General features: G+C 61.9%; 3 protein-coding genes and 1 long non-coding RNA gene across 6 annotated transcripts; 2 read left to right on the forward strand and 2 right to left on the reverse strand.

Moving 5' to 3' along the window:
• Nucleotides 1–12,625: 12,625 nt before the first annotated feature.
• On the forward strand, nt 12,626–24,216 carry TTYH1 (tweety family member 1). Of its 3 annotated transcripts, XM_004596939.2 has the most exons (14): nt 12,626–12,846; nt 14,886–15,064; nt 16,565–16,676; nt 17,440–17,660; nt 19,287–19,382; nt 19,838–19,910; nt 20,387–20,462; nt 20,588–20,643; nt 20,745–20,837; nt 20,940–21,032; nt 22,577–22,719; nt 22,856–22,901; nt 23,737–23,826; nt 23,949–24,216. In XM_004596939.2, exons 1-13 carry the CDS (start codon nt 12,721–12,723, stop codon nt 23,773–23,775), a joined length of 1,353 nt encoding a protein of 450 aa, XP_004596996.2. In that variant the 5' UTR covers nt 12,626–12,720; the 3' UTR covers nt 23,776–23,826; nt 23,949–24,216. The 3 variants fall into 3 exon arrangements, with proteins under 3 accessions (XP_004596996.2, XP_058530711.1, XP_058530709.1); XM_058674728.1 differs by lacking the exon at nt 23,737–23,826; XM_058674726.1 differs by lacking the exon at nt 23,737–23,826 and having other exon boundaries at nt 22,856–22,900; nt 23,945–24,216.
• Nucleotides 24,217–26,646: 2,430 nt separating this feature from the next.
• Nucleotides 26,647–27,425, reverse strand: LOC131482230 (uncharacterized). Its single transcript, XR_009246821.1, has 2 exons — nt 27,194–27,425; nt 26,647–26,703 (listed from the first exon to the last, which is right to left on the reverse strand). It is a non-coding gene; the product is annotated as an uncharacterized LOC131482230 (long non-coding RNA).
• A 219-nt stretch (nt 27,426–27,644) lies between these two features.
• On the forward strand, nt 27,645–35,999 carry LENG8 (leukocyte receptor cluster member 8). Its single transcript, XM_058674722.1, has 16 exons — nt 27,645–27,744; nt 28,631–28,723; nt 29,188–29,341; nt 29,810–29,911; nt 30,191–30,301; nt 30,820–31,069; nt 31,216–31,357; nt 31,484–31,687; nt 31,871–32,149; nt 32,261–32,401; nt 32,498–32,783; nt 33,135–33,236; nt 33,325–33,393; nt 33,477–33,606; nt 33,690–33,897; nt 35,271–35,999. The coding sequence occupies exons 1-16, from the start codon at nt 27,656–27,658 to the stop codon at nt 35,431–35,433; spliced, it is 2,523 nt and encodes an 840-aa protein (XP_058530705.1). The 5' UTR covers nt 27,645–27,655; the 3' UTR covers nt 35,434–35,999.
• Nucleotides 36,000–36,277: 278 nt separating this feature from the next.
• Nucleotides 36,278–38,241, reverse strand: LENG9 (leukocyte receptor cluster member 9). Its single transcript, XM_058673961.1, has 2 exons — nt 37,601–38,241; nt 36,278–37,357 (listed from the first exon to the last, which is right to left on the reverse strand). Exons 1-2 carry the CDS (start codon nt 38,239–38,241, stop codon nt 36,478–36,480), a joined length of 1,521 nt encoding a protein of 506 aa, XP_058529944.1. The 3' UTR covers nt 36,278–36,477.
• Between the last annotated feature and the right edge of the window lie 20,475 nt (nt 38,242–58,716).

Raw genomic sequence — 58,716 nt, forward strand, 5'->3', positions numbered from 1 at the left:
GTACCCGGTACAGCCAGCAGGTGGGCAGCATGCTGGACCCAGTGCTATTACCTGGTGCTAGTAGCCGGTGCAGCCAGCAGGCAGCACACTGGACCCAGTGCTAGTACCCAGTGCTAGTACCCGGTGCAGCCAGCAGGCGGGCAGCATGCTGGACCCAGTGCTAGTACCTGGTGCTAGTACCCAGTACAGCCAGCAGGCGGGCAGCACGCTGGACCCAGTGCTAGTAACCGGTATAGTCAGCAGGCGGGCAGCACGCTGGACCCAGTGCTAGTACCCGCTATAGTCAGCAGGCGGGCAGCACGCTGGACCCAGTGCTAGTACCCAGTGCTAGTACCCGGTGCGGCCAGCAGGCAGGCAGCACACTGGACCCAGTACTAGTACCCAGTGCTAGTACCTGAAGCAGCCAGTAGGCAGCACACTGGACCCAGTGCTAGTACCCAGTGCTAGTACCCAGTGCTAGTACCCAGTGCAGCCAGCAGGCAGGCAGCACACTGGACCCAGTGCTAGTACCCAGTGCTAGTACCCAGTGCTAGTACCCGGTACAGCCAGCAGGCAGCACACTGGACCCAGTGCTAGTACCCGGGCAGCAGACTCCTCCCCAGGGTGGGCTGAGGGCCCTTCTCAGGTGCCCCACGGGCAGCTCCGGGAAGAAGGGTGTGGCCAGAGGGGCTGCCGTTCACTTGGGCAGGACGTTGGAGGACTCAGACACCAGCTTCCCGTCACAGATCTCAATCCTTTCTTCACCACCATGGCCTTGCAGGTGATGGAGCTGTAGTCCCCGCCAGGGCCAAAGCCGGACTAGAAGCTGAGGCCGTAGATGGGGCCAGGGCTTGTGAGGCTAGGCAGAGCTCAGCCCACCTGCGCAGCCAGTGGTGGTCTTGGTGTGGCTTCCCAGATTCCAGCTTGCTCTCCTCGCCCTCCAGCAGTTGACGGCAGGTGGTGATCTCGATGTCCAGGGCCAACTTCACGTTCGTGACTTCCTGGAGTCCCACAGCTGCTACACCGTTTCCTGCTTGGCCCGCTGCAGGACGGCCTCCAGCTCGGCCAGCTTGCCGTTGGCGCCCTTGAGGGCCATCTCCCCACACTGCTGCATGTCCGCTATGGCGGCCTCCAGGCTCACCCTCTGGCCTTGGAGACCCTCGGTGAATGAGGCTGTTCCCGTTCATCTTGGAGACGTCCGTCTTCATGCAATGCAAGTCGTCGCTGTGCATGCCAGGCTGCCTGTGCAGCTCCTCATACTGGACCTGTACATGCCCTCGGCGCAGCTGCGGTTGGCCATCTCCTTGTACTGGGCACGGACCTTGTGCACGATGCTGCCCATGTCCAGGCTGCGACTGTTGCCCAAGGAGAGGACCACGGACGTGTCGGAGACCTGGTACGGCTGCCTGAGGAAGTGGATCCTGTCAGTCCCTCCAGGCAAGACTCCAGCTTGGCCTTGTTCATATAAGCTTCACGCATATCCTTCTTTTTTTAAAAAAAAAAAAAGATTTATTTTATTTTTATTAGAAAGTGAGATATATAGAGAGGTGGAGAGACAGAGAAGAAGTTCTTCCATCCAATGGTTCACTCCCCAAGTGACCACAATGGCCGGAGCTGTGCCAATCTGAAGTCAAGTGCCAGGAGTCTGCTGCCTCGCTAGGACTGCCTGTTCCACCTCAGACCCCAGTCTCTGGGCGTCCCCACACTCTGAGTGAAGGAGCTGAGTGCATCAGAGGATAGGGCAACTCTTCACAAGCCAGGAACACCTGGAGTCGTGAGTGACCTTGGAACACCATCTCTCCTGCCTGCCTCCCAGAAGGTGTCCCCAGCGCTAGCCTTCCTCCAGCTGTAAACAGCGGATCAAAGCATACCAAGTTTCTATGTCAATCTCTTCTTTCTGGCTTTCTATAGTTTCAATTAACCTGAGAAAAAACAATTCCAGAACCTGCTAGCTTCACCCAAGATGATGAACAAAAGCTTGGTAGGACAGCTTGGCTTTGAGTTTATAAAAGGCTGTATATTCCTAAGCAAAGTACATCAACCTGCAAGTGTGGAGGACGGCTGCAGTAGAGAGCGATAAAATCATTTCTCTGTAAACCATCTCCTCCTGCTCGGTTCAATCAGTTGTGACACTGATCACCCCAGTATCTGATCACCCCAGTCTCTAAGCTTCCCAATCCCTGGTCACCTCCAAGCTCTTAGCGTCCCCAGTCTCTGGGCGCCTCCTGAAGAGCTAAAGGGCCTTCTTCCAAATGTGTTTCCTGAAAGCCCGAATCTCGCCTGCTGTTTCTAGAATGCTCCAAGACACACCCTTCCCTGGTTACCCCCTCCTGCCCACACCCCTGCACCCACTTCCTGTTGACATCAGCGCACTTTGTGCTGGGCCACACGAACAGTTGGGCTTGGGCAGCCAGGGCTCTGCCTTTTGTGTTCTCCAGCCCTGCGGCACAAGAGCTGGTCTCCGGGACGCCCACCCTAGCCCCGTGCTGCTTCCCTTCAGGGATGTGCCGAGAATATCGGGGACACTAAGACATCCTGGGGCAAGGGGGTACGGGGAGAGCAGGAGGCAGGCAGCCCTAAGAGACGTGGCGGCCTGGGTGTAACTTCTCTTATCTCCCCTCTTCCCCCCGAATGCAGGAAGGAGAAAAGGGAGTGTGAAATGATGGTCTCACCCACCTTCCTGTATTCCTTGACCTTTTGCACCCTAATTAACTATCATTAAAATAAAAAATCATTAAAAATAAAAATAATTATCTTTAAAAAAAAAGAGACATGGAGGTTTCAGTGGCTGATGATGGTGAATCTGGACGCCCAGACATTCCCAGGGAACAGAGCGGGCGGGAGCCCTGAGAGGCATGGCGGCTGCGATGTGGGGACCCTAGTCCTGCAGCAGGAGGACACACCTGGCCTGGGCCCCTCAGGTGTGGGGACCATCACAGCTGCCGTTTGTGTGTGAGAGCCCAGGAGTTACAAGATGTCCCTCTCCCCAGGGGTCCCCAACCACAGCTGTCCAGCCCAGTCCAAGTGTAAGTCCACTGAAGCCACGATGCCCACGCTATTGGCAACACCAGCGGTCTGGCATCCCTGGCCCTGGACCAGCACAACACAGGCCCACTTGGGGAGTCAACCAGAAGACAGAAGATCTCTAACTTTGCCTTTCAAATAAAATACTAGTTGGTCATCTTTGGCTGCTTTCCCTGGTGCATGAGGGGGAAGCTGGACTGGAAGCGGAGCCGCCAGGCTTGGAGCTGGCGCTCGTTTGTACATGCTTACAAAGCAGGCTGTGTCTCAACCTGCAGCTCCACACGGCAGCCCCGGCGACTGTCACGGCGACAGGTGGTGGGCCGAGCGGATGCTGGGGGTGTCCACACTGTGGCCGGACAGCAGGCCCCGGAGCAGCCTCAGCCCTGGGCGGGCGGACATGGGCGTATCCCCCATCCACTGCTAGTACTGGGGCTCTGTGTGCGGCAAACACAAGGACCCGGAGAGCCCTGCAGCAGACAGGCACAGGGCACGAAGCCAGCACTGGTGGCTGCAGACTCTGGCAGGTCCCAGCACCGAGGCAGCTCTGGGTTCTACCCATGATGGCCACTGGGTCCAGGAAGCAGCCCTGGGACGGCCCTCAGCAGAGGTGTGCTCCGATGACCAGCGGCCCGGCCCATTCTCCCTCAGCTCCCTCTGAACTGGCAGGGCCTGGGGCCTCCATCCTAGCCTGCATTTGGGAAGGACCTGGGCTGTGCCTCACAAGCCTCACAGGGGCTCCAAGCAGGGTCCCCCACACGACCCCGACCCCAACAGGTGGGCAATATCCCTTTCTGAGACCAGGTTACTCCCGGATCCCCTCCTCGCCTCTCTGGGGGCACGCACTGGCCCCACCGCTTCACGCAGCGAGCAGCCGGAAGCCGCGGTTCATGGTGCACCGAGGTGGCGATCAGGACACAGTGGGACCATGATGTAAGGACTCTGTGAGGCTGTGGGGAGGCTTTGATAATGTACCGCCCAGAGACGTGACGCCTGAGGCCACGCCATCCTAACCCATGATGCCCTGAGCACCGATGCCTTGACGCCCTGACGCCTTGACGTCCTGGCGCCACGCCCCGAGGACTGGTGCGCTCCTGCAGCCTCAGAGACAAGCTTGCTACTGTGGGCGGTGCTCCTTACAGTCCCGAGTGCTTCGGACACCGCGGCCCCTCAGGTCCAGGCCTTCCACGGCCCCCAGACCCACGTCTTCCACTCCCGAGTGGGGATTCCGGCCCTCAGACCAGCATCTTCCACTCCCAAATGGGCACGGGCGGCCCCTCACACCCGGGTCTTCCATAGCCCCCATACGCACGTCTTCCACTCCCGAGTGGGCATGTCAGCCCCCAGACCCGGGTCTTCCACTCCTGAGGGGCACGGCGGCTCAGTCTCCCAGGATCTGAGCAGGAATCTAGCCCTGTGTGTACCCTGTCTTGGGAAGGACCCCAGCTAGGGGACCTGCTCGCCCCTAAGGGGAGCTGGTGGATCTGCTTGCCCCTCGAAGACAGAGCCCTGGGATGTGAGCGAAGGTGCCATGGCCACCGGTGTCAGGAACCCCTCTGTCAGGCGGGAGATGCCGGTGGCCCTGGGATGTGAGTGCAAGCCCTGAGAGCCCTGGGGAGCCCTGGGGAGCCCTGGGGAGCAGGCTGGATGGGGTGCTCAGTGTGGATCCCCAAGGGGCTGGGGCCGGGAGTCTGACCCCCACCTGCCCTCCCTCCCACCTTCCCACCTTCCCACGGCTGCCACCCCACCACCTGCAGCCCCTGGACCAGCGGAGTCCAATCCACGGAGTCCCACTGTGCCCTGCCTGACCCAGGGCCACACAGGTCTCAATCTGCCATGGGGACTTCGGGGCAGAATCCGATGACCCAGGAACACAACCTGTGTGGCGGCCGCCATGCACACTCAGGGCAGGGACGAGGGCACAGCAGAGGGAGAGACAGCCAAGCTCGGTGTCCAGTCCCCAGCCACTGTCACCAACCGCAAAAAGATCAACTGTGTCTTTCCTTCCTTCCTTCTTTTTTTTTTTTTTTTTTTTTTGTATTCTGACAACTCAGCCTGTGAGTCTGGTAAAATTCCGGCAGATTCTGGTAAATTCAGTGTCTGGTGAATTCCAGAAAGCGGCCTTGGGTAAGCTGCTTGGGCCACAGATTTGACTATGTGATGACGGAGTGGAGACGGAGTTGGGGAGCCAGGGGGCCACGAGCATGGCCCATTCAGCTTGGCGGCTGCTCAGCACCACACTGCGTCCTTCAAGTGCCCGCCACGCACCGCTCTGTTGCCTTCAGAGTGTCCAGGCCGTGGGACCCTGTGAGATCCCAGTTGGAAATCCCTGGTCATCCTTGAGACCACAGCCTAACACCTGCTCACCTGCCAGCAGGTGGAACTTGCTCTTCCCTCACACCTAGTCCGTGTGCTCAGCTCCTGCTGGGGGACCAAGCTTTCAGCATCAGAAAACTCTAGAACAGATGAGCACAGCCAAGATAGGTGCCTGTCCCCTCCCGACGCCCTCAGCTTTGACCTTTGTCCCACCCAGTCGCCGGTTCGGGCTGCCCCGAGTGCCGCCCTGGATGTGTGCTGGTCAGCTTGGACGCTTTCCTGGACTCGGTAAATGTAGCGACTGTCAGGTTACCCTCCCCAGCCTAGCCTGGCGGAATCTGGTATCTGTTGGTTTTCCATCTCCCCAGGGGCCACAGCCACCAGGGCCGGGCCGGTTCCGCAGCACTTCTGACATTGCTGCTGCCCTCCGGGCTTGCAGCTGAGACCGGCTCCCTCCCGTCCAGTGCCTGTCGTGGTGGTCACTGCTCTGCTGTCCCACCAGCTGTTCCGCCTTTCCTAGCGTTCTGTTGAAATCCTCCCACCGGCTTCCACTCAGCTCCGCGTCCTTCCGCATTCACTTTCACAATCAGTAAACTTGTGGTTCCAGACTCCCCATCCGGGTTTCCTTCCATTTCTGCTTTTTGGAAACTCAAACCACTTCTGTTCTGGAGACACCCCAAGACCTCTACACAGATGTCCTTTATTGGGGGGTCTTTTTCTAGTGGTTGCAGTTGGGCGTTGGGCAGGCATTCTGAAAGTCAGACTTGCTCCAGTATTCCCGCCAGCATTCCCAGCATTCCAGGCCAGCATTCCCGTCACGCCCTGTCGCCTGTCAATCCTGGCCTCCTTGGCACTCAGTCCAAGAGTCTGTCTCTGGCCCAGAGTCAACAACTTCCTGCCTGGTCCATCTGCACCTCTTCGGTTAAAATGTCTTTCCTAAATGTAAGGACACAGTATCAGTCCCAGTGGAAATCCAGCCCTCATGGGATCGGCAGTCCAAGTGCTGGCTGCTCCACTTTCCATCCAGCTCCCTGCTTGTGGCCTGGGAAAGCAGTTGAGGACGGCCCAAAGCCTTGGGGCCCTGCATCCGTGTGGGAGATTAAAAAAAAAAAAAAAAAGCTCCTGGCTCTGGACCAGCTCAGCTCCGGCTGCTGTGGCCACTGGGGGAGTGAAGCGGTGGACAGCAGATCTCCCTCTCTGTGTCTTGATCCAACTTGGCTTTGTTTCTTTCATGTGTGTCTCAGCCTTCTCTCCTATGAACCAGGTCTAACACAGCACACCCACATAGGGGACCCAGTTCCAGGCCTGCCTGTGACTGCTGGCAACAGGGAGCTACTGTCCTCCCTGCCCGTGGTGACTCCATGACATGTCCGCGGGATCAGGCCAGACCCAGCATGGGATTGTCCCTGCTCTCTTAGCAATAGCTCCACCATCTTTCCTTGGTGTCCCTCGGGTCCCGCTCAATATCCAGGCTCTGCTTCTGTCTCCCACGTGGAGCTCCAGCTTCCCAGAACAGGTGGAATTGTTCCCCCGACACTGTGTCACCCACAGCCAGCTCCCCGGTCCTCATCCCACTCTCCCCGCTGACTCCTGCTCCCTCGGCGGCTTAGGCAGGCGGCGCCCACAGCGGCCCTGTGCTCCTGACCCGTCTCACATCAGCCAGCCGTGCACTTGGGCTGGGCTCTCACTGGCTGGAGTGAGACTTCAGAATCACAGTGAAGACGCGGGTGTGCAGTCTCTGCTCTCTTGTTCCCTCAATGGCAGCGGAGCACGCCGTGCTCCCACGGGACGCTGCGAGCCGAGGCTGAAGCACTTGGGGTGACTAAGTCACACAGGGGGTGTCACTGAGTCATTCTGGAGTGGCAGGCATGCCTTCTAGAGGCAGATTGTTGTGAACGCCACTGGTCCTATCTATTACAATTTTTTTAAAATGTGTTTGCTTTTATTCAATAGGCAAGTTTACAGAGAGAAAGAGAAACAGATCTGCTGCCCGCTGGTTCACTCCCCAAGTGGCTGCCAACCGCCGGAGCCAAGCTGATCCAAAGCCAAGGGCTTCTTCCAGGTCTCCCACGCAGGTGCAGGGTCCCAAGGCTTTGTTCTCCCACAACGTGCTGCTGTTTGCCGCGGGATTCAGCGCCTTCCCTGTGGTGCAGCCAGCCCCGCTGTCCACCTCCAAGGCATGGTCCTCCCTCCAGGGAGACCCCACAGGCAGCAGCAGCCACTCCGCCTTTCCGGACCCCCAGCCCCAGGAGGCCACTGTGGACTTGCCCAATCTGATCTGGAAACTGTGAGAGGAACCCCTGGCTGTGTGGGCTTCTGTGTCTGGGTGGCTTATGCAATGGGAAACTCAACCCTCAGGGACAGCTGTTGATGGCCCTAAGGTCATCAGGGCTGGACGGTGGGGGCAGGGTCTGCTGGTGACCGGACAAGGGGCGGAGTCCCCCGCTGATACACCTGCCAGGTCTGGCTGGGGACACTCTGCTGTGGTCAGCACAGCAGTGAGACTCTTGTCTGCCGCCAGCGCCGTGCTCCTGGGCCGTCCCAGGCCCTAAAACCGTAGGCCACAACGTGTGAGTTAAGAACCACCCAGTGACCCAGCGAGTGGATGGGACAGGCAGGGAAGAGCGTGAAGCCAGAGAGAGAAACTGCTCTCAGCTCGCCCCGCTGCAATCTGAAGGTCCTTCTTGAAGCTCTCCCACTGGAGTGTATGGGACAGCGAGGTTTCCGTGTCCCCTATGTGGAGGGCTTGTTGGGGCCCTGCTCACAGGTAGGGAAGCTGCCCACACAGCAGAGCCCTCTTGAGTCCTGGCTGTGGCCACGCGTGTCCTGTTCTAACCCCCTCGCCACATTTGGCAGTGCGAGTGACCTCCGTGGGGTGGGCTGTGCCCCTGTGAGGTCAGCCCCCACATTATTGTTGTTTGTTTTTTTTGAAGGAGGGAGAGACAAAGATCTTCCACCCACTGGGTCACTCTCCAAATGACCAAAATGGCCAGAGCCCAGCCAGTCTGAAGCCAGGAGCCAGGAACTTCCTCTGGGTCTCCCAGTGAGTGCAGGGTCCCAAGGCCTTGGGCCATCCTGGTCTGCTTTCCCAGGCCACAAGCAGGGAGCTGAATGGGAAGTGGAGCTGCCGGGATTAGAACCGGCGCCCATATGGGATCCCCAGCCTGAACATTTTAAAAATCCATATTTTATTTGTAAGTTTTTTCTCTCATAATAAAATGTTAGAACCAAGACTATCATTTGAGCAACAATGACAAAAAGTAAAGTAGGGTTGCACTATAACCCACATACAAAAAACACACATTTATGATTCAGTAATAATTGAACAGGCTGCCAACATCGCAACACAGCTGGTAAAGCCGCTGTCTGTAGTGTCAGCATCCCCTGTGGGAGCTGGTTCATGTCCCAGATGCTCCACTTCCCATCCAGCTCCCTGCTTGTGGCCTGGGAAAGCAGTTGAGGACAGCCCAATGCATTGAGACACTGCACCCGCGTGGGAGACCTGGAGGAGGTTCCAGGTTCCTGGCATCGGATTGGCGCGCACCGGCCCGTTGCGGCTCACTTGGGGAGTGAATCATCGGACGGAAGATCTTCCTCTGTCTCTCCTCCTCTCTGTATATCTGACTTTGTAATAAAAATAAATCTTAAAAAAAAAATGTTCAGGCTGTCACGGTGAATACCTAGAGCCCTCCCACTTGGGTTTGTCGTTAATATTTATCTTTGCTCAGAGGCCAGCGTCGTGACACAATGGGTTACGCTGCTGCCTGCAATGCTGACAGCCCTGTGGGCACCTGTTCCAGTCCTGGCTGCTCCACTTCCTGTCTGGCTCCCGGTTAATACACCCGGGGAAGCAGAAGATGACCCAAGTGCTTGGCCCCTGCACCCATGTGGGATCCTGGCTTTGACGTGGCCCAGCCCCAGTCATTGCAGCCACTTGGGGAGTGAGCCCGTGGACGGAGGATTCTGGTTCTCTTTGGGTCACTCGGTGTTTCAAATAAATGCACATGACTTTAAAACATGTTTTCCTTTGTCAGCTATACTTCTGTGCTGCCATCCGCGTCCACTTCTCTTTATTCACTTCACGGACCCGGCAGACACCACCGCATTCTTGCCAGTGCTCAAGGCTGCACATCGTCAGCCTTTCAGTGAAATGTGCTCACAGTGGAACGCAGGGGAACAGGCAGGCCACGGGTGCAGCCTGCGACACAGCCTGGCCATCTTCAGGGCACAAAGCAATGCCCACCTTCCAGAAACTTCCTGCAGCCCACCCGCTGCTGGGGGAAGCTGGCGTTCCTGCCACCGGCTCTGGGGCTGCCTGCCGGGAACAGCAGCTACATGGCAGCCAGTGCCCAGCACCCGCTCCTGAGGCTGGCTGCCTTGGCATTGCCACAGCCGTTCTGTGACCCGGGCGCGTGGCATCGCTGACTTCTGAGTGCTGCTGGCCTGCGTGGATGCACCTGGTTTCTGATTCCTTCCCTGAAGGGCAACAAGCAAGTTGCTTCCCGCCTGAGGCTGCAGGACTAAAGATGCCGCAAACCGTCTCAACAGGAGCTGCTGCTTCTCCAAGAAGCACGGTGGGGAGGCCCGTGGGTCACTGTCGGAGAGGGTGTAGGTTTACGCTCACAAGCGGGTGTAGGTTACACCCGCTCCATCTTCGTAGGCTGGACAAGCTAACAGCGGTGCTAGCAGGTCACTGCGCATGCCTGACCCAGGCCTTGTTCAACAGACTCAGAAGCGACAAGAGAGAGGCACAAGGCTGAAGGCATGGCAGAGGAGCAGCACGGGTGTGAGTGTCGTCATCTGTAGACGTAGATGATCCGCAGGCATGGATGCGGACAACAGTGTACACGGTGATGCCGACGCAGACACTGACTTGGACTTCTCAGATGGAATCTTACGCCAATTGGCCCGCAGAGTCACAGACGTGGAGAAGGCCCATGACACACCTGGTGCCGGTGAAGGACCCTGAACGCAGGGCCAGGCCTTGCAGGTCCGGGGGCCTCGGCCCAGGAGCAGGCAGGGACAGGTCCCTCCTTTGCCCTCTGCTGTCCAGGCCCTTGGCGGGCGGGTGCTGCCCCACCCCAGAGCCCAGCTCACTGTACCCAGCTCTTCCAGACAGCCCTCACACAGACACACCTGACACGGTGCTTCTGTGTGGATGCTGCTGGTCCTGCCAGTGACGCAGGAATCAGAGCCCCCTCGCTGGCTGCTCCTGGGTGTGTATTCTCTCGTTTGTGCGAGGGCTGTGCCTTCCTGCCTGCCACATGAGCCCATCGCCTCATGTCCCGGCATGTAGGGGTGTCCCATGCAGGCCCACAGGAGTGTCCTTTTTGTATTCACAGATGCCTGGGACCGGTCACCACAGGGCCTGACACCTGGAAGGCACTCCAGCGGGTGAACAGATGGAGTGGAGCTGATGGACAGGTAGACACATGTGGGGAGAGACTAGGCTGGCCAGAGCGCTTCCTGTGTATCCGAGAGTTCATTCAACTACCTTCTTCTCCCCCTAGGAGGGAGAGGGGCCATGAGGAAAAAAGTCTCTGTCAAGAGCAGTGAACTGAATTGGTGCTCTGGCTGGAACGCGCTCCACGGGCACGCTCTCGGCCTCACAGGGATCCGTGGAAGCCCTGAGGTCGCTGTAGGGATGGGGACATGGCAGTGGGCCGGCAGGCAGAGAGGGGCTCCAGGGCTGGCAGTGTGGCCACAGGGACCAACACCTGCTGGAGCACCACCATGCTCGCCGCCTGCTGCTCCAGGGGTCATGGCCTCGCCCCCTGGGCAGACCATCCTCACCTCCACATGCCATGGCCGCACACCGCCCCGCGGGCAGACCAGCCTCACCTCCTCATGGCCATGGCCTCACCCCTGCGGGGAGACCGGCCTCACCTCCTCGTGGCTTAGTTTCTGCTTTGCCCATGGCAGGGATGTGACAGGCAGCCATCAGAGACTTGTCCCCATTCCCCAGAGAGTAAGGTAGGACCTGGGGCAGGGTAGACAATCAATCCACATGTGTGACACAGGCAGGCCAGCAAGTCACGACCGGCCACATGGCACGGTTATTGACTGCTATCAAAGACGAGGCTTAGAGCTCGGTGGGCTGACCTGGGCCCCTGGTCACCATCCAGTCAACACCCCCAGGCCTGCCGCTGGTCACACCCACCCAGCCATCCCCTCGGCCTGCCCTGGCCCCCTGACGGGAGGGCTTCCCACAGGAGGTGTCCTGGCCCCAGTCTCCTCCAGCTGCTCCTCCTCGTGCTCCTTCCCCTAGAGAGAGCAGAGCTTGGGAGCCAGCCAGCACCTGCCCACGGGAAGGGGCTTTCGTTGCCCCACACACAGTGCCTTTTTTTTTTTCTGTATTTGAATTAGGTTTTAACATTTAAGAGCTGAGGGATTTTGCTTTTAAAAATACCCAGATTTCCTGCCTACTCTTGGAAACGTGGAACAGCTGGTATTGCTGGGCGCCCCTTCCCAAACGTCAACCATTGCCCCACAGCAGGCAGCAACAGCCACCTGTACAAAGCCAACCTCCGCAGGCGGCCCTGGAAGACACCAGTGAGGCGGTCCTGGGGTCAGCACACCAGAGGCACAGTCCTGGGGGCGGGGCACAACCCTGGGGGGCACAGACACTGCTCTGGGGGGGCGGGGCACAACCCTGGGGGTGAAGCACCTACAGCATTCAGGGTTTGGCACAGCCCTGGGGGCAAGGGTAGAAGAGGACTCAACTGACCAGGCAGCTGCATCCACCAGTATGTGTGTTGGCTGGTGCTGGGGCCCAAGGACTTGGGCCGTTGTCTAAGCCAGGAGCTGGAGGGGACGCTGATGCAGTACTGTCAGCATGGCCGAACCCCAGGCATCTGGGCTCTGGGCTGAGTGGGTGTGGGCTAGCACAGTTCTCTAAAGGGGCTTGGCGCCCGGAACCCATGCCGCCTGAGAGTGAGCGCACGTGAGAGCCAGGGACCGTGGGACCAGAGGCTCCAGTTGGCACCAGAGTGAGTGGCCGATGGCTGGTGCGGGGCAGGGGCGGAGCGCGCAGTGCCCGTCGCCGCCGCCAGGGGCAGCAGCGTCCAGCGCCTCCAGGCCCCGCCCCGCGTTCGGGCTCCGCCCCTCGCCCAGGCTCCGCCCCGCGCCGCCTGGACCCGCCCTGCGCTCAGGCTCCGCCCCGGTCCTGGCTCCAGCCTTGTACCGTGCGCCCAGGCCCCGCCCTTTTCCGCCCCGCCCCAGCCCAGGTCCCGCCTTCTCTCCGCCCCTTGGCCCCGCCCCGCCCCTAGGCCCCGCCCCTCCCCTCCCCCTGCGCCCGCTCCCCCAGCCCCGCCAGACCCCGCGCCGCCCGCGCCCCGCTCGGCTCCCGAGGCTCCCGAGGCTCCGCGGCCCGGCGTCCGCCCCGCTGCCCCCTCCCCGGGGGCCATGGGGGCGCCCCCGGGCTACCGGCCCTCGGCCTGGGTGCATCTCCTGCACCAGCTGCCCCGCACCGACTTCCAGCTCCGCCCGGTGCCCAGCGGCTTCGCGCCCCAGGAGCAGGGGTACCAGCAGGTGCGAGGGGATCTGGGGCCGGGCCGGGGAGGAGAGGCGCGGGTCTCAGACCCAGGGTTGACCCAGGCGGCGGCCCAGCCTGGACTTTGGGGTCTCCGAGGGGGAAGGAGTGTAGGGCACCCACACCTGAGGGGTTACCTCTGGGGCGGGCGCAGGGAGACTAGGCCCTTGGACCTTTAAATGGGGGGCTTGCTGGACCCCCGACTCCCTAAGTAAAGGGCTGTCCGAGGACTGGCTGGGAAGGCAGCCTGAGGGCAGGTCTTCTGGGTGTCACAGGAGAGGACCCCGCCCCGTGGGATGGGAGCAGGTGGACCTGCCCCAGTTAGGGTGGGACCCGGGTCGGGGCTCAGAGAAGGGCGGGGGGCGGCCGGGTTCAGGGAAGGGGGGAGGGGGATTAGGATCAGGCGGGCAGGCGGGCAGGGCGCTGGCAGCCTGTCCCGGGAAGGAGGGGCTGCCAGGGGGCTGCGGGAGGGAGGGCAGGGGGAGAAGTTGGGCAAGGAAAGGCTCTGGGAGCCGGGGGCTCGGTCCTGAGGGTGGGGCTGCAGTGAGAGCCCCGCGGCCCCCAGGGGAAGGGGACCCAGCCTGGGGCAGCCGCCCCGACCCAGTTTAATTCAAATCCTTGACTTTGACGTTAATGAGGAGAAACGCTTGGCCAGAGCAGGGGTGTGTGTGTGTGTGTGTGTGTGTGTTGGGGGGCAGGCCCTCTGGCCCCTCCCCTGTGTCCTGTGTTGTCCCGGAAAAGGGGGCTGGGGCTTGGAAGAGCTGGGAGGGATTGGGGGTCCCCGGCGGGGGCGGGGGCTGGGCGCGCGCTGCATCCAGAGCTATTTGGGTCACGGCTATAGCCCAGCCCTGAGCTCTCCCGCATCCTCCATCCACCCCTTCTCCCCGCCGCGCGGGCATGGCCATCCCCTCGCCCACAGCCTCGGTTACACAACCGCAGCCTCCAAGGCCACCTCCCCGCCAGCTCCAGGCCGCCCAGGGGTCCTGCGGTTCCCCACGGCCGCAGTCAGGGTCAGTGCAGGGGACATGCACGGCCACACAGTCGCGAGCCCCTAGCACATTCCTGCTACCTGGGGCACAGGTGTGCAGTTACACACACAGCACACATGAATACCCACACACACGCCACCAGACTGGTGGTCAGGTGCTCAGGGCACATGAGGGGCCTAAGGTGCCCTCATACAGGTGTGCCCACGACACGGCGTCTCCACTCAGGGCACACAGATTGGGTCTCATGCCAGAAACACAGACAGTGTGCACACGTGTCTCACACACAGGTGTGAGGACAGAGGGGAGCTTCCAAGCCAGGCATTGCCCTGTACGCTGTGTGGCTCAGGGGAAACCCTGGCCCCCCTTGGGGCCCTCGGGGTGTTGGGGGGTTGCGCAGGATGGTCCCAAGGTCCCGCAAGGCAGAGGGCCCCATATGCTCCCCGCCAGCCTCCCGAGCTCACCCCAGCACCATGTACCTTTGCCATGCCCTCACTGACCCCTGGGATCTCTGTACACTGCCATTTCTAGTCATCGCCCCTCTCTGCGGCTATGCCTCACTGCCTGTGTCCGTCTCTCTCTGTGCCCCATCTTCACGGCCCCCACACAGCCACAGGCCTGGGTGAAAGGCTCACGCAGCGAGGAGGAGGGATGGGGAGGTTCCTCCCCCACTTTGCACACAGCATCAGGAGTAGTTCCCCAATCCGGGGTCCCACAGAGCCCTGGGCTTGGGGGGCGGTAGGTCTTGGGGACACGCTCCTACCTGAGGGAGGAGGCAAGCCAGGCCCAGCAGTAGGAGGCCCTGCTGAAGGTCACGCAGCCTGTGGAGGGCAGAGTAAGGCTGAGCACCCCCAAACAGGGGCTCCCCTCAATCCCTCGGCACTAAATCCGGCACCCCAGCTGCCAGCTTGCAGGAGGCTTGCGCCCCCCTTCTGGCTAGCAATGCCTCCACTGTGCCGTCCTGACCCAGCCCCCCAGGCCCTGCAGCGAGGGGGAGCCCCAAGTCCAGGACATGCCTGATGTGGCCCCCGGCCCACCCCGCCCCTCCCTAGGCCCTGTTGCTGGTGGCAGCCTTAGCAGGTCTGGGCCTGGGCCTAAGCCTCATCTTCATCGCTGTCTACCTCATCCGCTTCTGCTGCTGCCGACCCCCCGAGCCCCCGGGGACCAAGAGCCCCCAATCTGGGGGAGGCTGCGTGATCTGGAGCTGCATTGCTGCCCTTCTCGTCGGCTGGTAATGGGGCCCCGGGGTGGGTGGGGAGCGGAGGCAGCACCCCCAACCCCTGAGCATCCAGGGGCAGGGTGGTGAGCAGGCCAGCAGACAGCAACTGGGTCCCATCGCAGCCTCTTAGCAGGAAAAACTGTCCCCATTGGGCGGATGGGTAAACTGAGGTTCCAGGGGCAGGCGTGGCTCTGTGAGGCCTCAGGGGGAGACAGATAGCTAATGGGCCTTCCCGTGCCCCCGTCTCCAATCAGCAAGGGCAGTGCATGGCTGCCACCTGTCCTCTTCCTGTGGCCTCCTCAGGTGCCCTTGCCTCACTTCCCACGCGTTCAGCCAGCAGCAGGTGACCACCTACCCCTGGTCAGGGCACAGGCCGGCTGCCCAGGCCGAGCTGAACAGGTTCCACTTCCTTCTGGCATCAGGGGTCCTGCCCAGTTCTGACAGGGAGAGAGAGGAGAGGAGGTAGAGTGGAGGTCCGGGCCCCTCAGGGAGTGGGGGGCTGCTTCTGGGCCCCCCACCCCAGGCCCCTGACTGGCAACAGCACCCTTGGGGTCTTGGGCAGCTGCCCCACCTGGCATTGCTGGATCCCGCAGCTAGCTAGCTGGGAGTTGCCAGCAGCACTCCCTGCGGCCCCCAACTTGTTTGGGGGTGGCTGGGGGCTGGGCTCCCTGCATCCAAGCCAACGAAAGCTGTGGTGGACGGGGCCGGAGGTGGGGGCGGAGGCAGACAAAGGACCCAGTCCCCAGAGCCCTGGGACAAGGGGAGCTTTGTGGGACTCTGGACAATGGGGTGGGGGCACCGGGCGCCCGACCCAAGGGCTGGGCTGGGGCCCGCGAGGCCGGAGGCTGGGAACCGTGTCCAGCTCTCGCCCCTCCACTGTGGGGGCACAGACGGGGTGTGGGGGGAGCTTGGGCCCTACAATGGAGCTCTGTGTGTTGGCTGGGCGCCCCCTCCACCCCCAGCCTGTGGGCCACCCTCCCTCCCACATTCCCTGCCGGCTGGCTGAGACCAGGCTGGGAGCTCCATGCATGGTTTGCCCTGGAGACAAGGCGGCTGCACTCCGAGGAACCCTAGGGAGGTGGGGCGGGGAGCACCTGACCCCAGGGCTCCAGAGCAGAGGACACTGGGCACTGGAGGATCAGCCAATGGTGGGGGTTGTGGGGGCAGAGAGCGGCTGCGGGAGGGCAGGGCCTTCCCTCCCAGGGCTGGGCAGGACAGGGCTGCCCCCACTCCAGGGAGGTGCGAGTTAAATCGGGGGCTCTCTCCCCCCCACCCCGCCTACCATTAGCATCACAATGACGTCCCCGCAGCCGGGGGAGTGAGGCCTTCCCTGTTGCCTTGGTGACGGGTGGGGGGCCAGGCTGCAGCTGAGGTTTTCCCATGACAGACTAGACCGATGGGGGGGTGGGCTGGAGCCTGGTCTAGGAGGGGAAGAGAGGAGGTGGAGGGGAGGAGTGGGGACCCCAGGGTCCCGGGACCTGCTGATTTCCCCCTCCCTCCTGCTCCTCTCAGCATCGGGATTGGCATCGGTTTCTATGGCAACAGTGAAACCAGCGATGGGGTGTCCCAACTCAGCTCTGCACTGCTGCATGCCAACCACACACTCAGCGCCATCGACCACCTGGTGAGGGAACCCGGGCCTATGCAAAGCTGAGGGGAGCTCTGCCCAGGGACCAAGGGGTGCAACTCAGAGCCAGGCGACCCCCACCCAGTGAGACTGCGGGTCTGGACTGCACTGAATGCAAATGGAGGGCCTCCCCTGGCACTGCAGGTCCAGCAGAGACCACACGAGGACCCATCTCTGCCCTGGGGGTCAGCTCAGGGCCTGTTGCTTGCTCCCCTACCCGCCCCTCCCAAGCAAGCTCAGACTCCAGCCCCAGGGCCCAGGATCCAGCCCCAGGCCCAGGCTCCAGCCCCAAGACCCAGGCTCCAGCCCCAGGCCCAGGATCGAGCCCCAGGTCCAGGATCCAGCCCTAAGACCCAGGCTCCAGCCCCAAGACCCAGGCTCCAGCCCCAAGACCCAGGGCCCAGGCTCCAGCCCCAAGACCCAGGCTGCAGCCCCAAGACCCAGGCTGCAGCCCCAGGACTCAGTCTCCAGCCCCAAGACCCAGGCTCCAGCCCCAGGACCCAGTCTCCAGCCCCAGGCCCAGGCTCCAGCCCCAAGACCCTGGCTCCAGCCCCAGGGCCCAGGCTCCAGCCCCAAGGCCCAGGCTGCAGCCCCAGGGCCCAGGCTCCAGCCCCAGGGCCCAGGCTCCAGCCCCAAGACCCAGGATCCAGCCCTAGGCCCAGGCTCTAGCCTCAAAACTCAGACCCCAGCGCCCCCTCCCTCCACCTGGGGCTCCTTCAAGGATGCACCCACACAGCTAAGACCCTGCACTCCCCACCAGGCATCAGAGACGGTGGAGAGGCTAGACCAGGCGGTGAGGACAGAGCTGACCACGCTGGAGGAGGTGCTTGCCCAGCGCACGGAGCTGGTGGCCGCTGCCCGGGGCGCCCGGCGGCAGGCCGAGGCGGTGGCCCTGCAGCTGCAGGGGCTGGCCTTCTGGCAGGGCGTGCCCCTGAGCCCCCTGCAGGTGGCTGAGGAGGTGGCCTTCGTGGAGGAGTACAGGTGAGGGCCTCCTTGCACTGGGCACCTTGGTTGTCAGCCAGGGGCTGGGCTGACACTCAGCTCTCCCAGAGTGTGGGAGACCCAGTCCCGCGTGGCAGCTGTGATGGGGGGCACAGGGTAGACCGTATTCCCACATAGCTCCCTCGGCCCTCACTCTGCCACTCCACCCCCTCACTCACTCACTCACTCACGCCTGCCTTCATCCTGCCAACATTTGCTTGGCACCTGCTGGCATGTGTGTGCTCACCCTCTGCTGTGGCCCCTCCCATCCCTGTGAAATGGGAATCACACTAGGCAGTGGCGAGTGCCACGGGTGGGGACACAGCCACCAGCAAGAGCCCACGGGGACTTGTCCCGCAGTGAGTGTGGGACCAGGAGGGAAACAGGCCAACCGGGAAAGGTGAGCATGGCTTCAGGGAAGGCCGACCAGGACAGCCCGGTCCTGGCAGGGACACGCCGAGCGAGTGGCCACCCGGGGAAGCCACCTTGCCCAGCAGCCAGCAAGCGGGGCGGTGTTCTCATGGCAGGCTAGCTTTTGCTCTCACAGCCCCCTGGGGACCCTGCCCATGGCACGCTGAGGCCTGGATTCTGTGCTCCTGGGGGCCAACAGGTGGAGCTGGAAGAGGTTGACACACTGTGTATGTGTGTTGGTGAGGGACAGACAAGAGAGGGGGAGGCAGGGCCAGGCTGGGCCATGGGCTGTGCTAGAGCTGTGCCCAGGGCTGCACGACTCCCGCCTACACTGTGCCTACTCTCAGGGTCAGCAGGGGCAGCTGAGGAGGGAGTCAGGGTGGGACAGATGCCCAGAAGTGACTTTGAGAAGCAAGCAGGTGCCATGGTTCCAGGAGGTGCTGAACGTGGTCAGTCACGTGTGGGCCATGTGGGGACCTCATGGACATTGTCTTCCTTGATCACGGGAAGTTTGCAGTCATACTGGTTCTCTTTTTAAAAGAGATTTTGCAGTTTTAATTTATTTGAAAGTGAGATAGACGATCTTCCATCTGCTTCGCAAAGGACCACAATGGCTGGAGCTGAGCCCATCTGAAGCCAGGAGTCAGGAGCTTCTTCTGGGTCTCCCACACAGATGCAGGATTCCAAGGCTTTGGGCCATCCTCCACTGCTTTCCCAGGCCACAGTCAGGGAGCTGGATGGGAAGTGGAGCAGCTGGGACACGAAGCAGTGCCCACAGGGGATCCTGGCACTTGCGGGTGGAGGATTACTGTGGCCCCTCATTCCTGTTTCCAACTCACACTGGAAACCAGAGTGAAGCTACTGCTGAAGTGCACCATGGGCTGTCAGTTCCCTAAGCACCTCCCAGGGGTCACTCCATTGCCTGGCGAGGAGTGCTTGGGACGATTCACGGCTGGTGGCTGGAGGGGCAGACAGGGGCTGCCTCTGCCTCCTGACACCCCAGATGTGCGGGGAGGTCCTAGCTGGTGCCACCTGGCAGGATGGGATTGGGGAGGCCTGGCTCCGAGAGCCCAGGCGCCATCCCTGCTCAGCGCTTGGGTACAGTCCAACACACTCAGCCACAGCTCAGCGTGGCACGGCTGGCGTCCTGGGAGCCACACCCCTGCCCCAGGCTGCCGTGGCCGCTGCTTCAGGGATGCCCTGTGACCCCTGCAGGTGGCTGGCCTACGTCCTCCTGCTGCTGCTGGAGCTCCTGGTTTGCCTCTTCACGCTGCTGGGCCTGGCAAAGCAGAGCAAGTGGCTGGTGGTCGTGTGAGTGGGCAACCAAGGGCACGGGTGGGATGGTGCCTTCCAGGCCATGCCCAGCTCCTCCCTGCCACGGGGTCTCACCATGGACCCTCCCAGCCTGTCTTAGATCACCTCTGAGCAGTGTGAGGCTCCTGGGGCTCCGTGCCTGCCATGGCTTCTCCTGACACTGTCAGTCTGTGGTCAGACCGGACCACCTGCCGCTGAGAGAGGCCTGCCCATCTTACAGCCCGGGAGATGGAGCCTGCAGTCCCCAGCCAGCCTTCCAAGGAAGGCAGCTGCAGGTTCACGGCCCGCCACCCCCTACCCCGTGGGCCAGATGTTTTCTGACGTCAGCAGCCACCAGCCTGTCCTCTCCCCCCTGTTTCTGGCCCCTAATTCTGATCCTGGGCTTCAGGGGTTGCTGGCCTGGGGTTGGGGTGAGGGGAGATTAAGGTTCCTGGGCCTTTTCTGCTCCCCAGGATGACGGTGATGAGTTTCCTGGTTCTGGTGCTGAGCTGGGCCTCCATGGGCCTGGAGGCGGCCACAGCTGTGGTGAGTGCAAAGTGGTCCTTGGGGTTTGAGAGGAAGTCTGTAGGGCTGGGGGCTGGACCCCTGGGTGTGAGGCAGGAGGGTCTGGGCTGGACCCCTGGGTGTGAGGGAGGAGGGGCTGGACCCCTGGGTGTGAGGCAGGAGGGTCTGGGCTGGACCCCTGGGTGTGAGGCAGGAGGGTCTGGGCTGGACCCCTGGGTGTGAGGGAGGAGGGGCTGGGCTGGACCCCTGGTCTGAGGGAGGAGGGCTGGACCCCTGGATGTGAGGGAGGAGGGGCTGGGCTGGACCCCTGGTCTGAGGGAGGAGGGCTGGACCCCTGGATGTGAGGGAGGAGGGTCTGGGCTGGACCCCTGGGTGTGAGGGAGGAGGGCTGGGCTGGACCCCTGGTCTGAGGGAGGAGGGCTGGACCCCTGGTCTGAGGGAGGAGGGCTGGACGCTAGCTGGCATGGCATCTGAGCCCCCACCCTGCCCTTGCTCAGGGCCTCAGTGACTTCTGCTCCAATCCTGATACCTATGTTCTGAACCTGACCCAGGAGGAGACTGGGCTGAGCTCAGGTGCCTGGACCTGTGTTGGGGTGGGGGAGGTGAGAGGGTTAGGGTTAGGGTGGTGGAGTGGGTGGGCCTGGGGGGGACTGAGAACAGCCCTACTTACTGCCTTCCCTGCTCTTCCCCCACTTCAGACATCCTGAATTACTATTTTCTGTGCAACCAGGCGGTCTCCAACCCCTTCCAGCAGGTCCGGGCTGGGCCGGGGGGGAAGTGGGTGGGGGTGGGCCCGGTGAGGGGCCGGCTGCCGACCAGCGACCACCGGGTTGTCCCTGTCCTGTCTTTCCATAGAGGCTGACTCTGTCCCAGCGAGCTCTGGCCAACATCCACTCGCAGCTACAGGGCCTGGAGCGTGAAGCCGTGCCTCAGTTTCCCTCCGCACAGGTCTGTGTGGGGGCTGGGATAGGGCGGAGCCTGGGACGGGGTGCGCCCAGGGCTGTGGGCGGGCACTGCCATAAGGAACAGCCCCCTGTCCTCCCACTGCAGAAGCCTCTGTTGTCTCTGGAGGAGACACTGAATGTGACAGAAGGAGACTTCCACCAGCTGGTGGCGCTGCTGCACTGCCGCGGGCTGCACAAGGTGACCCCTGCCTGTCCCCTTCCCTGGGGACCCTGTGCATCCACAGAACCCCATTTCTTGGCCTTCCCCCGCCCCTGAGAATACCCATCCATCCCTGTTTATCACTTTGTGCCCGCCTGCGAGACACCTGTTACACCTACAGTCCTTCTGTCCCTCGCAGGGCAGGTGGGCTGCTCAGTCGCAGGCAGGGAGCGTGTCAGACTCCTGGCTTCCTTGCTGTTGGGCACTGGGAGAACAACTTCTTAGTGGTGGTTGTGTGGGCTGGAAAGCTCAGTGCTAGGGCAGGTCTGCACCCATAGCCCCTCCTACCCACCCCACCCCTGCCCTGAGGGTGCCGCTGTCCCACCCTGGAGAGCTAACAGAAGGCGCTGAGCAGGTCCAGGGAATGGGACCCCTGGGGGCGGGGGCCACTCTCTCCGCCGCCCCCTTCTGCTTCAGGAACGTTCCCACCCACCCTCCTGGGCCCTTGTTGCAGGACAGACTGGCCTGACCCCCTGCCCCCCACGGGCACCCTTACCTCCCTCTCTGCCCTCTCCATATTCGGTGTGCCCTGGAGTAGGGGTGCCAGGTCCAGCTGGCAGCTCTGCCCCCTGGGCCCCCACCTGGACTACAGCGCCCCCTAGCGGGCCATGGGGCCTGGGCGGTGTTCGGACCGGCCAGTGTCAGAGCCACAGATGGCTGCAGGCACGCCCTGAAGGGAAGGGCTCACAGGGGCCGGGCACCTCTCCTGGTCCCAGCAGAACCTTGACCCAAGTACAGGTCCCAGGACTCCCTGTGTGAGCTGGGGCAAATGGATCAGAATCTCTCCTGCACCCAGCTGGGCCCCAGGGCCAAGGACCTGGGCTGGAGGCGGGACTGACTGTGGGGTCTGGCTGTTTTCCACCCCCCTGTGGAGGGCAGGAACATTGGGGAATTTGGCCTTGCAAGCTGCTTGCCCAGAGCCTCAGCTGCATCTGCCAGTCCTGTCCTGACCGGGTGTGCAAATCAGCTCCTCCCCTCCTGGGCCTCCCTGTTCCCCGAAGTGGCCCTTACCGGGAAGCCCGGCTGGACTCTGGCCCTGCTGCCTGCCCGGGCCTCTCCTCCCTGCCACACTCACAGCTCCATGCTGCTTTTGGAGCTCAACTCCCTTGGCTTTGAACCCTGCCGAGATTCCCTTTGTCCCGACCCACAAGGGCCTCCCCAGGGGCACCTCCACCACCCTGGGGCCTGGTTCCCTCCACAGGGCACATCTCTGCCCACCTTGCTGATCTGCCTGGTCACCAGAGCTGCCCTGTGGGGCCAGCTGAACCGCTGCGGTGCTGGGGGAGGAGGCTGGTGGGCTGCACCCATGAGCAGGGCCCGTTGGGTGATGGCCACAGCAGCCAGTGTTGGGGGACAGGGGTGCCCCATGTGAGCATGACGCAGGAAGGCACTGCCCTGCTCAAGCCTGCCTGTGCTCGGCTGGGTCGGACTGTCCTGCTGTGGTTCTGGCGGGACTGAGGGGGTGCAGTGAAAGGGGGGTGGCCTGCAGCCCTACTGTGGACTGATGCCCTGACCTGCCCCAGGACTATGGCGCCGCCCTGCGGGGCCTGTGTGAGGATGCCCTGGAGGGCCTGCTCTTCCTGCTGCTCTGCTCCCTCCTGTCCGCCGGGGCCCTGGCCACCGCCCTGTGCAGCCTGCCCCGCGCCTGGGCCCTCTTCCCGCCCAGGTCAGGAGGGGAGAGAGGGCAGAGTTCTGGGGGAGGGGACAGACGGGCAGCACCAGGGCACCACTGCTGGGGGGGAGGAAGCCTCCTGATGGGTGCCCCATCCTGCTTCTCTGCCACTCCCCGCATCGCACCCCAGTGACGGCTACGATGACATGGACGGCGATGACCCCTTCAACCCTCAGGTACAAGGCCTGGGTCTCAGGAGGGGCTGGACCCCTGGGTGGGAGGGCGGAGGGCTGGCCCCAGGTGTGAGGGTGGAGGGGCTGGGCTGGACCCCTGGGTGTGAGGGAGGAGGGGCCGGGCTGGACCCCTGGGTGTGAGGGAGGAGGGGCTGGACCCCTGGGTGTGAGGGAGGAGGGTCTGGGCTGGACCCCTGGGTGTGAGGGAGGAGGGTCTGGGCTGGACCCCTGGGTGTGAGGGAGGAGGGTCTGGACCCCTGGGTGTGAGGGAGGAGGGTCTGGGCTGGACCCCTGGGTGGGAGGGCGGAGGGGCTGGAGCCCTGGGTGTGAGGGAGGAGGGGCTGGACCCCTGGGTGGGAGGGCGGAGGGGCTGGAGCCCTGGGTGTGAGGGAGGAGGGTCTGGGCTGGCCCCCTGGTGTGAGGGAGGAGGGTCTGGGCTGGACCCCTGGGTGTGAGGGCGGAGGGGCTGGGCTGGACCCCTGGGTGTGAGGGAGGAGGGGCTGGGCTGGACCCCTGGGTGGGAGGCAGGAGGGTCTGAGCTGGACCCCTGGGTGGGAGGGCGGAGGGGCTGGAGCCCTGGGTGTGAGGGAGGAGGGGCTGGGCTGGAGCCCTGGGTGTGAGAGAGGAGGGCTAGGCTGGACCCCTGGGTGTGAGGGAGGAGGGTCTGGGCTGGACCCCTGGGTGTGGGGGGGGGCTGGGCTAGACCCCTGGGTGTGAGGGAGGAGGGGCTGGGCTGGCCCCTGGTCTGAGGGCGGAGGGCTGGCCCCTGGTCTGAGTGGGGAGGGCTGGCCCCGGGTGTGGTGAGCAGGGCAGCCACTTAGGCCCTGTCTCCGGGCAGGAGTCCAAGCGCTTTGTGCAGTGGCAGTCGTCTATCTGAGCCCCTCCCCCGCCTGCCTGGAGCCCGCCTCCCTCTCCGGTGAGCTCGCAGGTGACAGCCCTGGGCCCACAGTGCCCTGGGCCCACAGTGCCCCGTCCCCCAGTCTGGGTGGATGTGCTGACTGATGAGTGACCTGCGGCCAGCGTCACGCCCGCCTCTGCCTCTCTCTGCAGCTCCCTCCCTGGCTGCCGGAGGAGACCCCACTAACCTGACGCTCCTGGCAACAGACACCCTGAGCCGGGCTGCCTCCCACCTGGTCCTGCGCCTCCCACATCCGTCCTTAGCCTGGAGGTCACCCATGGGCCAAGCCAGGGACCAAGGCTAGGGGATAGGAATCCCCCTGGCCCTGCCATGTCCCATTGAGCCTGAGACCCCAGATTGGAACTTGTGGCACTAACTTGCAAGGGTTCAGTTGAAATAAACGGGAAAACTTCTATTTTACCAGCAGTGAGTCCTTCCTGACACCGCCGGCTGTCCAGGCCAGGTGCTGTGTTCCCCAGCATGTTTAAAAATACCTTTCTCTGCCGTTTCTACCAGTGACAGGCATGTCCTGGCACAGCAGGCAGGCACCCCCGCAGCAAGAGAGGGTCCAGAAATAGACTCGGGGAGCACAGGCGGCAACACGGCCAGGCAGGGAAGGGCCAGGCAGGAAGCGGCGCTCCTGGCGGCCACAGGATCCTAAACACAAGATGAGTGGGAAATCTGTCCCGAGTCGGGGTAATTCGTGGTGCCAGTTTATTTGGTAGCAAAGTGGAGATCCACACTCAGCAGCTGTCAGAGCAGCATGCTGCTGGAGCCGGGAGGGCCACCCTGCTGCACAGCCTGCCCCATGTGGCCAGGAACAAGCCAGCCCCCCGCCCCCTGCCACAGGCCCTCCACGGTGCTCCAGCACACACACACAACCCCCTAGACGTCCACGCCGCTGCAGGATTCACACACACACACACAATCCTCCATGGCACCGCAGGCCTCTTGGGAGAGGCTGGGGTTGCCGGTGGAGACCTGGACAGCAGAGGGTACCAGGGCGGGAGGTGGGCGAGAGGGCAGCTTGGCCCAGCTCTTTAGGAGCCTCAGGGTCCAGTCCTGGCCCTGAAGGAAGTGGGCAGGACCTCGGTTGCCATAGCTGTCACATGTGGGTCACGAGTGCTCGACGCCGGCCTGCAGGAGGCGCTGAGGATGCTAGCGCCCCCAGACTCCATGAGCAATCTCTCTGAGCCTTTGTGGCCACTGGGCACCCTGTGTGCTGTCCACATCCTGTCCATCTCCCCACAGACATGCCCAGGGATGCGTGGGTGTCAGGGAGACACCTCAGGCCCAAAACACACTGGTCCCCAGAGGCTCTGGAAGCAGGCATACCCAGCTGCCCAGCGTCTTGCGGGCACAGATCAGATGCATTTGTCACGGGGTTGCGGGCTGCCCTCCCTGCTGGAAGCCCCTGGAGTTACTGCGTGTCCCTGCCGTCCTCAGCCTGGAGGCTTCACATCCAGGATGGGCCACACCGCTGGGCGCCCTGGACCTGGGTTTTACTGTGACTTCCACTTTCCATTAAGATGGAGTTTGAGGGCTGGGCTGGCTCTCGGTTACCCAGGCAGCTGGGAAGTGAGCCCAACTTGGTGGACCCTGAACTTGGCTCCGCCCCCAATCCTGGGAGCTGCTGGCCATGGGCAGGGCCAGGAGGATGGGGGGCCCTGGGAGCTCAGCAGGGGTGGGCACAGGGTGAGGAAAGAGGCCAAGGCCAGGCGCCCAGGGCAACACCTCCCCAACACTGCTGCCTGAGCCCTTTCTAGCTCCTTCACCACCTGGGAGGGAGGTGCAGGGAGAAGGCGCCACAGGAAGTGGCTCCCCATGGGCAGGGCACCATCCTCTTGGCCTTGGAGGCCCCAGAAGAGCCTGCTGGAGGGACTGAGGGCTCAGCAGCAAGCCTGGGCCCCTGCGCAGCGCTCGGGAGAGTCTGATAGGAGGAGACCTGAATCTGGCCATGCCCGAGGCTGCCCATCCACCCCTTTGTTAGGAGCCAGCACCTAACCAGGTGGGCACATGGCCAGGCACCATGTGAGGACCCAGGGGTGTCAGCTGGGGTGCCCACCCTTCTGTAGGAAGTCACTCTGGAACCTTAGCCAGTCCCAGGTGGCAAGAAGCCAGGGTCCAGGACATCTTAGCCTCCAGCCAGCGCCCCTGCGTGGGGAGACTGCACACCCCGGCCTTCCACACATCTGGTGTCTGCCGCAAGTCCACCTGCTGGTCCTCCAGGACGAAGGGAGATGTGAGCTTTCTGGGGACCCCACAGGCTAGGACTCTGCCCCTGTGACCCCCGCAAAGGGATCCACCTCCTGATGCCTTGACCCCACAGGCAGGAGACACAGACACAGGGAGAGGGCTGGGGTCTGCCCTGATGGGACAACAATGCCTTCACCCCATTTACCACCCCAGGGGGTGTCAGCCAGGCCTTGCACAGCGTGAACCTTGAATCCAACACTACTCAGGGAAACAAAAAGCCTGTTTTAGGTAAAAAAAAAAAAAAAAAAAAAAAAAAAAAAAAAAGCCAGTGCAGAAAAACAGAAAGGGAAAAGAAGCAAAAGAAGAAAGATGGGAGTTAGAATAGAAACCAAACAGCGAAAGGACAGGTTTGTAACCACAGGCACAGCCCAACAGAAGCAGGGTTACACCACCCGGTTAACCTGCAAGGGATCTGGGCAGGGACCAGAGGAGTAAGGCAGAAGGAGAGAGGAAGCGAGGAAGAGGAGGAGGGAGAGGCAGGCGCCTGCACAGCACGGCCTCCCCAGTCACAGGGCTGGTCTAGTCTTCCTAAGGGATCCGGCAAGTTTCCACTGACATCTTAAAAACAAAAAGCGTGAACTCACACAATACTCCAGGTGAGTTCATACACTTGCTTCATCTTTGTTTTACCCTGCTAGAATACACAGAATGCTGCCGGGTGAGGGGAAAGAAACAAAACAACCCAACAACATAAAAATACCGTCATAAACAGCGGCTTCCAAGGACACAGACGGCTGAGCTAGTGAAAAACAAATAAATACATGCACACCGGATCCAACCGGATGCCGCAGGACGCTCACCCCCTGGACGGGCCTGAGGTGGGTTCCGGGCTCAGCGAGGACACCCCGCCGCCCCCGAGCTGCGGCCGGCCGTCTCCATCGCCCGCCCGTCCACCCGCGTCCACCCGCGTCCACCCGCGTCCACCCGCGTCCACCCCCGTCCACCCCCGTCCACCCCCGTCCCCAGCTCGGCTTCCGTCACCCGCCCGTCCATCCCCGCCCCCAGCTCGGCCTTCTTCCCCTGCCCGTCCATCCCTGTCCACCCCGTCCCCAGCTCGACCTCCGTCGCCCGTCCACCCCGTCCCTAGCTAGGCCGCCATCACGGCCTCCGCGCTTGTCCCCGCGGGGCCACCGTCGCCGACCTGTCTTCCGGCTTGCCTGCAAGCGCCCCTCCCGTCACCGCGTGGGCGGGCCCAAGCCCGTCTGGCGGCTCCCATTGGCCGTACGCGGGGGCGGGGACAGGCCTCCGTGTGACGTCAGGACGCGGCGGTCAAAGCCCGAGGAAGCCCGGAGCGAGCCGGAGCCGAACAGGGTGGCGGCCGTGGCGGTTCCGTCTTGGGCGGTTCCGACGAGTCCCGGGAGTGAAGGGTTGTGGTGGGTACGGGACGCGGTGGGCGGGCGGGAGGGCGAGGAACGTTTATCCGTTCGGGGCGACGCGCCGAGGTCTTCGTCCGTCGCAGCAACGGACGCCGAGTGCGAGCGTCGCCAGGGTGTGGCGGGCCGGCGCAGCCAGTGCGCCTGCGCGGCGGGGGCTCGGGCACGCGCGCTCCCAGTGCGCCTGCGCGGCTGGGGCGCGCGCTCGCGGCCTGTTCTCCGAGCCTGGAATGGTGCGGGCGCTCATTGAGCTCGCGGTTCTAGGGTGGGGACCTGTTGTCCCGGGCGACGGGCGGCCCGAGTGCGCAGGGACGGCCAGGTGAGCCTCGGGCGGCCGGCCCTGCCCAGCGCCCCTCCGCCCGCGTCCCCGTAGGGTCTCCTTCCCCGGCCCGACTGCCCTTTGAACCCACCCCCATGGGAGCACAGGCACTCGGCGGTGCCTCCGGAACACCCTTCCCTGTTCTGCACCCCACTCCCTATTTGTTTGTTAAACACTTATTTCTCTTCTGAGAGGAGGAGTTACAAATAGATCCCCAAGGGGCCGCAGCCGGGAGCTCCCCCCGGGGTCTCCCACGCGGGTACAGGGTCCCAAGGCTTTGGGCCGTCCTTGTCTGCTTTCCCAGGCCACAAACGGGGCTGGATGGGAAGTGGGGGCAGTCAGGGACACGAACCGGCTCCCACTTGGGATCCCGGCGCCTGCAAGAGCAGGATTAACCAGTTGAGCCATTACAGCCTCTCTCTCGGCCTCACTCTTAATGAATCCCCAAAGCTGTTTCTCCCGGGCCTTGCCAGGCAACCCCAGAACCTTGTCTCGTTACCCCCAACTTCCCAGGCCTGCCTTGCTCCCTTAGGGGACTCCGGGGGTCAGCCTCCATGGGCTCCCTTGGGGTGCCTTCATCTACCCCCTGCCTCTGGGAGTGGGGTGACGTGTGAAGATGTCCCCTCTCTGGGATCAGCCCTGCGCCCCCAGAGAGATGCCCTCTGCCGTCCCTTCTGTGCTCCCTGGCCCCTGCCCCCTTCCTCCACCCTCCCTGGGGTCCCCCTCGCCCTCCCATCCCTTCCTGTCCGGCAGTGGAAGTCCTCCCGGCCAGGCCCTGGTGGCTGGCAGCCTCCCCATGTCCTAAGTCTTTGGTTCTGTGCCTGGGTTCTCCTGCAACGTAGACCTCTGATTGCTGGGGTCTCCCTGACTCCCTGTTTTCTCGCAGACAGGAAGAAAGCAGTCTGGCTCCCGAGACCCACCCCTCCTGCCCCAAGGTGCAGATGGCGGCCAACGTGGGTGACCAGCGGAGCACAGATTGGTTAGTGGGGCCAGTGGGCAGAGCTCAGTGCTGTCCCCTGGGGTCCTCCGCAGGCTGTGTGTGGAGACGGATTGCCTTGAGGGTGCGCTGGCGCTTGCCACTCCACGGGAGTGGGCTTGCCTTGCAGGCTGGGGCCGCCCAGGCCTCGTGCCCTGCTGCGAGGCCTTGCATTTTCCCGGAGTGGGAGCTGCTGCTGGGGAGTCGGGAGCCCCTAAGGGTGGGATGTGAGGCCGCTCGCCGCTGGCCATGAAGTTCTGGGCCCTGAGTGTCCTTGGGTCATGTGGCGCTAAGCTCTGCAATGTGTTGGGCCTGGGTGGCACCCTCTGTGGGTCACCTCTGTCCCTCACAGGCCCCAGGGGTGCATGGCCTGGTGGCAGGCCTGAAGGATCTGCCTTTTGCTGCTGGCTATCTTGTGCTCCCGGGTGCTGCTGGGAGAGGGCAGGCTGACTCCACGTCCCTTGCAGGTCCTCTCAGTACAGCATGGTGTCTGGGGCAGAGACACCCACGCACGAGAACCCCGAGTGGGAGAAGGCACGCCAGGCCCTGGCCAGCATCAGCAAGGCAGGAGCCGGCGGCAGCTCCAAAGCCAGCAGCACTGGGCCCGTGAGCGGCGCACAGGTGAGGGGCCGCAGGGGCGCAGGGGCCTGTGGAGGGTGCTGTGGGAGAGGCAGGGGTGTGAGGAGCCGCAGGGGCCTGCGGGGGGTGCTGTGGGAGAGGCAGGGGTGTGAGGGGTGCAGGGGCCTGCGGGGGGTGCTGTGGGAGAGGCAGAGGTGTGAGGGGCCACGGGCGCAGAGACCCTGCAGGGGGTGGGGTGCTGGGAGAGGTAGGGATATGAGGGGCCATGGGCACAGGAGCCCTGCGGGGGGGTGCTGTGGGAGAGGCAGGGGTGTGGAACCCGGCCTGCCAGAGGAGGAAGGATCTGGCTCCCTAAGAAAGGCAGGCTATGTGCACACCAGTCAAGTCAGGAGTAGGGCCTCTGCTTCCTGTGGCACACGCTCGGTCTGGCTCGGCTGTGAGCCTGTTGCGCGGAATGGCCGTGGCGTGTGTGGGCTGCTCCCGCGTGCTGACGCCACGGCCACTCCGCAGTACGTGTCCCAGGCAGAGGCGTCGGCGCTGCAGCAGCAGCAGTACTACCAGTGGTACCAGCAGTACAGCTACGCCTACCCCTACAGCTACTACTACCCCATGGTGAGTGCTGCGCCACCGTGCCCTCACCCTCCTAGAGGCCCACCCTGCCTGTCCCCGACCCCTTCTCAGCCGTGCTGCGCAAGTGCACGCAGCCCTCACTAGAGCCTGGGAGGGCCACCCTCATGTGGCTGTCACGGCGGCCTTAGGGGGACTGCTGGAGGCTTGTCTTCGTTGTTTTTAAACAATGTCCGCCCGAAATTGCTGCATCTGTGCAGTGGAGAGCCTGGGGGTAGTGCCCAGGCGGCCCCTGAGCCCTGCCTTCCTCTGTGCCTTTGGCAGAACGTGTACCAGAGCTATGGCTCCCCCTCGCAGTACGGGATGGGCGGCTCCTATGGCTCAGCCACACCCCAGCAGCCGTCAGCCCCCCAGCACCAAGGGACAATGAACCAGGTAACCCAGCACCGCCGCTCAGGGGAGTCGGCTGCCAGGCAGCTCCTGGTCCACAAGTGAGGACAGTGTAGAGTTCGGGACTGGGTAGTGTCCGGCTCAGGCCAGGCCAGGGCTGAGATGGGGCGCTGGCCTCCTGTTCACAGTCTCGTGTAGCCTGCCCTCCCTGGTGCTTTGTGTGTGCGCACACCCCCTGCCTGTGCATGCCTCTGCAACTGGTGTGTACCCTGGGGCGCCGAGCTGGCACCCGGGCTGAGAGAGCTGTAGGGCTGAGCGCTCTGCTGCCTGGCCAGTCCTGGCCGAGGTCTGTTGCGTGGTTTCTGCCTCCACAAAGGACGGTACCTGCGTCGTGGCTGCGGTGTGTGGTTGTGGGCACTTGTGTTGAGGTGCCTGTGCCAGGAGTAGCTGTCATGGTGGTGTCACTCCGTTGCTGGCAGCTGGGCAGAGCTGGGGCTGAGGAATGTGGTGAGGGCCGTGCCAGCGCAGATCCTCCCACGCTCAGTGCCTGCTTCCTCCCGCAGCCCCCGGTCCCTGGCCTGGACGAGAGCCTGGGCTACCAGGCGCCCCCGCAGCAGCTGCCTGCTGCCCAGCCCCCTCAGCCCTCGAACCCCTCCCACGGGGCTCAGGCCTTGAGCAGTGGTCCTCAGCCTGGGACAGCACCCGCCACACAGCACAGCCAGGCAGGCCCTGCCGTGGGCCAGGCCTATGGGCCACACTACACAGAGCCGGCCAAGCCCAAGAAGGGCCAACAGCTGTGGAACCGCATGAAACGTGAGCTGGGGACACACAGGACACAGGGTGCTGGTGGGGCCTGGGATCTGGGCGTGGGCTGCTCTGAAGCCATGCTTGTGTGGGAGGCTCCCCCTGCCCTGCTCTGCGCCTGGGAGGGGCCTCACCTGCTTGTGTTGGTCTTACAGCAGCCCCTGGGACCGGAGGGCTCAAGTTCAACATTCAGAAGAGGCCATTTGCTGTGACCAACCAGAACTTCGGCTCCAGTGCGGAAGCCCAGCATAGTGGCTTTGGCCCTCAGCCCAACCCGGAGAAAGCCCAGAACCACAGGTGCCTTGTGCCCCGCCCTGCTCCTCCTGGAGCCTCCAGGTCCTGAGTACCAGGCGGGCACAGACCCACCCACGTGTGGGTGTGCAAGGCCACTCGGGGTGCTGAGTCCTGTTGGCTCTCCCACAGCGGGCCTGCGCCCCGGGGCGGGCTCTCCGGGAAGCCTGACGACTGGCCCCAGGACATGAAGGAATACGTGGAGCGCTGCTTCACGGCCTGCGAGTCCGAGGAGGACAAGGACCGCACCGAGAAGCTGCTCAAGGAGGTGCTGCAGGCCCGGCTGCAGGACGGCTCGGCCTACACCATCGACTGGAGTCGGGAACCACTGCCGGGGTGCGCTCCTGCCAAAGGGAGGGGCCGGGGTGCTTGGGGCTGCGGGCACCCTCTGCCCATTCTGTACCACACCAGCCGAGTCACCTGGTGAACGCTGCCCTGCGGGGTGTTGGGGAGCTGGCCCTGGCTGGTCTCTTGCGGTCTGCGGCAGAAGAGGTAACGCCTGCCCCGCTGTGTCTTCAGGTTGACCCGGGAGCCTGTGGCCGAGAGCCCCAAGAAGAAGCGGTGGGAGGCTCCGAGTAGCCTGCACCCTCCCAGGGGCGCTGGCTCTGCTGCGAGGGGCGGGAGCACCCAGGCCCAGCGGGGGACTCCGGGCGCCGGGGGTGCCGGCCGCGCCCGGGGCAGCAGCTTCGCCAAGTTCGGCAACCGTAACGTCTTCATGAAGGACAACAGCTCTTCCTCTAGCACGGACTCCCGCTCCCGCTCCTCCTCCAGGTCCCCGACCCGTCACTTCCGCAGAAGGTGTGAGGGCTGGGGTGGGGAGGCTGCCGGTGGTGGGCACACCCGCCTGATCTTGGCCCAGGGGCTGCAGGTGGGGGCCACTCCTGCCTTATATCCGGCTTCTTCTCACAGTGACTCCCACTCAGACACCGACAGTTCCTACTCGGGGAATGAGTGTCACCCTGTGGGCCGCAGGAACCCACCCCCCAAAGGCCGTGGTGGGCGAGGCGCCCACATGGACCGGGGCCGTGGCAGGGCACAGCGTGGGAAGAGGTAAGACTCGGGCTCAGGGTAGCTGGGAGCCAGAGCCGGAGGTGGCCAGCCGGAGGTGGCCAGCGTTCATGTCTGCCTTCCCACCTGGTCTCCCAGGCACGACCTGGCACCCACCAAGCGCAGCCGCAAGAAGATGGCGGCACTGGAGTGCGAGGACCCAGAGCGCGAGCTGAAGAGGCAGAAGCGCGCGGCCCGCTTCCAGCATGGGCACTCGCGCCGCCTGCGCCTGGAGCCCCTGGTGCTGCAGATGGGCAGCCTGGAGGCCAGTGGGGCTGACCCCGACTGGCAGGAGCTGCAGATCGTAGGCACCTGCCCCGACATCACCAAGCACTACCTGCGGCTCACCTGTGCCCCGGACCCGTCCACCGTGCGCCCTGTGTCTGTGAGTGCCAGGAAGGGCAGGGCTGAGGAGCCTGGGTGCTGGCGTGTGCCTGCAGGGAGTCACCTGGGGGTAGGGACCATTGACGCCACAGGAAGCCCGTCAGCCGTGCCGGAGGGGTTCTCTGGGTCAGACCTGCCTTGTTGGTCGTCTGTTCCTAGTGGTCTATACGGCAGTTCAGTTTAGTCTCCTGTCCGTAGAGCTGTGGGCCTGGATACCCCCCTCGCACCCCAAGCTACCCTCAGAGCTCAGCCCCCACCCCAAGCTGCACCCTGAGCTCCCCCCCCCCCGCCCGGAGCTGCTCCCTGAGCTCCCACCCCCCCAGCTGCTCTCTGAGCTCTCCTCTCTGGCCAGGTTCTGAAGAAGTCACTGTGTATGGTCAAGTCCCACTGGAAGGAGAAGCAGGACTACGCGTTTGCCTGTGAGCAGATGAAGTCCATTCGGCAGGACCTGACGGTGAGGCCCGGGCGGGGCAGGGGCTTGGGCAGGGGCTGGGGCAGGCGTCTCTGGGCCGCCCGCTGACCCTATGCTGCCCCTACCCAAGGTACAAGGCGTCCGCACTGAGTTCACGGTGGAAGTGTACGAGACTCATGCCCGCATCGCCCTGGAGAAGGTGAGCTGCCGGCCCAGGCCCCCCTGCCACCGCGGCCCGGTGCCCTGGCCTCAGCCGCTGCCCTCTCCCTGTGCTGCCCACAGGGGGACCATGAGGAGTTTAACCAGTGTCAGACACAGCTGAAATCCTTGTATTCCGAGAACTTGCCGGGCAACGTGGGTGAGTTCACTGCCTACCGGATCCTCTACTACATCTTTACCAACAACTCGGGAGGTGAGAGATGGCAGGCCCTGGGGGCGGGGTGTGCCCTGGGAGCCCCAGGGAGCCCGGCACTGAGCCTCCTGCCCCTGGCACAGACATCACCACAGAGCTCGCCTACCTCACCCGGGAACTGAAGGCAGACCCTTGTGTGGCCCACGCCTTGGCACTGCGGGCAGCCTGGGCTCTGGGCAACTACCACCGCTTCTTCCGGCTCTACAGCCACGCGCCCTGTATGTCTGGCTACCTTGTGGACAAGTTTGCAGATCGGGAGCGCAAGGCTGCCCTCAAGGCAATGATCAAAACGTATGTGGCCCTGTGCCTTCCTGCCCTCTGCCCGCGTGGGCCTGCTGCCTCGGGCCCCCCGAACCTGCTCTTGACTGCACCTGGCCCGCCAGCCTCCCCCATTGCCCCGGCGGCTCTCCCTCCTCACCTCTTCCTCCACGCGGGCCTCTTGGCGCCCTCCTGCTGTGTTCTGGGCGCCTTTTCCATGGCGCTGTCTCCCGTTGCTCCTCTGCTGGCCACAGCAGCCTGCTGGGGGCTGTGTTCTCTCGGGGCTCTCGCTCCCTCCCCGGGAGAGCTGGCCTGCAGACTCTGTAGAGAAACTGCATCAGGCCACCTCTGTGCCACTGCTTCCGTACAGAGTAACAGGAAAGCTTAGGGACCTGACAGGCCACGCCAGCGATGCTGAGGGCGGTGGGAATGGCGGCGCCCTGCTGAGCATGTCCCTCGGTGTGACCACTGTGGGCTGGGGGCGTGACTCCTGCGTACCATGGTGGTGTCAGGCACAGCATTGAGCTGTCCCAAGGGGGCACCAGACAGTGATGTCATAGCTGGGTGTGCTGGCATGCGGCACAGGGTCCCTTGACCCACGTGTGATGGCGCTGAGACCTGAAGCCCTGGCCAGGGCGACTGGTGGTCTGTGAGGGCTCCTGGGAGCTGTGGCCTGGCCTGGAGTGCAGCTGGCAGGCGGGGGAGGAAGCGCGTTCTAGGGCCCAGCTCAGGTCAGGCAGCCTTGGGAGAGACAGCCTGGTTGGGGCTGCCAGGACACAGCTGTCAGCGTGCTGGTGGGCGCGTGCCCGTGTGCGTGTCGGTGCACGTGGCGGCCATGGGCCCGTCAGCGGGTTCCTGCTTGGCCTGCTCCCTGCTGTCTCGGTGCTCCCCCCATTGTGGAGTGCCCTCCGTTCCCTGCTCCCCCCGAGTTGTCACCTGCCACTGTGGGTGCGGGACATGAACGGGGCAGCTGCCGCCCAGCACCCAGTGGGTGCCTGTGGATAGAGTTCTTGGTGGCACCCAGAGCTGCCGTGTTAGTGCGGTGGCCGACATGCCCTGCCTGCGCCAGGGCTGGGTTCCCAGGTAGTGCTGGCAGCCCTGCCCTCCCCTGCCCATGGGCTGCTCCCTCACTCGGCAGAGGAGCCAGCTGGGCCCCCCTTTCCTCCCTGGCCCCCTGCACAGGTAAGTGAGGGCGAGGGGGGGCATATCCGGGACTGGGGCCAACAGCCCCACCCCGGGTCCCCCCAAGCCCCCGAGGTGGGGAGGTGGGACGGGCTGGGGAAGCCAGAGGGCACTGTGCCGCGAGCGTCCTGTGGGTGCCCGCATGGGGGGCCCCCACTCACTGCAGGTGGGGCCCTCCGCAGCCCCCCTGCCCGCCTCATCGCTTTCTCCTCTTGTCTCCATAGCTTCCGCCCTGCGCTGCCCGTCTCCTACCTGCAGGCCGAGCTGGCCTTCGAGGGCGAGGCCGCCTGCCGGGCCTTCCTAGAACCCCTGGGCCTGGCCTACACGGGCCCGGACAACTCCAGCGTCGACTGCCGCCTCAGCCTGGCGCAGCTGTCCGCCTTCTGAGCACCCAGCCAGCACGGGGCGGGGGGCGGGCACAGCCCCCCAGCACCGCGTCGCGGATTTGTTTTTGAGCCATGGACTTGGGTTGTTGTATATTAACTGGGGGAGCCGCTCCAGGACGAGTGGCCCCCCGCCCCGCCTCCGGGGAGTCTGTACAGAGATTTTTCTACGTTTTTATTTTTGCCGCAGAGGGGAGGGGTGGCGGGAGGAGGGCGCGGGTGGGTGTGGTCTGCAGGCTGGCCGCTGCCTTCCACCACACTAATGCTGTCTCAGTGTTTTCTCTCTCTCTTTCTCGAGCTGTACTCCGGCTGTGCCCGACCCGACGCCCGGCTCGTGCCATGCCGGGGCCGCTGGCAAGAAGACAGGCCGTCCAGTCCAGGCCCGCTCAGCGGGGGCGCCCGCAAACCTGCGCTCCACCCGCCTCGTCGGCCTCATCACAGACTCTTGTTGCCCAGCCCTGTGGGGCCTCAGTGTTTGGGTTCAGGGGAGCCACGTAAAGACTGTGCTCCAGCCTCGGCCCCCTGGCCCAGAAGTGCCGCCGTCGCCACGTGTCGCCGTCTCCAGCAGCCGCAGCGCCGTCGCGGGAGCTCGCCGGCCGGGCCGCCTCATCTCCAGTTGTATTAAGTTGTCTCCATGTCCCCTCCCCCTCTGCCCCCATGTTTCTTCTGACTCCCCTCCCCCTCCCTCCCGCCCTTCCTCCCTCGGTTCAGCACAGGTAAACGGCCCCTCCACCTCCATGGATCACAGCTCACGCCATGCTTCCTTCTCTTTTCTTTATGTGTGTGTTGATTTAAGTTATTTTTCTTCTTCCTCCCTTTCTTTTTGGCCCTCCCTCCCCGTCTGCCATGTACGGAGGCCGTGCCGGAGCTTGGCCACAGCTGCACTGTCAGGCTGCCGCTTTCCCGATGCTCCTCCTCTGCCTCCCTCTCCCCCTCCCCTCCATTCTTTCCTTGGACACTGCACAGCACTTGGAAGCTTGAGAGAAACCAAAATAAAGAGAAAGAGAGAGCGAGCGTGGCTTCCCCTGCTTCCTGCGGGGGCCGGGGATTACCCCAGGTGGATCTCCGCCAGGGCCTGGTAGGCACCCCCTGCCCGGCGCACGCGGCACAGCCAGACCTTCCCCAGTGGCTGGCTTGCCTCAGGACTCAGGCAGACCCCAGGCTCGGGGAGGCAGACACTGGAGCCGTGGGGTACCTTAGCCAGGGTGAGGTGGGGGTGCAGGCTTCCAGTGGGCTGTAGCACCTGCAGCCCCTCAGCCTCCAGCCTCTGGCTCAGGGCTTGAACCATGCTGTCCAGAGGGGGGTGGGGCAGGGCACAAAGCACATGGTGGCCCTGGAGCACCAGGTCCCTGAAGCTCAGCCACCGGGGTGCTGGCAAGTCGGGGTCAGACAGTGCCCGTCTCAGAGCCCCGATGGCCGCTGCTTCCTCCCCAGGGCCCGCCAGGCGCAGCAGGGCCACTGTCAGGTGCAGGGCCTCGGGGGGCACCAGGAACGGGGCACAGGATGGGGCCATTTGGACTAGGTACTCCTGGGCCCGTGCCACCGCCTTCTGCAGCCCGAGCTCGGTCACCATGAGCGCCACGAAGTGTGTGGGGCGTGGTGGCCGAGGTGCTGCGGCCTTGGGGCCCCACGCTGCGTCCAGCTCCCCAGCAGACCACCCCGACCCCTCCAGGCCTGGCAGCTCCGTGGCCCTGCTGGGCCCTGCTGGCGTCAGTGCGCTCCCCACCTCTCCGCTCTGAACCCGGGCAGCAGGGTCGGCCTCCTGCAGCCCACTCTCCTCGGGTGCCTCTCCCCGCTCCTCTGAACTCGATTCCTGGGGCCGTGTCTGGGCTGGCTTCCCACTACCTCTGCCCTGGGCAGCGTGGGCCTCCAGTCGCGCAGGGCCAGCCCTAGGCCCCTGTGCGTTCAGGACCCGGTGTGCATCCAGTCTGCCCCCGTTGCCGTGCGCGTCCCCGTCTCCAGGCTCGTGCGCGTCCCCGTCTCCAGGCGTGTCCTGGTGCTCGTCCCCGCTGCAGTGCGCGTCCCCGTCTCCAGGCGTGTCCTGGTGCTCGTCCCCGCTGCAGTGCGCGTCCCCGTCTCCAGGCGTGTCCTGGTGCGCGTCCTCGTCCCCAGGCGCGTCCTCGTGCTGGTCCTCGTCTCCAGGCTCGTCCCCGGCTCCGGACCCGTCCAGCGCGTCCAGCGCGTCCAGGATGGTGGGCCCGCGGCCGGCCGCCGCGCCCGAGCCGAACACCAGGTCGGTGCGCGAGGCGCGGTCCCACACGAGGCGGCCGCGGAAGCGGAAGTAGCGCACGCGGTGCTGCGGTACGGCCAGCACGCCCGGCCCGAGCGCGGCCAGCGGCTCGTCCCAGCAGAAGGCGCCGAAGGGCTCCTCGCGCACGCCCAGGAAGCGGTCGGCGTAGCCCACCGAGAAGTCGGCGGGGTCGAGGCGCGGGTCCCAGCGGATGCGCTGGATGACGGCCGCGGCCGTGCGCAGCGGCGGCTTCTTGGCCGCGGCCTCGGGCTGCGCCCCCGGGTGAGGCCTCGGGGCCCCCGGGTGAGCCCCCGGGTGAGGCTGCCGGCACCGGGCGCCGAAGCGGCAGCGGCCCTCCAGGAAGAAGCGGCAGGCCGGCGGGGCCGCGGGGGCCTCGGCAGGAGCCTCCGCCATGGGTCCGGAGGCGACGGCGACGGTGCCGGCCACGCCCAGGGCGCTGGTGAGCGCCCGACTCCGCCCGCCGGTCCTCGGGAGGGCGGCCCGTGCGCCCCGCCCTCGGTCCTGTGGCCATCGCCCCGTGCCCGGCCTCCCGTGTCCGCCTGTCCTCGGTCCTGTGGCCATCGCCCCGTGCCCGCTGGCCCTTCCCTCTAGTCCGAGTCCTATATGAGGTGCCCTTCTCTCTGCCCCCAGTCCCCCTGGTCTCAGGTCAGCAGCGTCATGCCCGGGTTCCCTGTGATGCCACGACCCGGGCTCTGCCAGGTGCCCCGGCGAAGCTCCGCGCCCACGTGCCGGATGGCGGGATGGGGCGGGCGGGCGGCCACGCCCACTGGGCGGGACACTGCCTGGGCACGCCCACTGCCAGCTCATTCTAGCCAAGCTTACTGGCAGAGCGCGGCGTGGACACGCCCTCTGGGCGGGGCTCCGCTGGCCGCGCCCCCTGGAGCACGCCTGACACCGCCTCTTGGGTGGGGCATTGCGTGGGCACGCCCTCTAGGTGGGCTGCCTGTGGCCACGCCCCCGGGGTGCCGCTGCACCGCCTTCTGGGCGGAGCGCGGCGTGGACACGTCCTTTGGGCGGAGCTCCGCTGGCCGCGCGGACAGTCTTCCGGGACTCTTCGCCTCAGCCCCTCCGGACCTGGGCCAGTGGCGCTCCTGGCTCGTCGAGGCGTCGGGCCCCGCGTGATGTCCTCCGCCCCACCAAGCGTGCGGTCAGCGGGCAGCCCAGGGCGCCAGCCTGGGCCGTTTACGTGCACAGGGTGCGGGGACGTCGTCCTGCCGAGGCCCGTGTGGCGGCGGCCGTGGCGTCAGGCTTGGCGTCCAGCATGGAGGGGCCCAGGTCCAGCTGGAAGGAGGGCAGCGGGTCTGCGGGCGGCTGAGGACCGAGGTGCCCCCAGAGGCGTCGCTGACACCCCCACATGCAGCGAGCGCCGAGGGAACGAGCAGCCATGAGAGGGACGCCCGGGGCCGACAGGTAGGAGGCCCAGAGGAACTGGGGGGGTCCTCGGGGGTCTCCCCCAAGCTGAGGCTCGGGGTGGGGCGCTCCTGGTTGTGACTTCGCTTGTCCCTAAGGCCTCAGGTGGTCGGGGTGGGCGTGCAGGGGGAGGCCTCAGGTAGTCGGGGTCCGTGTGCAGGGGGAGGCCTCAGGTAGTCGGGGTGGGCGTGCAGGGGGAGGCCTCAGGTAGTCGGGGTCCGTGTGCAGGGAGAGGCCTCAGGTTGTCGGGGTCCGTGTGCAGGGAGAGGCCTCAGGTTGTCGGGGTCCGTGTGCAGGGGCAGGCCTCAGGTAGTCGGGGTCCGTGTGCAGGGGGAGGCCTCAGGTAGTCGGGGTGGGCGTGCAGGGGGAGGCCTCAGGTAGTCGGGGTCCGTGTGCAGGGGGAGGCCTCAGGTAGTCGGGGTGGGCGTGCAGGGGGAGGCCTCAGGTAGTCGGGGTGGGCGTGCAGGGGGAGGCCTCAGGTAGCCGGGGTCCGTGTGCAGGGGGAGGCCTCAGGTTGTCGGGGTCCGTGTGCAGGGGGAGGCCTCAGGTAGCCGGGGTCCGTGTGCAGGGGGAGGCCTCAGGTAGTCGGGGTCCGTGTCCAGGGGGAGGCCTCAGGTAGTCGGGGTCCGTGTCCAGGGGGAGGCCTCAGGTAGTCGGGGTCCGTGTGCAGGGGGAGGCCTCAGGTAGCCGGGGTCCGTGTGCAGGGGGAGGCCTCAGGTAGCCGGGGTCCGTGTGCAGGGGGAGGCCTCAGGTTGTCGGGGTCTGTGTGCAGGGAGAGGCCTCAGGTAGCCGGGGTCCGTGTGCAGGGGGAGGCCTCAGGTAGCCGGGGTCCGTGTGCAGTGGGAGGCCTCAGGTAGTCGGGGTGGGCGTGCAGGGGGAGGCCTCAGGTAGTCGGGGTGGGCGTGCAGGGGGAGGCCTCAGGTAGTCGGGGTGGGCGTGCAGGGGGAGGCCTCAGGTAGCCGGGGTCCGTGTGCAGGGGGAGGCCTCAGGTTGTCGGGGTCCGTGTCCAGGGGGAGGCCTCAGGTAGTCGGGGTCCGTGTGCAGGGGGAGGCCTCAGGTAGTCGGGGTGGGCGTGCAGGGGGAGGCCTCAGGTAGTCGGGGTGGGCGTGCAGGGGGAGGCCTCAGGTAGTCGGGTTGGGCGTGCAGGGGGAGGCCTCAGGTAGTCGGGGTCCGTGTGCAGGGGGAGGCCTCAGGTTGTCGGGGTCTGTGTCCAGGGGGAGGCCTCAGGTAGTCGGGGTCCGTGTCCAGGGGGAGGCCTCAGGTAGCCGGGGTCCGTGTGCAGGGGGAGGCCTCAGGTAGCCGGGGTCCGTGTGCAGGGAGAGGCCTCAGGTAGTCGGGGTGGGCGTGTGCAGGGGGAGGCCTCAGGTAGTCGGGGTGGGCGTGCAGGGGGAGGCCTCAGGTAGCCGGGGTCCGTGTGCAGGGGGAGGCCTCAGGTAGTCGGGGTGGGCGTGCAGGGGGAGGCCTCAGGTAGTCGGGGTGGGCGTGCAGGGGGTGTCATCAGGTAGTCGGGGTGGGCGTGCAGGGGGAGGCCTCAGGTAGTCGGGGTGGGCTGTGCAGGGGGCAGCTGGGGAGCGGGGTGCCCGCCATGCCAAGGGAACCTAGGCTTGGGCTGGGCCTTAAGAGTCTGAACCACTGGATTTGGGGAAACCGTGATAACGTGTGTTTCTGGCTCCTCTGGAGAAGTGGGGTGCGTGGGGTGCCGGGCTGGGTGCGGGTCCAGCCGGCCTCCCGCCGCACCTCAGCCGTCTCCACAGGGCTTCCTGGAGCACCGGCGGCCACCGTGGTTTTCTGAGCGCACCCTGGACCAGCCGTGCGCACTTGGGCAGACTTTGTGTTGTCCTGCCTGGAAAATAGGAACCCGGCAGGCTCAAGGACAGTGTGGGCAGCGTGTGGGCCGCTGGGCAGCGCTGGGGGCGGGGGCGCCCCAGTAGGACAGCCAGGACACCAGCCCGACATGACCCAGTGTTCGCGGTGAGGCCAGGCGCCCAGCACCTGGGCAGCACGGGTGAGAACGTTAGAGACAGAGCGAGAAGGCTTAACGTGCTCACAGACTAGAGCGCCTCTGATGGCCATGCAGCCTGTGCGTGCACACACAATTTTTACTGTAGCCCAGCACGGTGTCCACACTTCTGCCTCCCCCACAAGGTGTGTGAAGCTTTGATGGGTCAGGATGCAGCCTTACATAGGATGCCATGAGCAGTATTCCTGAGCTCGGCACCTGCTCTCAGGAGTGAAAGCTGGAGGTCTAAGCCTACAGCTACCTGTGCCTGTGGCCCTGTGCCCTATAATCCTGTGGCTCTGGTTCTGTGGCCCTGTACCCTGTGGCCCTGGCTGAGTACCCAGTGGCCGTGTGGCCCTATAGCCAGGTGTGCCTGCGGCCTCACGGTCCTGTGGCCTATGTCTCTGTGTCCCCATACCCTGTGGCCCTGTGGCTCTTTGGCCCTGTAGCTCTGTGGCCCCATGATCCTGTGACTCTGACCAAGGGCTCAAAGCTTTCTGATCCCATGTTCTGGTCTGGAAAATGGAGTGACTACTTGGAACTGTCTTTGGGAGAGGGAGCAGGGGAGCTTGGGGGGAGGCATGGGTGCGGCACGAGACACTTGACCTGTACCCCACATTGGGAACTGGAGCGCTGCCACTCGCGAGCTGCTTCCTGCTTCTTACCCAGCTTCCTGGGACACTGGAGCAGCTGGCCACAGCTCAGCACGTGGGTCCCTGCCGTACGGCGGGAGGCCTGGATGGCACTGTCTCCCTGCCTTTTAAATAAAGTGGAAATGGATAAAATTGTTAACAGTTACATTTACTTCCGTGCAAACTTTTAAAATTTATGTGTAGTTTTTCATAACGTACATTTTCCATGAACTTTTTTGAAGATCTGTCATATGTATAGATTTCAGGATGATTTTTTTATCGAATAGGACTGTCTTTTTTTACAAAAATATTGTATTTATTTGAAAGGGAGAGTTACAGAGAAGGAAAGAGAGACAGAGAGAGATCCTCCACACGCCAGTTCACTCCCCAAGTGGCCACACTGGCTGGAACTAGACAGATCTGAAACTAGGAGCCAGGTGCTTCTTCCAGATCTCCCATGTGGGTACAGGGGCCCAAGGACTGGGGCCGTCCTCTGCTGCTCTCCCAGGCTGTCAGCAGAGGTGGATGTGAGCAGCTGGGACTTGAACCAGCAAACGGGTGGGGTGTCAGCACTGCAGGCAGTGGCCTAAGATGTAGTGCTGGGCCTGGCATGGTGGCCAGGCGGCTAAAGTCCCTGCTTTGAACACGCTGGGATCCTATATGGGTGCCGGTTGTATTCATAGCGGCCCTGCTTCCCATCCAGCTCTCTACCTGTGGCCTGGGAAGGCAGTGGAGGACGGCCCAAAGCCTTGGGACCCTGCACCTGCGTGGGAGACCCAGAGGAAGCTTCTGGCTCCTGGCTTTGGATTGGCACAGCTCCAGCTATTGTGGCTGCTTGGGGAGTGAATCAATAGATGGAAGGGCTTCCTCTCTGTCTCTCCTCCTCTCTATGTATATGACTTTGCAATAAAACTTAATTAAAAAAATCTTTAAAAAAGAAAGATGTGATGCCACAGCACTGGATCCCAAAGACTTGTCTTGTAACTCCCCTGTGGGCACTTTAAAAAGTTCTCTTGTATGTCATAACCTGCAGGACTTAGTCAGATGCCACCTGTGAAGGTCTCGACACAACGTCCAGCACACGGCTGTGATCACAAGACCGGCTCGGTGGGGGACGCCGAGGCCCAGTGCCGGACAGCTCAGGGGACGCCGAGGCCCAGGGCCGGCTCGTAGGGAGGGGGGACACCGAGGCCCAGGGCCGGCTTGTGGGGAGGGGGGACACTGAGGCCCAGTGCCGGACAGCTCGGGGGACGCCGAGGCCCAGGGCTGACTTGGGGGTGGGGAGGCGCCAAGGCCCAGGGTCAGCTTGAGGGTAGGGGATCACCGAGGTCCAGAGCTGGCCCAAGGGGATGCCAAGCTGCAGGACCAGCCGGCTCGTGGGGGAGGGGGGACGCCGAGGGCCAGGGCCGGCTCGTGGGGAGGGGGGACGCCGAGGGCCAGGGCCGGCTCGTGGGGAGGGGGGACGCCGAGGCCCAGGGCCGGCTCGTGGGGAGGGGGGACGCTGAGGCCCAGGGCTGCTCCTTCACCACTGGCTGCCGTTGAGCTCCCACCTCTACACCTGCTGGTTCCCTGGCCTCTTGCTTGTTGCTTATGGCTGTTTCCTTGACCCACCCCAACTTCACGTGTTTCGAAAAGGGGAACCAGAATTTTGCGGGGGAGGGGGCAGCAGGTTAGGCTGCCACCAGCTGCACTGGCATCGCGTGTGGGTGCTGGTTTGAGTCCCAGCTGCTCTGCTTTCTATCTGGCTGCCTGCTGATGTGCCTGGGAAAGCAGTGGAGGGTGGCCTAAGTGCTGGGCTTCTGTCATGCGTGTGGGAGACCCTAATGGGGGTCAGGGGTCTTGGCTTAAGTCTGGCAGGACCCCAGTCTTTGGGGCTCTTTGGGACATGAACCGGCAGATGGAGGATCTCTCTCTCTCCCCTCCCCACACCCCCAACTCTGCCTATCAAATATGCATGTCGGAATTCTTAGGGTCTTGGCTGCGCAGTGGTGTCAGCTGGCTGCCATTTGTTCCCCTGGCCCTTGCTGGCAGGGCACGGATCTGAGTCCTTGCCCAGGGGAACTCACTCATTCCGTCCTCAGCGCCTAGGGCAGAGATGGCTATTCTGGAGACCAGAGAAGTTAAGCGACTCACCCGGGGCCACACAGAGGCCAAATTAGAAGCAAGCGCCCCTGCCCTGCCCTCCAGAACAGCAGCCCCTCTGTGTGCAGCCCTGCTTACAGTTACTACAGCCCTGCCCAGCCCAGTCTGCCCCCAGTCCCAAGTTTCATGCTTACTGGGAGCAGTGGCCCAGCAGAGGAGTCCCCAGTGCCCTCCCCTCCCCCCATAGGTTTTCCCCCAGCTTAGGGTCTTGGCCGTGCTGAAAGGTTCTGCAGCCAGACTGGCATGGCCTGTCTCACTTTGACATTCTCCGGTGGGTGCTGCAGCCTGGCTCTGCCCAGCCTACCCACAGTCCCAGCTCATGCTGGGGGCTGCTGCAGCTTAGCTTAGCCAGTGCCCAGTGCCAGCTCTAATGTGAACTGGTGGGTGCTGCATCCCACCCTGGCCTGGTCTGCATCCTGCCCTCACTCCCGACAGGAAGTGTCATGACCCAGTGCACTGTGGTCCATCCCCTACCTCGACACTCAGTGCAGGTACCGTGGCCTAGCCCTGCCAGGCCACCCCACACCGAGCCTAAGTTTTGTATGTGCCTGTGGGCAGTGGGCAGCAGTGGTAGATGCTAACTAACCCAGCTTAGGTCTCTTGTGTGAGTGGGTGCGTTGGTAAGTCTCCTAGAAATCTTTCCTCACTTGTCACGTTCTCCCTCAGAGGTCCCCCCTCACACACATCCCCATACCTCCTTCCCTGAGCAGTGCACAGCCCCCAGGCCTGTGAGCCCACAGGTCCCCAAGCCTGGTCTTCTGATGTGGCAGAATGACATGGCGTGGCAGCCTGGGACCCTGTCTGCAACTTTGAATGAAGCAAATGATGCGAGCTAACTTCCTCTTTGTGAAGAAAGGAGAATGTTGATAACAGAAACTTTCATCTCCAAGGTTTAGGAGGCTTCCTTCCGCCCTGTCCCCAGTCCTGTGTGCCCTGGGCCTTCTGGGCTGGGACACTGGGAGCTCCCTGTCCCCGTTAGGAGTACCTAAGAGCCCCCTGTGGCCTGGCACAGCCAGGGCTGGGAAGCCCATGGCCAAGGCTCTGGCAGACTTGGGGTCTGGTGAGGGCAGCTTGCCTGCAGGCAGCTGTCTCCCAGCTGTGTCCACACACAGTGCCAAGGGCGGGACTCTCCTGCTTCTGGCACCAGGCCCATTGGCGGGGTCTGCTTGAGACCCACTTTGCTTCCTCAACCCCCCATCCAGGTCCATCATCAGGAACAGCATTTCAGCATATGGGGTACCCCTGGGTGGGAGACCCGTCTGAGAGCCAACCTCACAGGCAGGCACTGCTCTGAGGAGACGGGCCCTGGTGATGCCCCATGAGTGGGGTTCCTCCTTGGCACTCACTTCACGGTTGTAAAAGGCAGAGGATGAACGTGTTTCACCATCAGGCAGGTGTGTGATGTTGGCGGGGGGGGCCTCACGGTGCTCCATGGAGCTGTTTCTGGAGGAGGAGCTAGTCACCAATGTGTGTGTGGCATTTTAGCTAAGGTTGCTGGGTTGCGGGGTTTGAAGTCAGGCAGGCTGACCTAGACAGAGAGGGAGGGGTCCCAGGGAGACCCGGGAGGGGAGGAGGGGGCAGGAAAGAGAGAGATCTGTCCGACAGAACTTTCTGGAATGGTGGGATTGCAATACTGCAGTCACCATGGCTGTTGATGACCTCTGGTGTGGCTGTAGTGAGGTGGGGGAAACTGAAATTTTAATTTTATTTAACTTTAATTGTTTGAATTTGGAAAGGCACCCACATTGGCCAGCCTAGGTCTTGAGGAGGTTTTAGCCTGAGGAGGAGGAGGAGGCCAGAAGCTGGGGAGCTTGGACCACCTGCAGTTCCCTCCCCCACACCCCCACCCGCCAGTGCTGGGAGCCTAAGATGTCCTGGTGAGGACTGGAGAGGCTAAGGAAGTGGAGGCAGTGAGCTCCCAGTACTGTGAGCCTGCTGAGCTTCAGGCTGTGAGAAGGAAAACCAGTTCTGACGGACTTGTGAGGTTTGAGTGAGCTAAACTGCCGAGGGCACCTAACGAGTGCAGAAAAACATGGTTTGGGAAAATACGCGTTTGAGAGGAACTCGGAGAGGCGGGGCGAGGTCAGGGGAAGCAGGTGGGTTGGGACCAGGGCCGCCCCACCAGGCTGAGACACACCAGCTTCTCACTGCTGGTGCTGGAAGGCCCTGCAACCGGACTCACCTCAGCGTCTGTTCTAAGGGATCCTGTGTGGAGCCAGTTCTGAGAGGCGCAAACCTCCACGCGGATGCCCTGCCAGGGTGTTCTGACCTGTACCTCTCCTGCAGCCGACAGAGCTCCCACCCCTTCCCCTTTGCTCCTGCCTCTCTGGGTGCTCCCCTCTCTCCCCTCTCTTCTGGTTATACTTTTGGCTGCATTTCTGGCTCAGTCCACCTGCTCTCTGATTCGTCCCTGGGAGAATATGCTAGTGACAATGTCTGATGGAAGTTGGTCTCCGATCACCCTGCCCACCCACCTGCTCCAGAAATGCTTCCAGTCCTATCCAGAGCCTGCGTGCCCTTGGATCCAAGCATGTGTCCAGCAGGCATCCAGTGAGGAACGGATTCCATGCTGAGCTGACTGTTGGACCCGCTGACCACAGCACTTGGCTCCATTTCACCAAGCCAGGGCCACATGCCTTTCTCTCCCTGAACACCCTGGCGTGTCTCCCTCCCGACACTCAGTCCTTTCATGGGAAGCCCTTCGCTTAACATATCAGACCTGGCTGACCACTGCACCACTGACTCCCTCAGTTCTCCCTCCTGCCAGCAGCCTCCTGAGTTCACGAGTTTTCTCGGACCTTCGAGAGATGATGAGAATGGACTGATTTGCTCATGTGATTGACAGGTTAGTGAGTTATCCTGAAAGATCTGCTGCAAAAGCCAGCTTGGGTAGACCTCTTACCCTGTGATGCCCTGAGCCCTCTCGGGGTCAGCCCACAAGACTATCGGCACATGTGGCTCCTTGACCTGGAGCCACAATCCTGTGCCAAAACAGAGCCTCCATCCCTCCCGACTGACGGTCTGTGCAACAGAAAACAGACCAAGACAGGAGCCAGTATCCTGAGCTCTTCCTGTTCAGAAACTGGGCTGTGTGTAGAGTTTGGATTCAAGCAAACCATGGACAAAACCCTAGGCCTCTTCTGATTGCCGCACGTGCTCCAGCCAAATGGTGTCTTAGACTCCTGCATGGAGACCCAGCATAGGAGGAGCAGAAAGGAGGACGGGAAGATGGTGGGAGTTCTGCCTCCTTACAGACTCTGTCCGTAGTGCTGAACTGGCGCTAGCCGCCAGCACCATGGACAGCAGCACCAAGAGCCAAGCTAGGCTCCTGGGACATGGTCCTGGTGGGTAAATGGGAGGGTGTTAGGTCCTGGGCCAGTTATTCTGAGAGTCAGAGCAAGTGGGAGGTGTAGATGAGGCCCAGAGTGATCTTAAAAATTAAGATAGAAATAGCATATCTTTTCAAATTTATTTTGCATTTGTACAATTCTCTCTGGGAACATCTCATGTCATATTTGTGGGTTTATTTCTTGAGAAATGCTCTTCAAAAGCTGCCATGGTGTTCCAGGTTCCAGCTTTTGTTAGGTTCCATGGTGTGTGTCTCAGGTTCCGTCTGCTGTTGAGGTCCCAGGATATTCACCTTCCTGTTTTTGGCTCGTTTCACTTATGCCCAGGCCCTCTGTCCATCTCTGTCACTGGGATTTCTATTTGTTCGTGCCAGGCAATATTCTGTGATATTTGTGCCACATTTGCCTCATTCTTTCATCATCCAGTGGATGTGTCTCTTGTTTCTGTGTCTTGGCCACCATAGGTTAACAACACAGCAAGTTCAGGCATGCAGCCCAGGTCTGCAAGACGCCACTGTGGGTTCTCAAAGCTGAGGCCCAGAGCCCGGCATGATAGTGTAGCGGTTAAAGTCCTCGCCTTGAAAGCACCAGGATCCCATATGGGTGCCAGTTCTAATCCTGGCAGCTCCACTTCCCATCCAGCTCCCTGCTTGTGGCCTGGGAAAGCAGCCGAAGACGGCCCAAAGCCTTGGGACCCTGCACCTACACAGGAGACCTGGAGGAGGCTCCTAGCTTTGGATTGGCTCAGCTCCAGCCGTTGTAGCCGCTTGGGGAGTGAACCATTGGATAGAAGATCTTCCTCTCTGTGTCTCCTCCTCTCTGTATATCTGCCTTTCCAATAAAAAGAAATAAATCTTAAAAAAAAAAAAGGTGAGGCCCAGAAGCAGGATTGTGGGGTGACACAGAGGCACCTCCAGATGCCCTCTATAGTAGCTGAACATTTTTTGGCCAACAGAGTATGGGAGTTACCTTTCTCCTACAGTTGCTCCCTTTTGCTTTCATTGCAATGGCCATCCATAAAATCACACTGAAACGAAAGGGAAGAGGAGCAGTAGTTCCAGCAGCTTGTGGTGGGTCAGCTGCTCTGTGCTCCTGCCACTGAGTAGCCCCTGACCTCACCCTGGCCATGGGACCTGCTCTGGGGCTGAGTCAGCCTCAGTGCTCCTGTGGGGGAGGACTTGGGGCTTTTCCACCATCGTCCCCACCCTCTTCTGTCCACCCAGCAGCACCTCACACCCCCAGCAGGGCTCTCCCACAGGGGACTAAGCAGCACCCTCAGCTTCAGGGCTCAGGCTGCTGCAGGGGAGGGCCGTCCCGCCTCACCCTCTCTCCTCCTGCAGCCCCCCAGCCCCCCAGCCCCAGGACCACACCGTGGAGAATCTCATCCGCTTGGGCGTGGCGGGCTTGGTCCTGCTGCTGCTCGGGCTTCTGCTGCTGGAGGCTTGGCTCAGCGCGAGGAGGACCCGGGGCACAGCAGCAGGTGACCCCGGGAGAGGACAGCGCTGAGCTTAGGGAGACTGTGACCACCAACCTCCACTGGATCTGATGATGTGCTGTCCCAGGGGGGCTCTGGGCTGACACTGGGAACAGTCCCCTGGGGGTGTTATGGCCCAGCAACATGGCTCAGGCGTGGGAAGGTGCCCGGGGTAGCCAGGGAGGACACCTCCACACTGAGCTGTGTCCTCTCCTGGCCTGAGCTGGGTGGCCCTTCCTTCCTGTCCCTCTCAGGTGGGAGAGCACCTCCTGCAGGCCACATGTGGATCCGCACCACCTGCCCCAGGCTGGGCTCTGGGCTCACAAAGTGTCCTGCTCTGCAATGGCCACACTCCCCAGGCTGTGTTCACCAGCTTCCGTGTTGTCACAGAGAACGGGGATCTGAGTTCAGAGAACAGAATAAAGGAGCAAATCCAATCTCAGGCTGGAACGATACATCCCATGCACGCTGATGCCCACTGGCTCCCTCGTCCTCTCTGTGTGGACGCTGTGGCGTCCCCAGGATCCTCCTGGATCAGGGTCCTGTGGCTGCAGGGCTGGTCGCTGGGGGCTCTGCTTGCTTGCCTCTCTGAGAAGAAAGGCATCATGTTGACAAGCCCAGTCTGAGTTGATGTATTGATTGGTACCGGACATCATGGCCAGTGGCAGGTGCCCCTGAGAGGTGTCTGACGCAGAGCCTGGAAGGAATGCGCAGAGCTGCCTTCACAGGGGCGGGGCAGCCAGGGTCCATCTATCCTCCCTGCCCCACAAGCCCAGCCGTGCCCTGCTGTGTGAAGACAGACATTTGTTTCCATGTCGGCGTGATGGCGCCAGGGACCAGGAATCCTTTTACAGCTCAGTGAGTGTGGCAGCACCCTCCATTGCCGCCTGCAGCTGTTGTTCTGGCAAACTCCCCTCCTTTCTCCCTGCGCACAACTACAGTGGAACAATGCTGAGAGTCTCCAATAGAAAACGTGTCGTGAGCGCCTCCACGTGCCCACCTTGTGACCTGGATAAAACCAGAACGGGGTGCTTCATGATTCAGATCACTTGTTGAAGGCAGGTTGGCCTGAATGAATCAGAGGCAAGCTACCAGCCCCCCAAAACTCACTAAATCCCCGGCCCCACTCTCTGGACCCATGCTGCAGAGCCAGACATGTCACAGTTGTCCCTGACGGTGTCCCTTCTCACTGTGCAGGACAGACAGCTCTCCCCACTCCCAGAAGAGAAATCTCAGAACTTCCAAGCCAGTCTTCAGCTCACAGTATTGGGCGACTTGAGTAGTGTCTTCACGGCCCAGCACCTTCCGCCTAGAGAGGAGAGCAGAACTGGACACAGTAAGGATTACCGTGATGATGCCGAGCATGCTGCCAGCGAGCTGAGGCCTGGGGTCCGCCCCAGGCTCTCGCATTGCCTGTCAGGTTGGTGATGAACATGATGGCGCTGAGCAGCCTGGCCCCAGACTTCCAAAGCTGCCCTGACCCAGAGGAAGCTGTGGACGCCTTCCCTGTGACTGCACTGGGCGGTGCGTCACCCTGGAGAAGATGCAGGGCCAGGTGCCATTTCTGTCCCTGCCTAGTGGAGATCCAGAAGGTTCTCCCGTGTCTTCGTTGGCGTTGAGCTGGGCGCCTGCTGAAGGTGGTTTCTGGGCTTCCCCGAGGTAGAGGTACTCCCCCCTCCCCTGATACTTCCCGCATGGAATGAAGGCTCCACGTGCAGCCCCACCTGAGAAGCAGAGAGCATTGTTGCCCTGTTCTGGTGCGGCCTCTGCACTAGGCTCTAGCCTAGGGCCCCCAACCCTGTGTTTCTAGAAAGAGCGTATCAGAATGCAAGTTTTCCTGTGTTGCCAGTCAAGGGTTTCCAGAAGGGCACCTTGGGGCTTTTCCAGTTTCTGGAAGAGCGCGTCAGATCTCTGGGTTTCAGGAAACGTTTATCCGAGGTTCCCAGGTTTCTGGAAGTGGCCGATGGGATCTCCGGGTTTCCAGAAGAGTGTATTAGACTCTCCCGGTCCTTCCCCTAAGCATGCTTCTTCTTAACTTGACCCAACACTGGGCGGTTGTGCAGCCTCCCTGGCAGCCAACCCCAGCACTTCACTTTACTCCAGCATGCCTGATAACACAGCTCAGCCCAGCTGAGTTCCTCAAACACGCAGTCCCACACCCGTCTTCTCCAGGAACCAAGGTTCCTGGCTTTTAGCTGCTTTGCCCAGATCTATCTACAGCCGTCGGGGACAGTGTGGATGCTGTGCTCCCTTCTCCTAGCTCAGCCCCAACCCGGAGTGGGGGAGGAACAAGGGAAAAGAACAGTGTCCGGTCCTGCAGGTCCTGGTCACTAAAGCTTAGTCCACAGCGGCCACGCCAACCCAGGTGGACACACACCGAAGCATGGCAGATACACGGCAGAGTGGCTTTGAGCCACGAAAAGTGGAATCTTAACGTTTGCAGCAAAACTCGTGCACCTGGGGACATGGTGCTACGTGAAATAAGCCAGAAACAACACGCATGAACTCTCCGGGTGGGGAGCTCACGGCCCGCCGGGAGCAGAGGGCTGGGAGTGCTGGGAAGCAGAATGGAGGCCACTGTTGAGTGCGGTCCGTGGTGTGATTCCCATGTGTCATCGTGGGAGACAAAGTGTGACCTCAAAGCCCAGTTGTCAACTAGCAGCTGTTTTTTTAACAGTGCCAGAAGTCAAGAGGACAGACTAACTCCCTACCCACAAACAAAACACTACACGAGTGAGTGGAATCAGTAAGAACGGGATTTGGCCCTTTCGACTTGGGCCAGCTCTGCCTTCCCGCTGTTTCACTTGTGCTGCTACAAGCACTATTTGACAGAAAATGGAGCTAGTTTATAGAAACCCAAAGGCAGCAGGATTCGATCTGGTAGCTCGCAATGGTATTAAAAAAATGTATCGTGTTAACATCCAGTCAGAAATCTACCAGTTCTCCTTATTGACACCTTTCATTCTGGAACTGATGAATAAGAACTCTGGACATGTCAAAAATACTGCTCACGGCTCCACTGCAGACTGCAAGTTTTCCCGGGTCCCCAGGGACACCAGTGCGTTTGCGCTGCAGCGTCGCCTGTGGGAGGGTGAGGACGACTGCTCTGGATAGCCGAGGCTGCCGGCTTCCGGAACCTGGACACTGAGAGCAGAGAGCCTGGCCTACATGGAGTCCACTCGCTCTCTGCAGCCGACACCCCCGGCACTGTGCTGCTGGCCCTTCCTGAGGGGAGCGGCAGCTGCTTCTGGCATGGCTCACAGGAAATCTGCTCCTTTTCCGAGGTTGCGCTTTGGCCATTATCCTGGAGTTTTTGGTAGACCAGGACGACAGCAAGTTTCTGCTGATGGAGTAGAAGTTCTCGTGCCAAAAGCCCCAGTGCCCTTGGAGAGGACCCTGGGGAAGCCGTGGCCTTTAGGAAGACTGCAAAAGAATTGCCACAAGCGGCAGGGAGTGCGGTGCTGGCTGCCAGGGGCACGTGTCTAGGGCGGTATTGGCAGCGCGACGGTACTTCTCATGGTAAAGATGCTGACCTAGGGACTTTTGCACAAGATTACAAGTCTGGGATTTTTTAGCATTTCAGGATGCAGGACACAAGTTTGGGGAAGATAGAAGACAGTGTGAGTGATCCTTCCAGGCGTAAGGGGCTACAAAACTTGGCATTTTTTTTTCTTCTATGATCAAATGGACCATATGTGGATTGGAGGCCACCAGGCCCAAACAGGGAGAGAACGGACACCGTGCTGGACCGAGTTTGCAAATGGGAAGGCCCATGTGCCCTAGGAATCCTTGGGATACATAGAGGGACCTGGAAGATTTCCGTCAGGGCGTGGGGTTGGAGGCACTCTCCACCAGGACAGCCCCGCGGAATCGGGCCTGTTTGCAGGTGGGATGAGTATATCCAGTTATACTGAGATATTAAGAATTTCAGTCCTGAAATGCAGGCATATAACTGATTTTAAAAAATGTCTATTTGTGAAACATAAGTTGGAGCAAAAGGAAAAAAAAAAAACAGTAATGTTTGGAGACACGGAGCGTTGTCACTCCTGAGCTGATTAAAGTCTCGTATTTGGCGTTTGATGAGGAGGTGCCTGGTAAGATGCCGCTAGGTTGCAGCGGAGAAGCCACCGTGATAAGACACATGCCTGCCACTTTTTCTCCTCTTTGTGCGAGGCACGCAGCCTTCCTTCGAGGGAAAGATTCCTGCCTTTGAGAAGCTCAAGCGGAACATGCTGTGTCCTTCCGGAGTGGCACTTGTGGTAAGCGTGTTCCTGTTTGGGGCATGTTAGTGCTGTTTCTGAGATTTGGGAGACTGGGTTAATCCTCAAATAATTGGGTCTTTGGCAACACCAAGAAAAATTGGTAGCGTATTTGTTCCACAAGCAATTGCAAGTGTGAGTTGATTTGGAATGCAGAGCATCATTCTGCAATGGAAGATGAGAGCTTATTCCTGGCCTTGTCAAGAGAAGTCCGTTTCCATATTCTTGCTCCTTTCATATTCAAAATGAGAGGAAGTGTAGCGTGCAAGCTTGCAGCCGTGTGAGAGGGGCATTCTGCCAAAGCACTCAGAGCAGACACCGGATATGGTTGGAAAGAATGATGATTTCATGAAACGTGTTTTCTTTATTTCATTCTCGCTACTCTAAAATGTGTAATCCACGTACTGCTAATTTTGATGTTAACAGTAAGATGTTAATACAAATACGTCTAATTTTAAAAAAGAACAAGAAGAGAGGAAAAGAATGATGAGTACCGGCTGTGTGTGTGTGTCTAGAAATCGAAGGGTACAGAGTTACAAAGCCACGTGGGAGGAAGTTTGAGAGCCGCTGTGCGTGATGGCAGCTGGAGACTGTGTAGTTGAAACTGCGAGAAAGAAAAGGAAGAAGAAGAAAAAACTGTTAAAAATGTTTCAAGTGTTCCCAGAATAGGAAAAAAAAAAGAATGTAAGATAACACATACATTAATCGTCTCTGTTTAGCCATTCCTCTGTGTGTGCATGCTACATGAAAAACACAGAGGCATACAACTTTTAGCTATAAAATAACTGTTCTTGAAAAGGAGGATGATGTAGCTCAGGTTCCATCTCTTCTCTCGGGCTCCGATGACAAGCCCTTCCTGTCCACTTGTCCGTGGATTAGGGCTGTGAGGCCAGGAGAGAGCATTTCCCTGCCATGTCATCATCCCACACCTTATTTGCTAAAACCTCGGGGACCAAGGAGCAGAGTGCTTCCCTGTCACAGCACCATCGCTGGGAGACTGCAGTCCGAGTCCTGCGAGCGCCCACTCCGCTGTGCCACGTGGGCCTCGCCGTATGGCCCAGGTGTGCCACCACAGTCTCGGGTGCACAGGCAGGTGCAGCCAGGCGGCCCTGGAGAAGGCGGAGGCATGTCAGCTGAGCCAGCCCAGAGTCCCAGTTGTGGCATCCCGGACCCATCGCCCAGGCCCCTCAGCCAGCCCAGAGTCCCAGTTGTGGCATCCCGGACCCATCGCCCAGGCCCCTCAGCCAGCCCAGAGTCCCAGTTGTGGCATCCCGGACCCATCGCCCAGGCCCCTCAGGCAGCCCAGGCGAGTTATACAGAAGCGGTTGCATGGAAGCAGGCACCACCTTAACTCAGAAACTCCTGTCCGTGGGGATGTGGAACCAGGAGGCAGGGATGAGCAGAAAACACAGGGGGGACGGTGTAAGAGGCCGGAGAGCAGCTGAAACGGGCAGACTAGTACTCAGCCTGCAGCGCTGGCGTACCGTACGAACACCGGTTCGTGTCCTCGCGGGATCACTTCCCATTCAACTCTCTGCCTGTGGCCTAGAAAGTCAGTGGAAGGTAGCCCAGAGCCTTGTGACATTGCACCCACGTGTAGAAGAGGAACAGACTCTTAGACCCTGGCTTCAGGTCAGTTTAGCTCCAGGCAGGTCCGGGTGGAGCAGGTGCCAGAGGGCACGCGCAGAGGAGGCACTAGAAGGTGAAAGGTTTTGCCCCTAGCCCCCTGCAAGCCCTCGGAAGGGTCAGTGGGGAAGCTGGGTTGGGGGAGCTATCTGTCCCAAAGGAAGGAGGGGCTCCGGGTCCTGACCAAGGCCAGCGGGCCTGGGCGGCCCAGAGGAGGACTGGGAGCCCACAGTGCTGTTCACATCTGTCATGCGCAGATCAGACGGGCGGTGGTGGGAAAATCATGCTGCTTGCATTCACCATTGTCTGTAGATTTACCCTTTTAAAAAGGTGGATTTTTTTCTTTTTTGATTTTAAAGATTCAGAGAAAAAGAGATCCTCCTTTCATTGCTTCACTCCCAAATGGCCACAACGACCAGAACTGAGCCATTCTGAAGCCAGGAGCTTCTTGCAGGTCTCCCACGCGGGTGCAGGGTCCCAAGGCTTTGGGCCGTCCTTGACTGCTTTCCCAGGCCACAGGCAGGGAGCTGGATGGGGAGTGGAGCCACTGAACCTCAAACAGGCACCACTGTGGGACGTTGGCACCGCAGGCACCAGGCTCCATTGTGTCTGTATTTACTTTCTTTTCAACAATGTGTATGCAGGCCAGCACCCCAGAATGTTCAGGGAAAGCTATAGCTTTCTCATGATGCGCGTTTCCCATAACCATTACAAGAGCCCTCCTAAACCTTTTTGCTCCCAAAATGTATATTTGAATTTCATGCTCCATGAACTGTGTCCAAGTACCTGGTATGTCTCTGTATCCTCACAAGGGTTCCAGCTTCTGGCATACCAGCAGGCCGCCGTAGGCCAGCCTCGAGCTCACACACACATCAGGAAGGATAGACTCCTCGTCCCCAGGGGCACAAAGAAGTAAATCAGCCAGTCCCAGAAGCGAAAGCTCAGCTTGAAGCCTTTGATTCCAGTAGAACGGAAGTGCTCAGCCCACCTGGACAGAATGTTGCCCCTGCAGGCTTGGGGCTGTGGTTTGTCAGCTTCCAGAGAAGAGACGTGTCTCAAGTGCCCCCGCGGGCAGGGGCCGGAGAGTTGGACCAAGGACTCCACAGAGCAGGTTCACCCTCGATGAAAATGGCCGGCCCCCCAGGAAGGAAACAGAAGTCGCCTCTGTGCAGGAGAGATGGCCGCCCCAGGAACCTGAGATTCACAACTGCAGGGTGTTTGCCACATGAACAAGATGAAGGGGGCAGAGCCTGGCTCGGCTGAGACACCTGCACGTCCCCCGTCGGGGGCCAGGCTGGGTTCCCAGCCACAGCCCCAGGCGCTCGCTTCCTGCTAATGCAGATCCGCAAAGCAGCTATGGTGGCTTCGGTGCCTGGGTCCCGGCCACACACGGGGAGGCCTGGGTTGAGTTCCTGCCTGCTGCTGCCTTTGGCTTGGCCCACCCCAGCTGTTTGCAGATACGCAGGGAGCAGTAGACATGCACACTGTATCTCTTTTGCTCAAGTAAATGTTAAAAATGTAAAAAAGAGAAGATGGGAAACTCACAAGAAAGCCAAAGTTGGTTCCAGCCCCACTTGGAGACACTACATGGCGACACTGGCCTTGCCCTCAGCAGTGCCAGAGGTGGACTCAAATCCTAGCATTTTGGTCATCATCAGGAGATACTCCGTGATGGTGGTGCCCAGGTCCACTGCAGATCACCCTCACAGCACCCAGCCCTGGAGGTCGACAGCCAGAGCTGGGCACCTGGCCTGGTACCCCTCCTCCGAGGCCTTCCAAGTTCAGCTTGGGCACAGATGTCCTCACGCTGGTCTAACCGGGCCCCTGGACACCAGCCCTGCCCAGCAGACCTACCCAGAGATGCACCCGCCCAAGTGTCAGAAAGGAATGAGAGATGGAGGCACACGGGGTCCTCCTGGCCTGAGGCAGGATGGTGGCTGCACCCTGCGCTCTTGCGGGACTGGGGGACATGCAGCCTGTCCCCCTGCCCTCCTCCCTTGGTCCCATCCTCGGCCCCTGCCTCCTGCTGCCCCTTGCCCTCCGGAGCCAGCACCCAGAAGCTCACAGCTGTTGGCGATTGTCAAGGCCACGGACAGGTTTCCCAAATGCTCCTGAGAAATGGGCCAATCCTGCTCCCCACTTGGTCAGCGTGTCTGGGGATCCCTGACCCCTCCCTTTGTCAGCCGAAGCTACTTCCTAACCTCAAGTCTAGACCAGGTCCCAATGATGGCCACTGCCCCCCCCCCCCCCCACACACACACACACCATGGCTGTGAGTACCAGGGCCCGCAGGAGCTAGAAGTGTGCAATGCTGGATTTCAAAGCCTCGACAGGCAGCGGCCTGAACCACCCCAGCCAGTCTTTAGTTAGAAAGAAGTTGGAACTGGAGTGACAGCAGGCTGATCCTCCACCCTGTGGCATCGTCATTCCATGTGGACACCAGTTCATGTCCCAGCTGCTCCACTTCCCATCCAGCTCCCTGCCTGTGGCCTGGGAAAGCAGCAGAGAATGGTCCAAGGCCTTGGGACCCTGCATCCACATGGGAGACCAGGAGGAAGCCCCGGCTGTTGCAGCCAGGTGCATACCAGCAGATGAAAGTTCATTCTCTTTGTCTCTCCTTCTCTCTGTAAATCTGCCTTTCCACTAATAAACAACACTTAAAAACAAACTAGAAGTGGATCTAGTGCGTGGCCCAGCTGTGCCACCTCTGGGAGTATACTAGCTGTTTTCAGAGTGTGTGTTCAGTAACATTTGGACACATCAGGTTGGATTCACGCTGAAGAAGCCTTCTGTGGCTCTCAGGTGTAGATCATTTACCAAGCTCAGGGAGCATGACCCTGGGATGGGGCCTCCTGCTGTCGGGCTGACAGGCAGCTGCGTCAGTGGGGAGGCAGAGACCGTGCGGGCATGCACACTGGGGTCCTGCACCCAGCATGTTCCCAAACTCCCCCTGCCAGGGCCAGCACGGGGAACCAGGCTGGCTCTTAGTCATCTTGGAGCTAATGTGTCACTTCTGGGATAGAAGGTTCATGGGGGAAAATTTACAAAAAAAAAAAAAAATCCATGTATTCTTTTGCAGACCCTTTTTTGAAGGCCCCTCGTGTGTATCAGTAAAACTCTTCATTCCCTTTTGCACGAATGTTCTACAGTGCCCTCCTGTTAGCCATGAAAGGTGGTCGAAGGCTCTTGGGTCCAGCAAGCAGAACACAGCTACCAGTCATAAGCAGTTCACTCAGCTGCTATCAGCATCAGCTGGGGGCTCTGGCAAGGCGCTGGGGCTGGGCAGGCCCCATTCGATGGAGAGCTCAGGCAATCCGGCCCTCCACGATGAGGCTCGGGTAGGCGAGCCTAAGCCACAGCTGAGAGAGGCGGAGAAGCGAAAACTCACCCTCTCCGAGAGCCACCTGGGCACCAGGTCAGGCCCCAAGGACCAATCACAGAGCGCCCGCAGAAGGAGGAGGCATTTTAAGGGTGCGGCCGGCACCTGCGGTGCTGAGTCGGGAGTGTGGGCAAGGCGCCCGCTTGCGACTTGGCGAGCCTCCTTCCACCGTCACCCCTACGGTAAGGTGTTGCCTGCTTTCCTTGGAGCGTTGGGACGGCGCTCCTTGTGGGATTCCTGGGGTCCCAAGCCAAGCTCTGCTTTGTGTAAAGCGTGGAGCCGGCTTTAGGGGGCTGGGGGCCACAGGGCTGAGGGTGCGGGTCAGGGGCCTGTGACCAGCGTGAAGGCTGCAGCATCTTGTGTCGGGAGACTCCGGGTCAGTCGATGTCCCTTTCTGGCCTTCGGAGGCATCCAGGGCTGTCTGGTAGACTCTCAAAGGGCCTGAGAAGGGATACAGAGATGTTGAAAGGTCTCTTTGCACCCAACTCGACCCCTAACACGTGTTGCCTGTGGCTTTTGGAAGTTCCCTCACAGGGCTGGTGCTGCAGCTGTGTGCGCTGGGCCGGGCAAGGCCAGGGTTTGTCCAGATCTCCTAACAGGAAGCGTTTGGCTTCATTCCTGGAGATGATGGAGCGTCTTAGGGTTCCGCATCCGAGGGGGGGATCCCTGCAGGCACCTGCGTCCCTTCTCCATAGTCAGATCCACACACCCGCGTTCTGAGGCCACGCTCAGCGGCCGCAGCCCGCCCCGGGCCGCAGCCACAGCGGC

The sequence above is a fragment of the Ochotona princeps genome, chromosome 16 (genome assembly GCF_030435755.1).
Source record: "Ochotona princeps isolate mOchPri1 chromosome 16, mOchPri1.hap1, whole genome shotgun sequence".
Taxonomy (NCBI): domain Eukaryota; kingdom Metazoa; phylum Chordata; class Mammalia; order Lagomorpha; family Ochotonidae; genus Ochotona; species Ochotona princeps.

Coding starts and splice junctions, on each gene's coding strand:
- TTYH1 (XM_058674726.1), top strand. CDS start 12,721: ATGGGGGCGCCCCCGGGCTACCGGCCCTCGGCCTGGGTGCATCTCCTG. Junction 16,677..17,439: donor TCAGCGCCATCGACCACCTG/GTGAGGGAACCC, acceptor ACTCCCCACCAG/GCATCAGAGACGGTGGAGAG. Junction 17,661..19,286: donor GCCTTCGTGGAGGAGTACAG/GTGAGGGCCTCC, acceptor TGACCCCTGCAG/GTGGCTGGCCTACGTCCTCC.
- LENG8 (XM_058674722.1), top strand. CDS start 27,656: ATGGTGCGGGCGCTCATTGAGCTCGCGGTTCTAGGGTGGGGACCTGTT. Junction 29,912..30,190: donor ACAGCTACTACTACCCCATG/GTGAGTGCTGCG, acceptor TGCCTTTGGCAG/AACGTGTACCAGAGCTATGG. Junction 33,607..33,689: donor CTTTACCAACAACTCGGGAG/GTGAGAGATGGC, acceptor CCCCTGGCACAG/ACATCACCACAGAGCTCGCC.
- LENG9 (XM_058673961.1), bottom strand. CDS start 38,241: ATGGCCACAGGACCGAGGACAGGCGGACACGGGAGGCCGGGCACGGGG. Junction 37,358..37,600: donor ATCCTGGACGCGCTGGACGC/GCTGGACGGGTC, acceptor CAACGGGGGCAG/ACTGGATGCACACCGGGTCC.